This window comes from Magnolia sinica, unplaced genomic scaffold (genome assembly GCF_029962835.1).
Source record: "Magnolia sinica isolate HGM2019 unplaced genomic scaffold, MsV1 ctg118, whole genome shotgun sequence".
Lineage (NCBI taxonomy): Eukaryota > Viridiplantae > Streptophyta > Magnoliopsida > Magnoliales > Magnoliaceae > Magnolia > Magnolia sinica.
This window is the reverse complement of record NW_026682762.1, coordinates 84,373-156,461: the sequence shown is the minus strand read 5'-3', so window position 1 is coordinate 156,461 and position 72,089 is coordinate 84,373. Positions and strand designations below refer to the sequence as shown.

General features: G+C 39.4%; 1 protein-coding gene across 2 annotated transcripts; it reads right to left on the bottom strand.

Annotated features, from left to right (window-relative positions):
* Positions 1-43,417: 43,417 nt before the first annotated feature.
* On the bottom strand, positions 43,418-69,292 carry LOC131236013 (calmodulin-binding protein 60 D-like). Of its 2 annotated transcripts, XR_009166488.1 has the most exons (4): positions 69,181-69,292; positions 68,585-69,084; positions 60,839-61,552; positions 43,418-43,581 (listed from the first exon to the last, which is right to left on the bottom strand). XR_009166488.1 is itself a non-coding variant. In XM_058233106.1 (3 exons), the coding sequence occupies exons 1-3, from the start codon at positions 69,276-69,278 to the stop codon at positions 61,302-61,304; spliced, it is 849 nt and encodes a 282-aa protein (XP_058089089.1). In that variant the 5' UTR covers positions 69,279-69,292; the 3' UTR covers positions 60,150-61,301. The 2 variants fall into 2 exon arrangements, 1 of the variants encoding a protein (XP_058089089.1); XM_058233106.1 differs by lacking the exon at positions 43,418-43,581 and having other exon boundaries at positions 60,150-61,552.
* Positions 69,293-72,089: the final 2,797 nt, after the last annotated feature.

Below are 72,089 nucleotides of genomic sequence, written 5' to 3'. Positions count from 1 at the left end.
GATATCATCAGACCTTCCCCCCAGGGAAGGGTTAGACAAAGTTTGTCGTCGTCACTGTAGATTACTTCACCAAGTAGACAGAGGCTAAGCCCCTAGTCAAAATAATCGAGCAGAAGATTACAAATTTTGTTTGGAAATATATCATCTACCGATTTGGAATACCTCGAACCATTGTCTCGGATAATGGGAAGCAATTCAACAACAAGCGATATCAAGAGATGTGCCACAACCACAGGATTAGGATCATTTACTCGTCTCCATGTCATCCATAGGCAAACGGGCAAGTTGAAGCTGTCAACAAGATCATCAAGCAACACCTTTGAACTAAGCTTAACCGAGCAAAGGGGGCATGGGCTGAAGAACTCCCCAAGGTTCTGTGGGTTTACCAAACCACAATCCGAACCGCTATAGGAGAGACTCCTTTTTCCTTGGCATATAGCTCGGAAGCAGTTACTGTAAGTGCTATAGTTTATATCCCTGTTTGTTGTCAAATTTGTGGTGCCAAAATCACTATTATACTCTGTTATATATATAACTTGCATAAGTGAAGCTCTCTCAAGGATCAACATTCATAATCAGCTAAAGCTCACAACAAGCAAAGCTCACAAGTACAAGGATCAATCTTGAATGCAAGAACTGCTCACAAGACAAGACTCAAGCTGCAAGACTTCAAGAAGAGTACAAGGTAGTTTGTAAAGAACTCAAGACTCTTTCAAGATTGAGCTACATCAAGATTTCAACTACATCAAGACTTCAAGGCTCATACTTCAAGGTCACTTGTTCCTAATGTTTCAATGTCCATACTTCATGATTGAGGTTTGACTGACCATAGGTTGACCTTAGAAGTAGGTCATTTCAGATACATAAGCCGAATGTTTATTTTACATGTGATTGGTCTGTTCTTCGACTAGTCCTAAGTCTTCTTCGACTAGTCTTAGACTTGCTTCGACCAGTCTAAGAAATTCCTTGATCAGTCGTGAGTTTGTTACAAATTCTGGATAAAATCTATTAGGCTTCGACTAGTCCAGGAATTTGTTCGACCAGTCGTAGGAACAGTGTCGACTGCATCTTCGACCAGTCGAACATCTTCGACTTGAAATCCAGCAATGGTTTATAGTTTCTTCGACCATGTAAGTGCTATAGTTTATATCCCTGTTTGTTGTCAAATTTGTAGTGCCAAAATCACTATTATACTCTGTTATACATAACTTGCATAAGTGAAGCTCTCTCAAGGATCAACATTCATAATCAAGCAAAGCTCTCAAGTACAAGACTCAGGATCTTGAATGAAAGAACTGATCACAAGACAAGACTCTTGAATGCAAGAACTGCTCACAAGACTCAAGCTGAAAAGAAAAAGAAAGTACAAGGCAAGACTCAAGCTGAACTCAAGACTCAAGTTGAAACTCAAGCCACTTTCATGATTGAGCTACTTCAAGGTTTAGTCTACATCAAGACTTCAAGGCTCATTCTTCATGGTCTCTTGTTTCAATGTCCATACTTCATGATTGAGGTTTGTTTGACCATAGGATGACCTTAGAAGTAGGTCATTTCGGATACATAAGTCGGATGTTATTTTACATGTGATTGGTCTGTTCTTCGACCAGTCTTAGGTCTGCTTCGACTAGTCCTAGACTTGATTCGACCGATCTAAGAAATTCCTGGATCGATCGTAAGTTTGTTACAAATTACGGATAAAATCTTTAGCCTTCGACTAGTCCACGAATCTGTTCGACCAGTCGTAGGGTGTTTCTGCATCTTCGACCGGTCGTAGAATCTACGACTCAAGTCCAAATAACCTTTCAGGACCTACGACCCGAAGGAAACCTACGACTGCGTAGGTGACCTACGACGATCGTAGGAGGGCTACGACCGCCGTAGAACTATCTCGCGCTTATCCCGCCTAATCTTTCAAATATCTGTAGAGCTTCGACTAGTCATAGAGCACTCTAGAGTCGAAGACCAGATCTTTTCACCTATAAATAGTGCACGAATCTCAGAAGAAATCATCGATTTAATTAAAGTATTCACGCCAATCTTCGTCGAACTTCTGAGAGATAATTTTGTGCTCCATCTAAGCTAAGTGTGCTTATTTAATATCTTCTTTCCTTAGCTTTATTTTAATTGATTTTGTTTCTTATATTCCAATCTGATTTGATAAAGAGGAATTGTTATTCCCTTTCTTTGGAATCAAAATCAATTAAGGCAAGCCCTTTGGTTTAATTTAAAATCTATTAGAACTAGAACCATTGTAATCGAGTCGGACATTGAACTTGGACATTTAATCATCTACTTTGATTTGGTTCTACCGGCTACAACGAAGAAGATATTCGTATTTTACATATTGTAAATTCCTTTCTATTATTTTGGTTTCTTTCAAGATTTGCGGAAAAATCTTGTTATATTGGTTATCCGAGGAGAGCCAGGAAAACTCGAAGTGGAGGTTTTTTTAATTGTGTAAGCCCACATACAAAGACACAATTGTAAGGGTTTTGGGTGAACTGGGAAAACCTATTCGTTAGTAAGCTAATTTCCCCTGTGTGAGGATATTAGGAGTGGAGTAGCTTTTTGTGTGGCTGTTGGATAACAGTTGGTGAACACACAGGCGAACCACTATAAATCCTTTGAGTTGTGGTTGATTGATTTATTCTTTTAATTGTTTTTATTCTTTTTGTGGGATGTATGTATGGTGGTGAATGTTGTAATTATTTCAAGCTTTGTGAGAATGTTGTAATAGCTTAGAATTTACTTTCTGCTATTCCTTTATAAGCTTGATTTTCAATTTCATTTGAAAGTTGTTCCAGCAAGGTTGCCCTGCCATTTTTATGGTGTATGGCTGTCCCTAGAACAATACATCTTTAATTACAAGTTATTTCATTTCAGTTCATATTTGTTTTTATATTCCTCTTCGATTTGAGACTTGATACAAAGACCTTTCTAGAAATAAGGTTGTCCTACCATAAACTCTGTTTTTGGTGTAAGGTTGTCCTTAGAATAATGTTTGTATCAACCTCTCAAGATCTGAATTTTGAGGTTGTTTTTCTTTCCTGCATTATTATTTAATTTGGCTATCATTTTCTTTATTATTCCGCTGTTATAAGTTTTTATTTGGCATTGTCCTATTCACCCCCTCTAGGACATATAGCTTGGCCTTTTCAAGTGGTATCGAGCCTAATAGCTCCTTTTAATTCTTGGATTTAATTCTGAGCTAACGATTTAAGCTATTTAAGATGTCAAATTTTGATAGCCTTTCACTACTAGGCCTCCACCCTTTGATGGCTCCAACTATGCTTATTGGAAAGCCGAATGAGGATCTTCCTCAAATCAATGGATGAAAATGTGTGGCAAGCCACGGTACCGAATGGAATCCTCCTATCATGGAAGTTCTTGGGGTTGATGGTTCAAAGTCTATGAAAACCACACCATATTACCAATGGACCACCCTTCATAAAAGTGAGAGTAGTGCAAATGCTAAAGCACTAAATGCAATTACTTGCGCACTATCACCGGATGAGTTCAAAAGAATCATTTCTTGTGATACTGGCAAAGCAAGCTTGGGATACATTAGAAATGACACACGAGGGTACTACAATTGTCAAAAATCTAAAGTCCAACTCCTCACAACCAGATTTGAAGAAATTCATATGGAGGAAAATGAGATGTTTATGGACTTTTACACTAGATTGAATGACATTGTAAACTCAATGTGGGGTCTTGGCGATAAAATCCCAGAAAGTAAAGTGTGTGCAAAAATACTACGCTCACTTCCTGAACGGTTCAATTCTAAAGTAACCGCAATTCAGGAACTTCGTGATACGGATAATATGAGGGTTCAAGAACTAGTTGGTTCTCTACAAACCTACGAGTTAAACTTTAAAGCTCCTAAAGGTAAATCTATCGCTCTAAAATCTTCTAAATGTAGTTCAAGAAAATTCTGATTCAGAAGATGATATGGCTCTTTTAGCTAAAAATTTTACAAAATTTTCAAAAGCAAGAAAAGAGTTGATTTTCAAAAATCAAATGACAAAAGAAGTTTAGACCCAAATCTCGAAAATCTTTGAAAGATAGTCAATGTTACAAATGTCTAGAATATGGGCACTTAGCAAATAGATGTCCTAAAAGGGACAAACCCAAGAAGAAGGGTATGTTGGCTACATGGGATGAATCATCCGATTCTGAAGGTTCTTCTGAAGATTCTGAAACCGAGTCCGGCAATGAGGTCAAAGCTCTTATGACTCTAGCCAAATTCACATTTTCAGATAATGACTCTACAAGTGAAGAAAATCTAAATAGTGAATGTGAAAATGAAGATGATCTTCAAGACGCTTACAATGCCCTATATAAGGACAGTGGTAAAATTGTTACAAACTTAAACTTCAAAAAGAAAAGTTTTCTAAACTCAAAAATTGTTTTGAATCGCTTGTCTTAGAAAAATCACAAATTTCAGATAATTTTGAAAAATCAAAATGCGATTTGGAATTTAAAAACTCTCAAATTGTTGATTTAAAATCTGAAATTGAGAAACTTAAAACCGAAGTTTCCTCTCTTCTGAGTTTAAAGGACACATGGAAATATGCCCAAGGTGATCCAAAGTTAGAAAAATTGTTATCCGGATCAAGAAAATGTGGCGATCGATCAGGGTTGGGCTATGATAAAAATCAACCTCCTAAACAAAAGTATACTCCTCCTATGTTTGTTAAAGGAGAGTCCTCAAACTCAAAAGGGAAAAGTACTTATCAAGATTTTTCTAAAAATTCAAAAACTTTTCAAAAACCTAGAAATAGCCATGTCAACTTTAATCAGAATCGAAATCCACTAGCTGAAAAGATAGTTGATTTACTCAAGGAGCTATTAAAATCTAACTCTATAGGTCATTCCTACAAGTATACACAAAAGAAGACCAACTATGTTCCTAAACCCAAAACAGTTATGAAATGGGTTCCTAAAGTCACCGCTTGGTTGCTCACACCGCTTTCAAAGCAACAAGTCATTCAAAGTGGTACCTAGACGGTGGATGCTCCAGCATATGACAGTGACAAAGCCTTATTCACCGATTCAAAGATATGACTGATGGTTCACCACATTTGGTGATGGAAGCAATCGCAAGATAATAGGCCAAGGTACGGTTCAACTTTTTAATCTTCCAGTGTTTAAAAATGTTTTATATGTTGAAGGCCTAAAGCACAACTTGCTTAGTATATCACAAATATGTGATAATAACCATAATGTTCGGTTTTCTAATCAAAGCTGTGAGATATTAAATAATAAGGGTTCTGTAATATTAACTGGACGTAGAACGTCTGAAAATTGCTATATTATTAGCGAATCCAGCTCATCTAATCAAACATGTTACATGGTCCATACAGACGAGACTGATTTATGGCACAAACGTCTTGGACATGTACATTATCGAAATTTATATCGATTGAGCAAACGAGAACTTGTAAGAGGTTTACCCAAACTTCAGAAATTAGATAAAATATGTGGTGAGTGCCAGATAGGCAAACAAACAAAGAACTCACACAAAAAGGTGAATTCAAATACCACATCAAGACCACTCGAACTTCTCCACATGGACTTGATAGGACCTACCAGAACGGAAAGTCGTGGTGGTAAAAAGTATATCTTGGTAATAGTTGATGACTTTACCAGATTCACTTGGGTAGTCTTCTTAAGGGATAAATCTGAAACCCTTGAAGAAGTAAGAAAAGTTCTCAAAAGGATTCAAACTGAAAAATCTTCTCAAATCAGTAAAATTCGTAGTGATCATGGATCTGAATTTGAGAATAGCAATTTTGAGAAGTTCTGTATCGACCAAGGAATATTACATGAATTCTCTGCTCCCAAAACTCCACAACAAAATGGAATTGTAGAAAGGAAGAATAGGGTGCTTCAAGAAATGGCTAATGTCATGTTGAATAGCATGAAGCTCTCTAAAAATCTTTGGGCTGAAGCAGTCAACACAGCTTGCTATATTATTAACCGAGTCTACACAAAAAAAGATAATAATAAGACGGCTTACGAATTGTGGTTCAATAAAAAGCCTACTGTTAAATACTTTCGAGTTTTTGGCAGCAAGTGCTATATTTTACGTGATCGTGAAAATTTGGGAAAGTTCGATACGAAGAGTGATGAAGGTATTTTTCTAGGATACTCTTTAAACAGTCGAGCTTATAGGGTCCTGAACAAAAGGACTGGTGTGATTCAAGAATCCATTAATGTTGTCATTGATGATCATTTAAACACACCAACTTCTAATTCAGATAATGATGAAGTACTAATCTTTGATAAACCTGATACTTCATCAAATCAAACTGATTCTGAGTTGAGGACTGTTAAAGATCATCCAACCACACAAATTCTTGGAAACCCTCTCACCGGTGTTCGCACGTAGACAACTTGAGGATATATGTAATTATGTATGTTTTACATCCCAAATTGAACCATCTAACATAAAAGAAGCGCTTACTGATGAAGAACCGGATTGTTGCGATGCAAGATGAACTCAACCAATTCATAAGAAATGATGTTTGGTATCTCGTACCAAGACCTAAAGATAAACACATCATTGGAACAAAATGGATTTTCAAAAATAAGTCCGAGAATGTGGAAATATAATTAGAAACAAGGCTAGACTGGTGGTACAAGGTTATACTCAAATCAAAGGGATTGATTTTGATGAAACCTTTGCACCAATAGCACGTCTTGAATCTATCAGACTATTTATATCCATTGCATGTTTTAAAAAAATAAAGATCTATCAGATGGATGTGAAAAGTGCTTTTCTAAATGGCGATTTACATGAAGAAGTCTATGTTGAACAGCCAATGGGATTTGAAGATTCCAAAAATATTGATCATGTATATCGGCTTAAAAAGGCACTTTATGGATTAAAACAAGCACCTAGGGCATGGTATGAGAAACTAACAAAATTTCTTTTAACTCATAATTTTCAAATGGGATCTGTTGATAAAACTCTGTTTGTTAAGAAACATAATGATCATATCTTAATGGTGCAGATTTATGTTGATGATATTATTTATGGATCAACTTATACTGACTTGACTACTGAGTTTGCAGATTTGATGAAATCACAGTTTGAAATGAGCATGGTTGGGGAATTGACTTATTTCCTTGGATTGCAAGTAAAGCAACAATCTGAAGGAATATTCATTTCTCAATCTAAGTATGCCTTGAATCTAATCAAGAGATTTGGATTTGAGAATGGCAAGAATTTCGATACTCCTATGAGTACTACCCTGAAACTATCAAAAGACTCTAATGGTAAAAATGTTGACTCAAAACTTTATCGGAGTATGATTGGTAGTTTGTTATATCTAACTGCTAGTAGACCTGATATTTCTCTAAGTGTTGGTATTTGCGCAAGATATCAATCGGATCCAAAAGAATCTCAATTGATTGCTGTCAAGCGAATTATTAGATATGTCGCATGTACTGTAATTCTCGGTCTCTTGTATCCTCATGAAACTAATGTTCAATTAGCTGGGTATTCTGATGCTGACTGGGCCGGTAATCTAGATGATAGAAAATCAACCATGGTGGTTGTTTTTTTATTGGAAATTGTCTAGTTTCCTGGTTTAGTAAGAAACAAAATTCTATATCACTTTCAACAACCGAAGCTAGCTGGTAATGCATGTACACAGCTTGTTTGGATGCAACGAATGCTAAGTGATTATGGAATTAAACAGGATTCTATGTTATTACATTGTGATAATTCCAGTGCGATAAATATTTCAAAAAATCCTATTCAGCATTCTCGTACTAAGCACATTGACATTAGATTTCATTATATAAGGGAATTAGTAGAAGAAAAAGTTATATCTCTAGAATATATTCCTACTGAAGATCAACGTGCTGATATTTTCACAAAACCTCTTGATAAAAGCAGGTTCAAAAAGATGAAATTTGATCTTGGCATGTGCATTTTAAATTGATAATTTATGCCTTCTTGTATATTATTGTATATATTTGCTAGATTGTATTTCAATTTTTGTAAAAATTGTAAGTAAATTGAATTTTTGGGGTTTGTACGACCAGTCGTGAGTATACACGACCAGTCATACTACAACCGGTCGTAGATACCCACGACCAATCGTGGAGCACGGGTTTCACTTCAAATGGTATCTATGCTATCTCAAATGGTACTCAGATTTGTTTGCCTTCCTTAATCTGTCATTTCATTCTTCAGTTTCGACTCCATCCTGGTCATAGTGACATTCCATTTGCATACTTTATGACTGTATTGGCTACTCATATGTTAGTCGATATGCCTGTTGATGAAGCACCAATCCATCATCTGATCTTCAACAATACAAATATTAATAAGATGAAGTTGGATCTGCTTCCTGAACAAGGTGGTGGTGTTGATGGTGGTCCTGAAGAAGCTGGTGTTGATATTAATATGGATGATATTTTTGAGGAACTGGATTCTGACTCAGCTAATGATCCAGATTTTGTACCATCTGATGTTGATGCACGTCTGAGTGCATTAGAAGATAAAGTTGAGAATATTAATGTTAAGTTGGAGAACATGTCTGTTGCTCATGATTTGCAATTCAAATACATGCGCAAATACCTAAGGCGCTTGAACAAAGGCATGCACCAACTTGATCCTTCTATTCCTGCTCCATCTTCAAGTTCTAATTCTGACTAGTTTCTATGAGACTTTTGGTATGTAATAACTTTATTACTTTGCTCTTGTTTGATTGAGTTTGAGTTGGATTCTATGCTGGATATTTGTTCTTAATGTAATATTTATGCTGGATATCTGTGATGCTATCTTGAGTATCTCTATGACTCTTGTGCTATACTCTATTTCCTCCTCATGTTTACTCTCATTCCTTTATTTAGTTCTCCTTTGTCATCTTGTGACAAAAAGGGGGAGAATGGTTTGTTGTTAATGTGATTGTGAGAGGAGTAGCATTGGTTATGTTACTCAGGGGGAGTGGGGTATCAAGAAGAATATATGTTTGCTCTTGTTGAATGTTGAAACTGGTTGAATGTTAAATATTGATTATTGATTTGCATGTATTAACCAGTTGTTTTACTTTTGTTTGGTTATGTGTTTTGTCACTAATTTGACAAAGGGGGAGATTGTAAGTGCTATAGTTTATATCCCTGTTTGTTGTCAAATTTGTAGTGCCAAAATCACTATTATACTCTGTTATACATAACTTGCATAAGTGAAGCTCTCTCAAGGATCAACATTCATAATCAAGCAAAGCTCTCAAGTACAAGACTCAGGATCTTGAATGAAAGAACTGATCACAAGACAAGACTCTTGAATGCAAGAACTGCTCACAAGACTCAAGCTGAAAAGAAAAAGAAAGTACAAGGCAAGACTCAAGCTGAACTCAAGACTCAAGTTGAAAGTCAAGTTGAACTCAAGACTCAAGCTGAAACTCAAGCCACTTTCATGATTGAGCTACTTCAAGGTTTAGTCTACATCAAGACTTCAAGGCTCATTCTTCATGGTCTCTTGTTTCAATGTCCATACTTCATGATTGAGGTTTGTTTGACCATAGGATGACCTTAGAAGTAGGTCATTTCGGATACATAAGTCGGATGTTATTTTACATGTGATTGGTCTGTTCTTCAACTAGTTAGGTCTGCTTCGACTAGTCCTAGACTTGCTTCAACCAGTCTAAGAATCCTCGACCAATTGTAAGTTTGTTACAAATTCGGATAAAATCTAGCCTTCGACTAGTCCTGAATGCTCGACCGTAGGAACAAGAGCCGCATCTTCGACCGATCGTAGAATCTACGACTCAAGTCCAAATAACCTGCAGGACCTACGACCGCCGAAGGAAACCTACGACCTCGTAGGAGGGCTACGACCAGTCGTAGAACTGTCTGCGCTTATCCCGCCTAATCTTTCAAATATCTGTTAGAGCTTCGACTAGTCGTAGAGCACTCTAGACCAGTCGAAGACAAGATCTTTTCACCTATAAATAGTGCACGAATCTCAGAAGAAATCATCGATTTAATTAAAGTATTCACGCCAATCTTCGTCGAACTTCTGAGAGATAATTTTGTGCTCCATCTAAGCTAAGTGTGCTTATTTAATATCTTCTTTCCTTAGCTTTATTTTAATTGATTTTGTTTCTTATATTCCAATCTGATTTGATAAAGAGGAATTGTTATTCCCTTTCTTTGGAATCAAAATCAATTAAGGCAAGCCCTGTTTGGTTTAATTTAAAATCTATTAGAACTAGAACCATTGTAATCGAGTACTGGACATTGAACTTGGACATTCAATCATCTACTTTGATTTGGTTCTACCGGGCTGCTACAACGAAGAAGATATTCAGGTATTTTACATATTGTAAATTCCTTTCTATTATTTTGGTTTCTTTCAAGATTTGCCAGAAAAATCTTGTTATATTGGTTATCTGAGGAGAGCCAGGAAAACTCAAAAGTGGGGGTTTTTTTAATTGTGTAAGCCCACATACAAAGACACAATTGTAAGGGTTTTGGGTGAACCTGGGAAAACCTATCTTTAGTGAACGCTAATATCCCCTGTGTGAGGATATTAGGAGTGGAGTAGCTTTTTGTGTGGCTGTTGGATAACAGTTGGTGAACACACAGGCGAACCACTATAAATCCTTTGAGTTGTGGTTGATTGATTTATTCTTTTAATTGTTTTTATTCTTTTTGTGGGATGTATGTATGGTGGTGAATGTTATAATTATTTCAAGCTTTGTGAGAATGTTGTAATAGCTTAGAATTTACTTTCTGCTATTCCTTTATAAGCTTGATTTTCAATTTCATTTGAAAGTTGTTCCAGCAAGGTTGCCCTGCCATTTTTATGGTGTATGGCTGTCCCTAGAACAATACATCTTTAATTACAAGTTATTTCATTTCAGTTCATATTTGTTTTTGTATTCCTCTTCGATTTGAGACTTGATACAAAGACCTTTCTAGAAATAAGGTTGTCCTACCATAAACTCTGTTTTTGGTGTAAGGTTGTCCTTAGAATAACGTTTGTATCAACCTCTCAAGATCTGAATTTTGAGGTTGTTTTTCTTTCCTGCATTATTATTTAATTTGGCTATCATTTTCTTTATTATTCCGCTGTTATAAGTTTTTATTTGGCATTGTCCTATTCACCCCCCCTCTAGGACATATAGCTTGGCCTTTTCAGACCAGTCGAAGGAAACCTACGACCAGTCGTAGGTGACCTACGACCAGTTGTAGAACGGTCAGAGCTTATCCCGCCGGATCTTTCAAATATCTGTTATTGCTTCGACTAGTCGAAGAGCTCCCTAGACCAGTCGAAGACACGATCTGCTCACCTATAAATAGTGCACGAATCTCAGAAGAAATAATCGAATTAATTAATCTATTCAAGCCAATCTTCGTCGAACTTCTGAGAGATAATTCTGTGCTCCATCTAAGCTAAGTGTGCTTATTTAATATTCTCTTTCCTTAGCTTTATTTTAATTGATTTTGTTTATGCTATTCCAATCTGATTTGATAAGAGGAATTGTTATTCCCTTTCTTTGGAATCAAAATCAATTAAGGCAAGCCCTATTCGGTTTAATTTAAAATTTATTAGAATTAGAACCATTGTAATTGAGTACTGGACATTGAACTTGGACATTCAATCATCTACTCTGATTTGGTTCTACCGGGCTGCTACAACGAAGGAGATAATCAGGTATTTTACATTTAATTGTAAATTCCTTTTTGTTTTGGTTTCTTTCAAGATTTGCCAGAAAAATCTTGTTGTATTGGTTATCTGAGGAGAGCCAGGAAAACTCAGAAGTGGGGTTTTTTTAATTGTGTAAGCCCACATACAAAGACACAATTGTAAAGGTTTTGGGTGAACCTGGGAAAACCTATTTTAGTGAACGCTAATATCCCCTGTGTGAGGATATTAGGAGTGGAGTAGCATTTTGTGTGGCTGTTGTTTAACAGTTGGTGAACACACAGGCGAACCACTATAAACCCTTGTGTTGTGGTTGATTGATTTATTCTTCTAATCTTTAATTATTCTTTTGTGGGATGTATGTATGGTGGTGAATGTTGTAATCATTTAATTCAAGCATTGTGAGAATGTTGTAATAGTTTAGAATTTATTTTCTGCTATTCCTTTATCAGCTTGATATTTAATTTCTTTTGAAAGTTGTTCCAGCAAGGTTGCCCTGCCATTTTTATGGTGTATGGCTGTCCCTAGAATAATACATTTTTTATTACAATTTATTTCAATTCAGTTTGTATTTGTTTCTGTATTCCTCTTCGATTTGAGATTTGATACAAAGATCTTTCTAGAAATAAGGTTGTCCTACCATAAACTCCGGTTTTTGGTGTAAGGTTGTCCTTAGAATAACATTTGTATCAACCTCTCAAGATCTGAATTTTGAGGTTATTTTACTTTCCTGCATTGTGATTTACTTTGGCTATCATATTCTTTTTAATTTCGCTGTTATAAATTTTATTTGGCATTGTCCTATTCACCCCCCCTCTAGGACATATAGCTTGGCCTTTTCAGTTACCCCTATAGAGATCGGCTTGCCAACAACCCGAATAAGCTCGTTCAACGAACAAGACAACAACGAACTACTAGCGCTCAGCCTCGACTTTCTGGACAAATGAAGGGAATAGGCTCGTCTCTGGATGATCATCTGCCAATAGCAAGTGTCTTGGTTCTATAACACCCGAGTTAAGATCAGGCGATTTCAAGCAGGAGATAGTCCTCCGAAAAGCGTTCCAAAATACCAAGGAGGTCGGCGCAGGTATGTTGGGACCCAACTAGGAAGGCCCTTATGCGATCGCGAGCACCATCCAACCTGAGACCTACCGTTTGGAAGACCTGACAGGTCAGCTCTTGCCTCATCCTTGGAACGCCGAGCATCTCAAGGTCTACTACCCCTGACTCGGCCAGCGAGCGATCATTGCTCGACCCTCATTGGTGAATGCACAAGAATTCATAACAAATAATGTAAAATGCACGACAAGTTGCAAAAGAACATGTATTCATTGATTGGATGGAAGTGTTACATCGATAATACATCAACATTTACAATGGCATTACATTAGCAAAAGGAAAACAATAAAAGCAAAGATATTGGGGATGGACAATGCTCGCCGCTGCAAATGCTCTCGAGCTCGGTGCTTGGTGTGTTTGAAGCAGATGTGGGGAGCAGAAAGGAATTATGCTCTGTGAGAGCAACTTTAAGGCCTGGCCACCCCATGAGGAGCTAACTCAGGGATGGCTGATGGAGCTGCATCAGGAGTAGTGGTGGGGGCCACCTCAGTGTATGCCTTGGGATCAACTGTGACCTCGCCACCAGACCCTAACTCACTCTCATCAAAGCCAAAGAGATCGAGATTGGGGAAGGTTTCCTTCATCATCTTGACACACTTGGAGTAGCCTTGACGAAAGAAAGTAGCCCTCTCCTCCTCGAAGTCTTAGGATGAAAGAAAATTTTCCATAGCCTCTTTCCAAGCAGCGACGAGAGCGGCATTGGTTTTTGCCCTAATCTGATTGGCCGCTTCACAAGCCATGACGCAATCCTTATGGACCTGGTCATACGCCCGTCTGGTCTCTTCCAATCGTGAGGTCAGACGGTCCCTTTTAGTTACAACTGCCTTGAGGGCGACCCTCGCCCCCTTGAGTTGGCCCTCTGCAGAGGCAGCCTGAGTTTCAGCAAACAATAGCTGAGCCTCTACCTCCTCAGCACGCCCATTGGCCTTAGATAAGTCACCAAGGGCCCTCAACTCGCATGGTGCAAACTGCAAAAGGAAAGAAGAAAACCTAGTACAAAAATAAAAATCTACACAAGTCTGCAATGACGACCGCGATTTACCTCAAGGCTCGACGTCGTGATCCTAGCAAGCGTCTACTCCACGGAGGGTGGCTCACAAAGGCCAGAGAATTCTCCCTCAGGCATCTGCTTGCTCACCTAGAAGAGTATCCCCTCAACCTGCTGAGGGAAGTTCCCCCTCTCCCTTAGCAGCCTCCTCCCTCGGAGGTTCCTTCTCCCCCCTTCCCGGAGGGTCCTGCGCTGTGGCCGGCCCTGGCTCGGGAGCCTTTCGAGGCTCCTGAGGAACCGCCTCCATCACCTTCGTACCTTCATCGACCTCAATAATAGCTAGACGAACAGGAGGGGCGACACTTCCCAGGCCCTTAGAGACCGTCTTCTATCTCTTCGATGCCCGAGGATCCACCCGAGGTAGGGGCCTGACCTTAGATGCAGGACGAAGTGAAGGCCAAGCTTCAGACATCTCTGTAATCAGAAGAAAAAACATCACCAAGATAGTAAAAAAAAAATCTTTTTCGAGCTAATTTTCACTGATCAAGGCAAAGTCAAGGCCCGACTGAAGAAGAAGCTCCAGCTGAAGAAGACTTCTACAAGACCTCCTCTCCGGGCTCAAGGTTCGAAAGTTCTGGATCCAAGCTAAGGAGCCCGGGTCAAGCTCCAGAGGATGCTTGGGACAACTGAAAAGTAGAAGGGAAAATATGTTAGAAAGCATTGGAAGAAGACTCAACAAACTAAAGCAACAGACCCAATATTGCGCGAATTAACTGCTTCAGAGAAGGCTCAGGGGACAAAGGGATGGAAGGGCCCTGGCTCGGCCGTTTCCCAACGACCTAAGGCCCAAAACAACCTATCCCTCCAGTGTTTGTTAGAAGAAGGGGGATCGGTTATCATAGCCCCACCGGTATTCCACCAGGAGCAGAAATAATACCACCGAGCTGCTGAGTGTTCGGCCGTACTTGATACAGATGGAGGAATTCCTCCACCATTAGCTCGGGTTGCTTCATCTCTGCCCAGAGAACCGTGTAGCCAAAGTGGTCCCTCCACCCGTTCGGTGTGACTTACCCCGGAGCCATGCCAAGGCTGCCTAGCAGAGTCTGAGCTATTCCCTCAAGCGATAAGCGAAGGCCCCACTGTAGCGTGACCTGAAAAATTATGACTGGCCCTGTAGGGGGTCAGTCGGGTAACTCATTAGGCCTAGGGAGACCCAGAATAACTGAGTCAGGGCTATGGTCCCGAACTGGATCTGAATCAGATCATCGGTAGTCAGAACAGAAGGCATTGGCCCTCTAACCCCTTCCATTACTTTGACCTCGTCAGCCTCGTCCTCGACCAAGGGGTCAGAACGACTAGAGAAACTCCCTGCACCTTCCTGCCTGGAAGATGGATTCGATGCACTAGTCGACGCCATCGGCCTTTGCGCTGAAGAATCTGACATCCTTTGCGAATGGTGGAACAAGGCATCCGCTTCCACAGTAACCTCCGCAAGCAACGAAGGTGATTTCAAAGCCGCCTAGAAGCAACTCACTTCATCTCTATCGCCGTACACTCCCTCCCGAGGGCTTGCGGGGCCTGACATTTCTGAAATTAAAAGAAGGGGAGGGAAAAGGAGCTCACCAGAGAAATGCAGAGATGCCAAAAATTGCAGAGGAAGAAGAAAGAGCAGAGACAGAAGGTGGAATGCAGAAGACAAAATGAAAATGGGATTGGGGGTGAAAACAGGTAGAGGCGTATGATAGGGCAACCCTATATATAGTCGTGCCACATGGCTCCGACATTAAATGAGGAGCCGAACCAACACCCCCTCGAAAGCCCTAGTTCGACACGTGGCAGCACCCTGTGCGTTGTTTAGGATTGCCATTAAGCATCCTGCCACGTGTCTCTCTCTTATTCGCTCCGCCACTGAAACGACGCTCGTTTTGCTCGTGTGGCCTCAAGAAACGAACTGACGTGTGGCAAAACGACGTGATATGCCTCGGTAGCCATACTAAACATCCTTATAAATAATAAACGTTTCGTCATGAGCTCGGTCTGTGCGCAACCCAACTCAACTCCAATCTACTCCTCGACCACCTTAGGTCGGCACAAGGAATAGGGGGGCTCACTATTGGGGGAAAATATAATAAGTCCTTAAGTTGGCTTAAGCATCAGACGGACCCTATTGATATGGCTCAGACTCGCCAGACAATGAGTCTAACTGCAGCCCACGCTCGAATCTCTAGATGGAGAGACATAACCCGAACTCACTAGGCGCCAAGCCTAATCGTGGCCTGCATGCCCTGAGCCATGAAGCGAGACCTCCAAGTGAGAGCAATACACCTCTAGGTCCCCATGAGGATCTCACAGAAGCAACTATACGCTGACCCATTTCATTGGTCGAGCCCCAGTTCTGACTGAGCTTTAGTCCGACCCACCCTCTCGGTCAGCCAATTGAGCAGTCAGAGATTTGCCTCATGACCTATCCAAACACGGCAGTGTTTAAGATATAACGGTCAACCGTGCCCCATCTCTCTTTCTTTTGGAAGCTGTTTATTAGGCTCTGCCTTAGCCGACTCAAGGAATCGACCCTGCATCTCCACTCGAGATCTTCAGGAGATAAGCTTTGATCCGAAAAATCTAGGAAGATCAAAGATTACAAGATCACTCAAGATAAAGATCTATTCCAGTTAGGAAAGCTCTTTGAGGACTTCACCCCTATAAATGGGGATGCCGATAGGTGAAAGGTACACACACATTCTTGCCTTAACACCATTACTCTTAGACCCAGATTCTGACTTTAGCATCGAAGGGTCCCCTGGTCAAGCCAAGGTCTCCTTTATTTTCTACCTGTGTAGGTCTTCGAGTACCACAAAATGGGGTGAGCTAAAAACAGCATCAACAATGATGAAAGTGGAAGCAGGAAACAAAAGACAATAGAATGGATTCGGTCTTATACATACACGAGGAAGGTAATCAAAAAAGAAAGAAGATGAGTTCTTCTTTCTTTTATCACTTAGGAGCCGTGCGAGATGAAAGTCTCATGCACGGTTTTGAATGAGAGAAAGAAGTTGCTCGGAAGATTGCCTTTCCTTCGCTAATAGAAATTCGATTCCTTCGCTTCCTCTCCTTATTTATACTTACTATAGGGCGATAACTTTCGTACCTTTGGTTTTGGATGAAATCCCAAAAATGGGAGAGTACTTTTGATGGAAAATTCAGACTGATTCTCTCCGGAATCCTTGTCGATTCGATTCTTCTCCTCGTTCCTTTTATCTTTTTCATCTCATACTCACGGAGCGGTACACTGAACACCAACCCAATCCCGAACAGAATGAGAAGACGGAACTAGATCAATCCACGAGGGTGTGGCACTTCTCTACCCTCTGCTAACAGCTTTCTTCTCTTACCGAAATTTCTAGTTGGATGAAAACAGTGCTCCTTTTTGAGGCCTCTCCTTACATCTCTTTTCTTCTGGAAGGGATGAGGTGGAGAGGAATGAAGAGTGGGTTTGGGGCTTCATTCTTTCTTCCCTACTTGCTCGATTGAAAGGATCCTGATTCATGATTGCTTGACCTCTTCTTGACGCCCACTTCTTAGCTGGATTAGCCCTTTCTTCTCCCTATGAGCTCTCTAGCTATTCGACTTTATACCAAGACTAGTCAGATTCATATCTAAGAAGAGAAAGGAGATTCTCTTTCAAGACTAGAGACCAAGATCTCTCAGAATACCCTAGATAAGAGGGATCCGTCCTTCTATATTCTTTCTCTGTTCATCTTTTTCTTTCACTCCCAAGTCCGATTTCTCTTCCAAGCAAGAATTTGCTCTACCGGCAAAAAACTATCGATTGACGATAGAATACAGGAGGACGTATAGAAGGGGAAGGGAAGAGCTGCTCTAGCTCTAAGAAGACTTCTAGAAAGACAAAGCCAGGAACTAGCCTCTTCTTTCTATAGTAAAAGCTATCTTTCATACTTTACTTACAAAAAACAAGTCTCAAGTTCTTGTTTGTTTAATCCGATAGACCTCCCCTTACTTAGCCTATGGTTGGATTTCAGGAAGTACTCTCTCTAGTTGGAAGAGGGACTGGACTCTCCTATACTCGGAATTGATAGATAGAAAACTACGGGAAAACCACTACCTTGCACCAGATATACTAAGTGAGAACAGAGTAGGGATTCCTTTTTACTGGGATTTCCTTAATTATAGCCGAATCCCTCCTCCCCATTGCTTCTTACCGGCCTAACCAACTGATTAGCAGCTCTAACCGGCGTATGTGCCTAGATTAGGACTAGCTGCTTATGCGCCAATCCACACCAGACCACCAATTACTGCTCTTCCCGACAATAGATCTATTTAAAAGTGTTAAGCAAGGTGGCATTCGTTTATCAAGTGCTGAGAAAAGAGAGTTCCCTTCCATTCGAACTACTGGTAGAAAGGTAGATTTCAGACCAACCAAATCTTTCATTTCGTATAGAACGAGAAGCAATATATTCAAGTTTAGTAGGAGATCGAAAGGAAGATGTAGTTCGTTCTTTTAAAAAGATAATCAATCCAAGTCAAGTGGTGCTTCTGATACAATAATCCAATAGAAGTCCAATCCAAGCTCCGGTTTTGTACTTTGATTTTTTCATCTCGATTTGCTTTGTCTTCCGTGCTCGGGCTAAGCCCTTGCCTTGCTTTTCTCCCGTCACCTCTGGCTTGGCTATCTGCCTTTCCGACCAACTCATATGGTAGTGGGGACAGCTGACCACCACTTACCCTGGCTGGCTTAGACGAAGACTTTCTTTGTTATGGGAAGGCTTCAGCCTCTGTCAAAATTGCACCTTTTGATGAGTCAATAGAAACCTGAATTTCTTTCTCCGAGCTGAGCTCCTAAGGCTAAGGCCTATGCCTGCTTAAGCTTGACCGAACTACTATTATATACACTTAGGAGCGTACTAGCCATAGCCTGCGCTTCTGAGCCCCGCCGGGTTAAACTAGACTCAAATACGGGTAAAAAAGAAGCAAGCTGACCGGCTTTCTAAGGAAGTAGGGCTTTACACGTAATACCAAACCCTTTCTTTTGAATATCCCGCCTCTACCACTTGATCTGGTTGGGCTGACTTCTTCGGCTTAGGTCCCATCTGTTGGGTCACAATCTCCTGCCCGAAATGACGGATCAAAGGGAGTCACGGGCTAGCCTATAGGAAGAAACTACGACCCCGCCCACGGAATAAGTCCAGTGACGGATTCGAACGAATGCCCGGGCTAGCTTTAAGGTAGACTAGAGTAGTCAGAGTCCCACTTGAAACGGTTAGGGGGTCATCGAATCGAGTTGTACCACTTTTGCTTTGATTCCGTTACGAACTTCATTCTCCAGTATCGGTTGTACATTACGAGTCCATCTCATCAACCCCTAAATTTGGTACTAGATCAAGGATTGGAAGATCTCGATCTGCGAGCCCTGGCTCGACGATATAATCCAAAGATGAGGTAAGGTCGCTAACCTTCCTTCGTCCAGGTCGTAATTGATTTTTGTTTCTTATATAAAGCTCTTTCTTTTTACCTCACTCACTACGAGGAATTTGACCCCATCTTCCTAACCTCAATCTTGTTCCTCCAAAGCTTTATCCTATCAAAGTGTTCTACAAAAGAATCCGATCATTGAACTCTTCCTGTATAGGCCCTGTATAAGCTTTCATTTTAGACTTTATAGGACTTAAACCTCTAGTAGGTATGCAGTTGAAGGAAAAGCGCAGCAGCGGAAGCGTCAAGGGGAGACGAAGTCTCAAATACCAGAGCAAGTGAATTGCGGGCAAAGGGAAGAGAAGCGGAGCGCGAGCACTCGTTACTAAGTAAATGAATCACAGTAGATATAAAGTTTTTATGGGCCATGCATGATGAGGAAGCCTGGTATGAGCAAAGGCAGAAAATAACACTGACAAAGAAGGTAGATACCCAACTCTAGTTGATGGAGCAAGGCTGGCGAAACCTTTTCTTAATTTGTTATCCAAAATGTATGTGATGGTAAGGGCAACGAAAGAGGAATGGTACTACCACTTGAGGAAGAGCTGAGGGCACAGCGAGGTGGGATCGAATCCATTTAGTAAAGCCAGTTATGGCGGAAACCCTACCCAAATATGATTGTATGGAACTTGTTCCTGTGTAGGTAGAGTCCAATTATGACCGAGTCCTCTATTCCCGTGTAGGTAGAGTAGTCCAACTATGAATGTTATGGACCAGACAACTGAACTTGTCGAGGGAAGGGGTCAGCTTCCATTCATTGCTCTTTCTATCGGTATGCTGAAACCACACATCTGAAAGTAAGGGTCCGTGGGCTGGTCTTCCTCTTCGCCGACACCCAAACGGTTCAATTTGCCTAACAACATATATATCACAAACGCTGGTGAAGTCCTTTTCGAGTGTCTCACATCAGGGTGGACCCGGCCTTTAAACACGCTAAAACAGCTTCTGAGCAAGGATTGTCTCTACTGGAAAGACTGAGACGAGTGCTTTAAATCGGCCTCAAAGCAAAGAAAACCGGCGGGCTATCGCTGTTGTGGAGTAGACCTCGGATTCAGTAGTTACTAGAAGTTCCTCTTTAGCTAGCTGGGACTATTCTCGAAGGTGGCACAAAAACCTATCCGGATCGACGATAAAAAGAAAACGATCAAGAAGATTGATTTTCTTTGTCCCGCAACCGCATCACCAAGGTCTTCCTTGTCATTTTGTGGCAAAGGAAAGGCATGAATGAAGGACTCTTTCCTCAAGATCGATTTTTCTATCTATGTCAACGAGAGATCCTATTCTATGAAATTTCTCTCATCATCGACGAAATCTCTTTACTATAGCTCGAATCGAAGCTTGCCCCTTGACTAATTGAAGCTTCTTTTCCTCTGTGTTGAAGAGTTCGTGACCTAAGCGACCGCGTAAATCTAGCTGTGAAAGGTATGTCCAAGGCCGCGAAATGTCTGCCCGACTTTGTCTCTTCTCCCGTTCCTCTTCGGTTTGCCAGTATTACCAATTAGTTCCCGATGGGATTTCCCAACCTTGGATTCAAAACCCTCTAATTCTATGACACGCAAGGAGGGCGACCGTCCTTCTTTCTTTCCCTACTGAAAAAAAGAAGTTTCTCGCCTCCCCAGAATGAAAGGAAAGAGATCGAGCCTAGTTGAATTTAGGTAGGGGTAGCCCAATTGAATGCTTAGAAACCGCATTGAATGGACTTGTAGTAAAATGACCCATTTCTCGTGATCCAATTCCTTTTTTCGCTCGCAGCCTTGCCTTCTGATCGAAATCCGGAACAGGCCCACGAGACTCAACTGCGCAAACCCCCGGCCCGCACCGTCGTATCATAGCGTTTTCCCGTCTTTTTTGCTTGTGATCCAATTTCCCTTCTAACAGGACATCGAAATGTGATCCAGTTTTCTCGGGATTTTTGCTTGTCAACGAAATTCCTTTCATATGGGGCATGGAGAATCGAACTTTTTACGTTTTCCCGGGAAATTTGCTTGTTTTTACCCCAAATCTTTTCAACATAGAACCTACTCCCACTCAAAAATGTTTTCCTTCCTTTTCATTTTCATAAGGATAGGGAATAGTTACAGGTAAACGATTTGCGTGGGATAAGGTTGATCCTATAAGAGAAAACCGCGGCTTAGTTGGAAAGGTAGGCTGTCAAAATCCGAAGCTCTTCCACCTCCTGGTTTGCTCGTAAGAAAGCAGCAAGGGTTCCGTGTAAGGACGACCGACTTGGAATGCAATGTTGGCATATACATTCCGTTTTTCAACTTGTAGTCCACCAGGGGGCTAAATCTTCTCCTGATTGTAATCCACGAAAAACGATACGATCATTCTATGTTGGGGTCGTTTTATCGCTGACGTGAACGGCCGTCTAAGCTACTTGTGGTTTATCACTATGTTGGGTTTCATCTCCGCAGATATTTCCAGATCGCGAGACAGAATGTTCTCTACGACACTGGAGTAGATGTCCGGGTATAGGTCGGTGAAGGTGAGAAAGTTATATATGGAGAGGCAAGAGGCATTTGATATTTCTCTCTCCCCTTTCGGCCTGCCGAGAGTTGCCGTTTTCGCGTGTCAGCTCTTCTTTGTTTTTTAGGAGTGCGTCATATCCTTTAGTTTTGGCAAATGTTGTTCCGATTCTCGTACCTTTGTGTCTAGGTTGTTGTTTCTTTTGGGCTTCCCTTCCCGACTTGTTTCAAGTACCAGTGCTGGAGCTGATTAGTACCCCTACCCCATTTAGTCATCCTTCCGGTATCGATGTGGGAAGCTTAAGGGGTTCCCTAAACGCGGCTATGGGAAGGAGTTCTACACACTCATGCTCGAGGTGCAGTGCAGGATACGCCTGAAAAAGACTGATTCTTCCACTTTATGGATGGCTTAGAAAACTGGAACGAAAAAGAGCTGGAACGGCGTGGGGTGAAAGACCTCGCATCGGAAATGGCGGCAGCAGAGAAGCTGATAGACTTGAAGAAGAAAGACTCCGCCAAGTACAAGGCTAACAAGAATGCCCAAGGAAAAGGGGGGCGAGAGAAGGAAAAGGGACACAGTGGTGACAAGGATGGCTCAGGTAAGTCTTCCACCCATAAGCACCATCAGGAAAAAAGAAAGGAAGGTAGGGACAAAAGCCACGTGAGCTTCATTCTTTCGGACCTCACTGGGAAAGGGAATAAAAAAGAAAAAAGGCCATCCGCTCTCTCACATAAAAGCTAAGTGAGGAGGAGCCAGATGAGGAGTCACATTGGGAGATCTAGACAGTTGATCAATGCCATGGCCAAACAAATAGAAACCCAAGTCGGTGATCAAAGGGCTCATCCACGTTAAAGTGGGAATTAATTGGAAGAACACTCGGGCCATCGTAAACAGGGGTCCTACCCACAACTTTCTCTCAGTAGAGGAGGCAAAGACAGACGGATTGAAGCCCAATAAGGAAAGAGTCTGCCTCAAGCCTGTCCACTCAAGGGAAAAGCCCGTACAAGGTCTGGCTCGTGCGGTGGAGCTACACATGGGTGATTGGAAGGGCAAGGTTACCCTAGCCACCATGGATGACTTTCAAGTGGTACTGGGGATAGACTTCCTAAGGCAAGTCAAGGATTCTAAACCACACATGAATTCGCTATGCATTATAGAAGAGAAGACACCTGCATGCTTCCTCTGGTACAAGGGACCAAGAAGACCAAGGTCATGCTATCAGCCAGAAAGCTAAGAAAGGCAGCCCAAACGAAAACAAGAAGAACGAGCTGACGAAGCAAGACCGGCGCAGGTGCACAAGCGTATACCACGGGATGAATACTGACCGAGGACCTCCTTCGCCCTTGAGAAGGCCTTCCCAGCCCACAGAAAGCCTTCCTAGCCAAATGGGTCCAACGTAGCAAACTCTTTCACTAACATGTATCTCTACCTCAAATTCCCCGAATGCCCCTACCTAATAGAAAGAAAAGCCTTTGCCCATTAACAAACTCTTACCAGCCCTAACCTCAAGTTTTCGCCTCACTCAACCAGCCTATCCGTCATTGGACACCCAAGACGAAGGGGAACAGGGTCCGCCCAGGCTCTACGAAGTGCTCGCCCCAGCTATGAAAGGAATTTTTTAAACCAAATCCATCGTGGTCTGCCGTCCTCCCCTCATTCATAGTGGGCTCGAGGGTGACTGGTCGAGTAAATGAAAGTCTACTTCTCGCATTAAGAGAAAGAATGGGCGAGTTACTGCCTGAGTGCCGAGGGGGCGGTTCCTCTCAATGTATTATATTATAACAATCAAACTCATACAAGGAGCATCAAAAGTCAAATTCACTTTCCATGGCAGGTTCAAATCTCTTAAGCTAAGCTTTTTTCTTCCCGATACAGTGGCACTCCTTTCATCTTTGGATCCACCAACGGGCGCATCCCACAACTCATTTGTCAACTAAGATCATTGCACCTACTTCTCTCATTCTTGATGAAACCTATTGCCAAGCGTAGTAAACGAGAAGATAAAGCATGATCCCATGTCTTTTCCACTTTCTGAAGTCTTCCGACTAAATTAGAGTCCTCGGGAATCTGCAACAAGGAGGTTTTTAGAGACCCCAATTCCCTCTCTGAGACATGCAAGCCTTAGTTTTCACTTCCAGCCTTCCCTGATAAATGAGGAGAATCGCTCTTCCCTATCAAATGTGAGAAGGAATCTATAAAAGCTGCCCTCCCGTTCCTCCTTACCCTAAGGGTGTCTCACTATACAAGGTACACACAGTTCAGCAGAGTATAAACAAAGGAGATGAGCATGCATCGCTATTTCACAGAAAACCTTCCCTAGCAAATTGGATTCGTCGATAATGGACCTGAACACTGTTGAAGTCTTGGGGCTATGGAACCTACCCCACATTGGAGGAGAGAACCTCTATTTGTCCTATCCACCAGGTTCTGCACGAAAGGGAGGCCCTTTTCTTATGAATACAATGATTCAGGGGACCCTGGAGTTATAGTGCATACTTTGCTTTCGTGTTTTCTTGCCCACGTCTACTTTACGACAGCGAGTGCCCCCTATTTCTTATGGTCTGACTTCCATCTATTCCGCCCAAGGGCATCCAAGACAAAGTTGGCAAACCGCGTTTTGGCTTAAGTCTTATATCGCAAGCAGGCAGATTCTTCTTTTTGACCCTGATCGGTTCGTATCAAGAGAGCCGCTCTCTTCAACTGGTAACCATTGGGGGTCTAATTCTTCAACAACAAAAGTGACTGGTCAACCTTTGGTTCGATAGGCTGGTGATCTCTGAATCCGATTCAGTACTCGATGATGGTATTCTTCTTTTTTCAGTTCAGTATTTGACTAGGTAGGAGGCTCTCTTAAGCCTGACTCCGATAGCCGCTCTTCAAGCTGATGCGCGGTAAGATACTTCTTTTTCTGGTGTAATAGAGTATATTCATTACAAACCTGAATTCTCGCGTTTTCCTCTATCACTAGATATTCCCTCGTGCGGATGAGATATAGTAGCCCTTAAGCTGTTGAGCTAAAGTTTCAGTGAAATCCTTGTTTTGTTGGTGCAGGTCTGGGATCAGTAGTAGCTTCCTGAGCGATGAGAGCCTTCCACCTCTGCATTGGCCGACAGTAGAACTCCTGGGTGAAAGGTCAATTCCGAAAAAGAGTAGTTTCTCCGTCTACAATATGCTCGAACCTTGACTTTCAAAATCTTCCACACCGAAAAAGCCCGTTCATCTCTTCTTTCTCGGAAAGATGGAATTGGAATCTATTTGGTAGAGTCTGCCGTGGGAAAGCCTTAGCGACCCGAATAGATAATAGCGATCACCCAGTTAAACGTATAGTTCCACCTCTGGTAACATGGTTGGATTGCTAACTTATTCTTTTTCATTAGTGACGGTTCTTCCTCTTCCCTCTGCGGAGGGGTATGAATAGCGCATACAAGGGGCTCGATCGAAGAGAGACAGTGGTGACTCGCCAAGAAAGATTTTAGAAGTGCTACCTGGCTACAGTCGGTTGATGTTATAAAGTCCTCCATTATGGAATGGTTCTCAGCAGCACGTGAATCTCCTAACTCGCTGAAAGTGACAGCGTTTATTTCATTTATATTATAAATATATATTATTAGCTTAGCTGAAACGGATCGAGTGTCCTACAAATCAATAGAATCTAGTTCGTTCGGATGATGTACTTGGGAGGACCGTAGCCCAAGCCACCAGGCGAGGAAAGGTTTCATATGGATCCACTTCTTGCCACTCTTCTCATAATCTAATGGTGGAACTCTTCTTTCTTGAATCATATGCATTGGATTCCCAGGAAGAGACTTTGCATATTTATTATTTTATGAAATTGTTTTGGAATATTTCCCGAAAACATATGGCAAAGTACGCCTTTACTGAAGAAAAAAAAAGAGGAATTCTGAATAAGAATGGACTACTAGAGCCACGGTAGCGAGCCATAAGCGAGCCTTGTCGTAGTATTAGGAGCGATGGAGCTTGCCCAGTGAAAGGAATACGTAGCGAGTCACGGGAATAACAGAAAAGCACTCTTCGGGGCTCACTATCGCCTTTATTACATAACCTTTATCTGGTCTACTCTCCCGCCGGGATGGTCACTCAACCTACTGAAGAGCCTGGCTTAGGTCGAAAGGGCTTCCCAGCAAGCACAACCCCGCAAGCAACCGGATCGAGATAGCCTCGTGAGCGTGATTCTGAGTCTCGTGGTTGAGATCCGTGAGCGAGACCCAAGCAGGAGAAGCAAAGGTAGAAGGAGCAGAGGCAGCAGCACCTATTGATATATCGATCTATAGCATCATAGATAGAGAGAAAGTTTCCTTCACGTAGTTCCACCAGCTTCAGTAACATATTGGCTAGTAGATGCATACCAATATGACTAGTTAGGGCGATCCAGCGGGAACACGTTACCTTTGACTCAGCCCACCTCTGCTTGCTCCGGGCAAGTAGCAAGACGCCATATCAAGCGCTACGATGCTGTTGAAACCGTCCTGGAACCTTTGCCTTTCTTCGCTGGTTCACACACGGGTGGTTGGTTATGAATCACATCATCAAATGGGAATCAAGTGCTTCAACTGGTAAACTTGAGCTCTTGAACGTTACTATGAGTGCCTCGGCTAGCTATGGCTCTTCAAGCCTTGCCGCTTTGTTGAAGTAAGTGGAAAGCGAATGCACAGCGCTTCTACTCACATGTCGAAACACATTTGTAATAACAAAAGCGAAGACCAGAACAAGGACAGACACTTGTGCACACAAAATCGACATTTTCTTGTCCACACTACTATAGAGTAAGCTAATCACTCCATTTCTTGGAACAAATCCAACGGAGCATCACAAATGAACAATGGCAGATATCGATCAATTGGGAATGACAAAACATCGCTTCTAAGAACTCTACTCTAAGAACAAATGGCAACGTAAACTAACTTATACAGAATTGTTAAGAGACCTTTTCCCAAATGCTGACAGCTGCGATGCATGCGTGAGTGGCCTCAGGCCTCGGGTATAGATAACAGGCTTATGCCCAGCAACGGATAAATGAGTATAGGTCGTAGGAGTAGCAAGGTACATTCAAAAGCCAGATGTTGATCTCATTTCCTTCCTAAAAAGAAAGGGGCATTCGAAGAATCTCCAATCTAACACCAGCAGCGGTCAAGGGGTTTAGTTTCTCAGTCGATTGCCCTAAAATAAGATCACTTCATGATGAAACTAGATAAATTTACTACCAGGCCGCTTTCCAACTACTGAAATGGGATCAACCGCAACCGTCGGCATACTTCACACTGGAATCAGAACATGCGCTATAAACGTAATCTCATTGATCACGTTAGGCCAGTCAAGACAACAAACAATACAATCTATAAATAATGAATCAAAATTAGAAAGACTTGGACGCACCTATCTCCAATTAGTGAGGATGCCGATGGTTATGGGTATGGATCTGCATGAGATGATAGCTTTCTTAAGCTTTTAAACGGTTGCTGGCTTGTTGATTTGCCTCTAGGTAACGGGAAAGTCGTAAAAGTCTTTTTACATTACCTTTTCTTCTGTACACCTTTGCCGGAACCGGTACCTCCGATCTATCATTGGCACTATAGGATGCCAAACACCGATGTTTTGGTTCCCCCTCCCTTTTCCTTGCTTCAAGTATGCATGCATCAAACACCCTACGCCGCACTGCTAGCTAGCTCATTCTCACTCATTCAAACAAAAATATTTTTTGAAGACCAATGTGGTTACTGAGAAAGCAACAAAAGGATCTGAAATTGGTCGACTGGGACGGTCAACCACCACTACTAATTGATGGGCTCGATCTACGCTGGGATCTATCGCGAATGGCACTCTAACTAGGCGAGATGGTGGGGGGAGTACTTTTTCTTTTCATCAATATAGCCCATTCATTCCCTTTATAACTGGACTCAACCTTTATCGACCTACTCTTTCTCTCCCTCCCCTATCCCTCCTTCCATCATCCTTATTTTGAGGTTCGTCAAAGTCATTTGATCTCAGTCTGTCTAGCCGTCTTCTTAGTTGTCATGGAGGAATTTGAATCTGAAGTGAATAGGCTCATCCAGCAGGTTGGGAAGAAGGTTTTCCAGAAGTCCTACCGGATGAGGAAGAAATAATTGATTGAAGAATCCCCTGATCTTTGCCTTATGACGTTCTCTATTCCTTGTCTCTTTAGCTTTAGTTAGCTTCTTTGCTTATTTATTATACCCGGACTCTAAACTAATTCTTTCTTCAACAAAGCTTCATATGTTCCCAAGTGGGGAATGCTAGGAATGTGATAGGTAGCAAGTATAATACCTTATTCATATTATTATTATATTTTCTTGTCTAGATTCACTTTTCTCTTTCGTACCCAATATCCCCACCAGTTTAGTACCAGACGATTAGACTTGCTACATCCATAAAGTGGGGGCAAGTTAGTCTTTAGCATCCTACTGGGATCACATCCTCCACTCCTTTCCTCCTTGCTGCACTCATTCTTTCTATCGAACCTGGTAAGAGTTTGACTCCTATCTATCAAGGTAGTCGATCGAGTTGCTTTCGCATGGGAATATGAGACAAATTTCTTTTTCTATTTCATGGGGCTAAAGAAGAGGCAATTCTCTTTTGCACTTCGTATGTTATTTAATCAAAGATGAACTAGAAGCTCTATTTCCGATCAACCCTAGTGGGGAATATCGGGATTAGTCTTTTGCTTCCCTCCTTTCTAGCAGCTGCAGCAGAAGAAGAGGAGTTCTTTTTCTCAGTCTTAGTCTAACGGATTAGTACCTTTGAAAGTGTATTACTAACCTCTTTTTTGGTTGCCCAGAAGCTCTTTGAACCCATTTCCTTCGAAGCGAGGTCAAGCCTCCTCTTCATCTCCCTACCGGTTGAGCCCCTTCATACCTCTCCCTTCTATAGAGTTAGTTCCTCTATCTCCCGAACCCAATAAAGGAGAGAAAGAAGGGGATGCTTATAGCCTGATGATTTCATTATTCCCTCACCGCAAATTTTAAAACTTTTAGTCAAGCTTCCTTGCCTTAAGCCCAAATCTGTGCTGGGCTTGATGCCATCTCCGCCCCCTTTCCCAACCAGAGTCTCATCTTCTGACCAAAACATCCTTTGGGAGAAGAAGCCGATCCGAGAATCCCATTAAACCTGATCTCGATCCTTATTTTGTTGAGGATCTCGATTCCCTTTCTTCGATCTTTCGATACCCTGACTCTCACTTCGAAGAAAAGAAAGCTGCTACTCTCTCCCTTTTGAGTCGAATAGCTGAGCACCTTCCCGCCTCTAAAGAAGAAGGAGATCTGGCTCTTGCCATCTCGTTATTCTCCGGCTTAGTACCTATGAACTTCCTTCGCCCGTATCCTAATGAGTCAAGCATCTCCCCTCAACCCATATTATCAGAAGATTGCCTTCTTTCAAATTTCAAAAGATGCGTCAGTTTCCTCGAGAATCTATAAGTAGATAGTTTAAGTAGCAGTTCAGAAAAGAAGTTCACAGTTCAATTCCGAGACTTAAGACTAGTTCCTTCCTCGGTTTCCTGGTACATAAGAGACGGACTTCTGTCACTTCTTGAATACTTAAGTTTTCTTACTTTTCTCCGCTTTTCGAATAGACTTCGACGAGGACTGAGTTCCGAGGGTTCACTCAAAACCTTAACTCAAGAACTCCGGTTTATGTCGCTAAAGCATATTTTTTTATTGAGCCTCCATCTTCTGATTCAGTTTAAGTGGAATCTCTTGCAGTTGCTCTTCCGCTACAAAGAGCTGATTCTCGAAGTCGATCTATCTGGTCTGGTTCTATCCTTTCCACTATTGGAGTGGAATCCCTTTTTCTAGTAATCCCCCTTTTTTTTTGGCTTATTCCATTCGATCTTCTACTTGGTTAACCCATACCCCTTTTAGTAATATCCTTCGTTATTTATCCGGCTTCGGTTGAACTGGCAACCTACTTTCCACTTTCCAACGGTTGAGTACCCGAGTTCGTAGCCCGATCGTCTTCCCTGACTTTGCTTTGAAAGTCAGCCACTTCCTTTCCTGATTCAGTTTCTCTTTCGGGGTAATCCTCCTGCAGCTTATTTTGAAGCCTATGTTCCGGTTTCGGGGGATGAGTTTCCTGCCGCTATTTCATCTTTTTGTCTACTTGACTATTTCGAAGTCAAGCCTACATACACCTCCTGTCCTTCTACCTCCTCCCTGGGTAGTCGAGTAAGTACCACACACAAGGCAAAAGCTCTTGCTTGATCCGCCCTCCAAGGCCAAGGGCTACTGATTGTGCTTGTGCCAGCTACGTCTTTCCTCTACCTAAAGGTAAGGTATTGTGCCACCTCAAACTCAAAACTATATTTCTCAAACTCAAAACTATATTTATTACCCCTCCCCTCTTTCTACGGTACCGGAGGATCAGTTGCTGGAGAAGAGGAATCCTGTAGATAGGTGGAATCTCTGTTCTCACCCCCTCTCACTAAAGAAAGGAACTAGTTAGGATATACCTTGGTATTGGTCCTCAACCCAGCGGAAGGGAAAGGCAGTGATGAGGCTCCGACTTCAAGGTCCAGCTTCTTTCTCTTTTGCTTAGATGGCACCTTGGCGAGGAATCTTTGAACCTAGAAAAACTAAGAGCTTCGTCCCTCCTCTCCTGTGAGGAAAGACCCACCTCGAGTTCAGCGGCTGCTTAGTAGAGCAAGGTTTAGTTCTTTTCTTCCTAAGGGCTTCACTAGTAAAGAATCCAAAGAGTTTCACTCAGTCATATACCCCCTCTACCAAAACCCAGATTCTCTGCTTTCGAGTTACCCCATTACCACTAAAGCTCGGTATTGATCTTGATCCCCCCTCTACCAAAACCCAGATTCTCTACTTTCGGGTTACCCCATTACCATTAAAGCTCGATATTGATCTTGATCCCTATCCTTTCTTTGATTAAAGAAGGAGCCTTCACTCCGCCCCGGCTACCTTTACCCTCTTTAGGAAGAGTTCTCGTATTGTGATTGATCCTTTGGTGTATCACTCTCGATCATCTCCCACATAGATTTATAAGAGGGTATAAATTGTTTACCTTTAATCGATCTAAGATGAAGAGGTGCTTCCATATACATTAAGATATAAAGAAGCACATTTGAGATTCAAGGAGAAAGGGTCCTTCAAAATTAGGAGTAGGAGACCTCCATACCCTGGATCCCTTACATCGAAAGGTCCAATTTTCTTCCAGACCTTCCTCAAAGGACTTAGGTTTGACTCTTTTATAATAATTATCAGTTTTTTAGCTTTTTTAAGCTTAATCTTTCTTTTATTCCAGGGCTTGTAACCTCAAACTTCTAGCTAAACTAAAAAGAAGGCTTCATTATATTCACACTAGCAATTAGGTTTGGAAAGCAACCCTTAAAGAAAGAACTGCATCATGGCCATAAGTTGGGGCAAATATAAGGTTACCCACCACCTGAGGGATAATAAGATTTTTCCTATCAGGCTTTGTCGAGTTAGCTTCAAAGCTTTGCTCCTTGTAATTCCTATCCTAACGCTTTGCTTTCTTCGTTTGCATCCGATGTTGGATAATCCAAGCCAAGTCGACTCTCCCTTTTCCTCCCCAGCAAATTTTATAAGAGAACAGCTTTTAAGGTTGAGTTAGCAAGTCCCAGGGTATGCCCAGTCCTCTGTATTAGTTGAGAATCTTTCATCTTCTCTCCTTGCGGTTTATCCTATACAGATCCTCTGTCTTTGGCTGAGCCCTCGCTCTCCTTCCCTTCCGATAGCTCCTTCCTCTGTCGAGTTAGCCACATCTTTCTCACCCTTCGCAGGATATGGCACCTCCTTTGAAAGAGAATCGGGATCAAGTTAGCACCTGCTTTCAGTCGAGCTTCTTTCCGGTAAGACATATCCAAAAGACCAGTTCCCTACCCAACTTTCCTGTGATGAAAGAAAAGGGCTTTATGCCCTAGTTTAGTACTCGTGGAAAAGAATCTTTGCTTCGGTCAAATTTGAATTCCCCACTCCCTTTTTAGTTCTTTCAGAATCAAGATTTTCTTGAGGAATCTCCTTGCTACGAAGCTACTGAAGGAGAATCTTTGGTTTAGAGTTTAGAGGCTGAGTCTTGCCCCCAACCCTATGAGTTGAGCTTTCTTTAAACGTTGTGTCAGCATCTCCGAACCTTGGCGAGGAATCTTTCCTATCTAGCTTAAGATCCTCTTAGTCAATCCATTTGAAATGGAACTTCTAGCCACTGGGTCAATGTTAACTCCACAAAGATTTTCAAGTTAGCTTCTGCTTACCTGCATTAGAAGTCAAGTCTTGGTACTAGTTACATACTTTTCTACTGGACTGATTCGTTTTAATTTCCTATCCTCCCCACCCCAAGAGCTTCTTCCTTAAACTAACTGGATGACCTCCGTGCCATAGAGGCGAAGTTAAGCTGGCAACCTCCCTTACCTTACTTTTAGTGCTTTTAGTCTCGCCAATGCCTTCAGTCGAGTTAAACTTTCCAGCTACTCTGTACTCTTCTCTTACAGATGAAGTTAGAGATTTCGCTTTACCAAACCTTCTTCCAGAAGTCAAAGATTTGACAACCCTAGTTAGATTGTTATATTGGAATACAATATACTTAGCTAGCTATGTTTTAGTTCCTCCTAAACCCCTTCACTCCTCTAAACTTCCTATTCTTACCTACCCACCTTCTTATGATCTAACTGCCTTTCTTCGACTAGTGCTATCAGTGCACTCCTTGCCTTAAGCCCAGATCCGTGCTCGGCTAACCTTCTTTCCTTTCCTCTTTCCCCTCAGTCAAGCATATTACACTAACCTTGTTAAGCTGGAATATAGGGACTCTTTTCCACGTTTGAATTCCACAAAATGCAAGTTAAAGCACTTGATCTCCTCTATTGTGATTTTCCATGTAATTCTTAGTGTTATTTTTTCTAGTAAAGTATACAATTAGGTAATTGCAGCACATGCTAAATCTACTAGCCATGTAGAAAAGGAATGTGTTATACTAAATAGATAATGTCAAATTAAAATACACCATTAACATGCATTGTTCAAAAAATGACAGACTAATCTTAGCCTCTTATAAAATACAGGGTGATGATTGACTTACCCAAATGTCTACCTTCTTGCTTAGAATTTCTCTTCTGAACACCATCAATACAAAATTAGAGCATTGATATCTTCCAAAATTAGATAATCTTCATGGCATCTCCATCCACATATGGTTCAGTAGATAAACAAAATGGTTTATTTTTTTTTTCCAAATGATTCAATAAACTGGATCACCACACCATCAATACAAAAGTCATGGAATTCAGATCCTCCAAAAACTATACATTTTCTTAGGATCAGTACCCTATAAATACTCCCAACAGAATAGAATCACATCTCATAACCCTTCCAAGAGTAATTAAGAGGAAGAAGATAACCACCAAAACCAGAACCAAACAGGGTTCTTCTCAAATCATAAATCAACACAAATTAACAGAAAGAATATCAACATAAAGAGAGGTTAAAGAGTAATGCTCAGAATCAGGGGGTGTCCTGTATCCGTTACTATACGGCCGTATCAGCCGATACGTAATGGTAACGGCCGACATTGTTACGCGATACAAGGTCGAAACGGGCACCCGCCCTGATTCTGTGACCGTAATAGCTATTACGAGTCTAAAGAAAATAGGAAAAAAAACATACCTTTTTTTTTCTTTCTTTCTTTTTTTCTTCTTCTTCTCCTTCTTCTTCTTCTTCTTCTTCTTCTTCTTCTCGGACTGTTGCAGTTGTGGCTGCGGCCCTACTATGGTCATGACTGCGGCCACTCTTCTTCTTCTTCTTCTTCTTCTTCTCGGATTGCTACAGCCCTACTATGGTCATGACTGTGGCCACTCTTCTTCTTCTTCTTCTTCTTCTTCATCTTCTTCTTCTTCTTCTTCTCCTCTCTCTCTCTCTCTCTCTCTCTCTCTCTCTCTCTCTCTCTCTCTCTTCTTTCCCTCTTTTCTTTTCGGTTTCCCCATATCTCTCTTCTTTTTCATTTTGGTATCGAAAACGGAATGGACTGTGTGGCTATTTCACAACCACGCACTTTAAATTTGTTTTTTTAATGTGTTCTAGGTGCACGCTGCACTTGCACTGTTTTGTTACATGGGCCTGCCTTAATTTATGTTTAGTATATCCATGCCATCCACTATAATGTTTATTTTTCATCGAACCTGTTGATAAGGTTACATAAACATTGACCTTGATGAAGGGATAATACAAATAGTAGCTTGATCAAAAAAAAAATATCTTGAGAAATTTTTAATGGTGGGAATTAAATCCTTATTTTGTAGTTCACCTAAGATTTGGATTAGCCTCATTTTTTGGACCATGCCCTAAAATAAGTTGGCAAAAAGGATGGCCCACATGGATATACAACAAATGCATTGAGGCGGGCCCCACTTTTAAAGGAATACTCACTAGTGGTCCACCAAAGATTTAGATATCTACCTGAATTTTTGGACCATGCCTTAAAATGAGTTGGTAAAACAAATTGATGGCATTGATATACAGATACATCGAGGTGGCCCGCCTAGCCCACTAGTGGTCCACCTAAGATCTGGATTTACCTTCTTTTTTTTTTCCAATTGTGTTTTGAAATAAGACCATTTGATATTTTTCATTTTTCACTATCGAATAAATGTCCACCAATCCATTAGTGGGATAAGTGCCAATAGATTGCATTAATTTGAGGTTAGTTTGGGGCATCAAATGGTCCCCAAATCGACAACACTATTTTATCTCAATTTAATTTTAATTTTTTTAAAGATTTATGGGGAAAAATGATATCAAATTGTTAGGTATATGAATTACATGATAGGATACAAAAGTCCCTAAACTCTATATATTGAAATAAAATGCATGTCAGTCACGAAGTATGCAATGCACTAGTGCTATAAATAAAAGGAAAACTTGAAAATATAAGATGTTTTGGTATTACATTCATTATAATAAATTTATATAGATATTATATAGTTAGAAAACTAAATATAAAAGGTTTACAATTAATTCCAGGTTGTTTGGTTCATAAATTCATTAGACAGTCCGATACAACTTCTCACCAAAGAGTAGACCATTACACCACCATAAACATGTTCCAATTTATAAATGAATGTATATTTGGAATGCTTAGAATATTCTAGATTTAATCCATATTTTTTTGGGAAAAAATGCACTGTTACAGGCTGTTACGCCCCCGTATAACAGTTACGCCCCCGTATCCGTATCCGTATCGGTGGGCACCGTTACGCCAACCGATAGCGATATGGAATACATCCCTAAAAATTAATAGGACCTACTTTTCCTCAAAATACCCTGCTCCTCTATTCTCTGGCAAATTAATACTGCTTTGGTGAAGGACCCACATCACGTGCAAGATAAACACGAGAAATTAATTTTGAACAAAGAGTGAAGATGGCAGAAACTATCTAATTAATTTTGAAAAAGATAAACTTCCAGCATACGTCATTTGCCACAATGTCGGATCTTCTTTGTCAAATATAAATGCAAGAAGCATGTGCTTAAACTCCTCATATGCTTCCTTAATTTATAAAATAAAAATAAAAAAAAATAAAAAAAATAAAAAAAAAGTCTGATTTTTTAAACCATGGAGCTACAAATTGAGATCACCTAATGAGTGACTTGGATCTTGGACAAGTGGATCATCTATTCTAGGCTAGTGCCAAAATAGAAGGATGGAGTTCACCTAACACTCCAAATGAAACAATCAAGAACCTGGCCCACCAAAGCAAAAGAAAACAAGAAGATGACCCATAAATGAAACAGAAAATGACCCAAAAAAAAGAAGAGAAGCCAGAAATCCTACCAACCCAAAAAAGAAAAGCCCACCATCAAAGTAACGTATAACTCATAAACGCATAAACTGAATTTTTTCAAAAAATAAAAAATAAGTCCAACAAGCAGTTCTTGCTTTATACATGGTCTCTAATTAAGAGGATCATTATTGACATGGAGGTCTGTGAGCCCCACCATCACATGTGGCCTAGTTTTGCTGATTGTAATCAATCACTTACAGTGAATAGTATCATGTATGGCTAAAGTTACAAAAGTTCAATCGACTAAACAAACCAGCCCATTCAATTGTTAGACTTCTAGGCTTCTTTGGATAGGTGGACTCTAGATAAAGAAGATCGTTTTTCTTGATTTAGTTTTTTTTTTTTTTTTTGTCATTTGAATGGTAAAGAAAATAATAAATTCTATAAAGTAATCATTAATATTTTTCTTAATTAAGATTCTCTATCTCAATATATGCTAAAATGTAATAGAATATCTAGTTGCACTTGGTGCAATGTAGCTGCTGGTCCCCGGCCTGATTAAAGGAGAAAGGCCCATTGTGATGTTCTAAAAATGTTTCTACATTGAGCTCAACAAACAAATCAATGCATAATGCCCACTGTGAGGTTCTAAAAATATCCAATCCGTCCATCATGTGAATCCCTTCCTATTTTCCTTGCCTCCCAAAAATCAGGTGGTCTACATTGTATAAATCATGGGTAAAATCTTGTGTCTAACATGAGTTTTGGAAGGGCATGGTTTTTTTTAGTGTCCATTCATCCTAGTTAGATGCATCTATGAATACATTAGATTCAACATTTAAAAACAAAAATAAAATAAAATAAAGAAATTCCCAACTAGTTAGGGATTAGAGAAGACAAATCCTTAATGTGGAATTCGACAATACAAATCCCTAAAAAGGGATTCGACAATGCAAATCCCTAACTAAAGATTTGACAATACGCATCCCTAATTAGAGATTTGTTATACAAATCCCCAATTAAGGATTCAACAATGCATATCCCTAATCGGGTATTATAAATTGTTGAAAGCAACAACGAGAAGGGAAAAACCTTACATCATACCTGAGAATTCAAGATTTACAAGCAGCAGAAGGTCGAACTGCAGCAAAGGGCAGAGGAGATAGAGAGAGAGGGGGGGCTCGAGTTTGGAGTGAGAGAAAGATAGGGAGAGGGAGAGTGAGAGGGAAAGCGAGTGGAGAGGGAGAGGGAGAGGCAAAGAGAGGGAGGGAGAGGGAGGGAGAGGGAGAGCACGCAAGAGGGAGAGGGAGGGAGAGGGGGAGGGAGAGCGCGCGAGAGGGAGAGGCAGAGAGAGAGAGAGAGAGTTAGTGCACAGGTGAGGAGAGAAATGATTTAGGGTTTTTTATTTTTCTTTTTATAGGGATCCTTTGCCTGCGGCCATTAAAACTGGCTACCGGCAAAGGGTAGCCCCATCCTTTCGGCTGCACTCGGTTTTCTTATAGTGTCATTCCAGGATCTAGTAAGAACGGCCTGGTTGTTGGAATATTTGGTTGAATTAAATAGACTATTAAAATCGAGAACCAAAAAAGGAAAATAAAATTTTAAAAAAGAAGAACTTATTGAATTGAGTCGAGGCGTGACTGAGTCACTCGGCTTGAAATCGAATTTGCTCCCCTTGGACAGCGTCCCAAGTGCAACAAGTTTCCAGAGCAATCAACCTCCAGGATACAATGACTATGACCCGGTCCCAGCAGTGCACTCACTGTACAGGGGCTTGAACCACTTGCAGTTTAATCCGAAAGTGCTGAGTTGACTCAGCGATGAACTCAGTAAAATTCTTAAAACCGTATCAGAGAGAGTTTTATAAGAGAGATAATAATTTTGTATATTTGAAATTTAAATAAAAGTCCTTATATAGACTCTAAAGTGGTGCATAAGCATCCTTTACAAAGGGTTAGGTCCATTGGGTTTAACCCAACAGGTGTGACCAACCGAAAGGGATGCATCTCTCCAGATTAAAAAGAAAAGGCGCAAGTGCAAGTACACTCTCGCAAATAAAGTCCTGCGAGTACCCATACACACACATCCACTGCACCCGCACCAACACCCGCGCCCACGCCTAGCCCAGCCCAGCCCAGCCCGTCCCGTCCCATCCCATCGCGTCGCGCACACGCACACTCACACAGACTCGGACTTGGACTCGGACTCGGCTCGGCTGGCACAGCACGATATGGCTCGGCTGGGCGCGCACGAGCATGTGTGGTCAATGGCATAGATTAGAGCTATTGGCATAGCCTCCCTCACAGGACCAAATTCACATGCCCCCTGAAAAGGGCTCAAGCCCTAGGCAAAAAAACTATCTTATATACAAGATAGTTTACTTTATCAAATCTGATGTGGGATAAAACCCACAACAAAAAAGTACCAAAACTTTTCAAATGTGGAGGGAAATCACCGAAAATTTAAAAATTCAAATTTTAATATTATTTTAAAATAAAATATAACAATCCCCCACATATTTTAAAATAAAACTCTTTCGGATTAAAGCGTAATAGTTGTGCAATGGTGCCGGTGTCACCATGGACTTGAACCGACATTAGAGTAAGCAAGACAGGTCTAAAGGAATCAGGTGACACCATAGTCTTGAACCTGAATCCTTTTAATGTAGATCGCAAGTACATGCCACTCACACAACTCTTCCTCTGCAAATGATTCTGCGGTTTGGTGTGTTTTGGCCATACACCATTACCTGGATTTCATGAGTGCTCTAGAGAATTCGCCTAGATTCTCATAGGAAGTGGCCTCCACCTCCACACTCATATAGGTGAATTCCATTAAGTGTATTCAGCAACTATATACACCACCAAATATATGACTATGGATTCATTAAGAGTTCTAACAACTCATCCTTCTGCATTGCTGCTCACACTGTACACCATAGAAGGGGCTCATACAACTCAGTGCAATCATCTACCTCGTGTCTTGTTATTTACCTATTGAACTTGTCTCATATGATCTCCACTTATATAGGCTGGGTTGCCGACACTGGCAGCTCATATATTAGGCTCAGCCCCATTCCCTTTGATGTATCATTGTCTAACCTTTTAGATAGTCCTTTGGTCAGAGGATCTGCTAGATTCTTTTCTGACCTCACAAAGTCAATAAATATGACTCCATCATGCAACATGTGTTTCACTATATTGTGTCTGAGTCTAATATGCCTGCTCTTTCCATTTTATATTTTACTCTTTGTTTTCCCTATAGCTGCTTGACAGTCACAATGAATAGACACAGTCGATACAGGCTTTAGCCACAATGGTATATCAACTAAGAGATTTCTAAGCCACTTGGCTTCTGATCCAACCTTTTCTAAGGTAATAAACTCGGATTCCATAGTCGACCGAGCGATACATGTCTGTTTGGTAGACTTCCAAGAGACTGCTCCTCCACCCAAAGTGAAGACATATCCACTAATGGATTTTGTCTCATTTGAATCACTGATCCAGTTAGCATTAGTATATCCTTCTAATACAATAGAAAAACCATTATAATGTAAACCATAGGCCATACTGCCTTTTAGGTATCTCAAAATCCTAGATAAAGCATTCCAATGCTCTTTTCCAGGGTTATGTGTATATCTACTTAGTCTTCCTACTGCAAAAGCTATGTCTGGTCTAGTGCAGTTTATTAGATACATGAAGCTACCAATTATTCTGGAATACTCCAATTGAGACACACTATTTTCTGTATTCTTCATGAGACTCACACTATAATCATAAGGAGTACTAATAGGTAAACAGTCAAAATGGTTAAACTTTCTCAATATCTTCTCAACGTAATGAGATTGAGATAATATAATAACATTTTTTTCCGATTACTTCAATACCTAAGATTACACTAGCCTCTCCTAAGTCTTTCATGTCAAACTTAGATGACAAGAATTTCTTAGTTGCATTAACTAATTTAATATTAGTTCCAAAAATAAGCATGTCATCAACATAAAGGCATGTAATAACATAATCATTTCCAAAAATTTTACTATATACACTACATCATTTATATGATAACCATTTAATTTTAAAACACCATCAAATTTTTAATACCATTGTTTAGGAGCCTATTTTAAACCATATAGTGATTTAATTAGTTTACATACTTTATTTTCTTTACCTGATATCTTATAACCCTTAGGTTGCTCTATATATATTTCTTCTTCTAAGTCTCCATTTAGGAAAGCCGTCTTAACGTCCATCTGGTATACCACTAGTTTATATATGGAGGCTATCACTATTAAGACCCTAATAGTAGTAATTCTAGTTATAAAGGAATATGTATCAAAGTAATCTATTCCTTCATTTTGTTTAAACCCTTTCACTATCAACCTAGCCTTAAACTTATCAATAGTCTCATCTGGTTTTAGTTTTTTTTTAAACACCCATTTATAGCCTATTGGTTTATTTCCAGGTGGTAGGTTTACAAGTTTTCAAGTGTTATTGGATATAATAGATTCTAATTCATCATTTATTGCTTCCTTTCAAAAGGTTACATCTGGAGAGTTAATTGCTTCTATATAGGTTTTAGAATCATCTTCTACTAAGAAGGTGAAAAAACCATCTCGTAGGTTAGTTTCTCTTCTAGCCCTAATACCTTTTCTTGGTTGTATCTCTTCTACTACTTTATCGTAAGCATTTTTACTAGTAGATGCAATATCTGATTCATTAACTTCCTCTATTTTTATAGATTTAGATTTCATAGGGAATACATTCTCAAAGAACTCTGCATCCCTAGCTTTTATAATTGTATTAGGATATAGAATATTATCCTTAGTTTTTAAAACTAGAAACCTATAGGCTGCACTATTTTATGCATAACCTATAAATATATAGTTGGTCGTTTTAGGACCTAACTTTCTTTTCTTAGTTTTAGGTAATCCTACTTTAGCAAGACACCCCCACACTTTAATATATTTATAACTAGGAACATAATTCTTCCAAAGTTTATATAATGTTTGTTCAGAAAATTTAGAAGGAATTCTATTTAAGATATAATAAGCAGACAGAATTGCTTCTCTCCACATATTTGAGGGTAAGCCTGAACTATTTAACATAGCATTCATCATATCTTTTAGAGTTCTATTCTTACGTTCTGCTATTCCATTCTGTTCTTATGTATAAGGAGCTGTAATTTCGTGAACTATTCCATTCTTTTCACATAATTTTCTAAATTGAGAAAATTTATATTCTCCTCCTCTATCTGTTCTAAGTCTTTTAATTTTTGTATTTAACTAATTTTCAACTTTAATTTTGTATTTAAAAAAAGCATCTAAAGCTTCATCTTTATTCCTTAACAGACAGACTCTAGTGAACCTAGAGTAGTCATCTACAAAAGTTATATAATATCTTTTTCCACCTCTAGACATGGGATTTTTAAAATCACCTAAGTCACTGTGTATTAACTCTAATAGAACAGATGATCTTTCTATTCATTTAAAGGGTTTTCTAATGAATTTTGATTCTACACATGTTTCACATTTATCGAATCTTTCATTAGATATATTAGGTAATAAACCTAATCTTTTCATTTTCTTTAAAAATACTACATTCACATGACCTAATCTACTATGACATAGATAAAAAGGTTCAACGATATAAACAGAACTGGATGTCTTTTTATTATTATCATTGGATACATTTACAATGAATAAACCATCGCTGCAGTATCCCTTACCAACAAAAATTTCATTCTTAGTCATTATAAGCTTATCCGAATCAAATACTAACTTGACACCAGCCTTATTAAGGAGCGAACCAGAGACTAAGTTTCGTCTAATATTAGGCACATGTAGGACATCATTCAACATCAGAGTCTTTCCAGAAGTGAGTTTCAGAAGTACTTTCCCTTTCCCTACAACTGGAAATGTTCTAGCATTACCCATGAACACCTGTTCATCATCTCGTGATACTTGGTAGGAGGTAAACATGTTACGATCCTTACACACGTGCTTAGTTACACCAGTGTCTAGTACCCACTCCAAGTTGTTTACAAGGAAGACTTCTGACACCACAGCAACGACCATGTCAGACTCATTGCCTGTTTCTGTAAGATTAGCATGCGGCTTATTTTTATTTTTCTTACGCCTGCAGGTTTTAACATGATGCCCAGGCTTTCCACAGTTATAGCAGTTTTCCTTTTTCTTGAATTGATTGTTTGCATTCTTCTTTTTGATCCTGCATTCATTTACGCAATGTCCAGGTTTACCACAGTTATGACAGTTGCCCTTTTTCTTATTATTTGCCCGACTTGATTCCACAAGATTCGCCTTTGAATCTATCTCATTTCTATTTTCTTTTTGGTCCCTGATTCTATTGGCCTCCTCTATTCGTATGTGTAAAATAGTGGTTTCCAAAGAAACACCATTCTTTTTATGTTTCATTCTATTCTTATATTCTTTTCAGAAGGGCGGTAACATTTCTATTAGTGCTCCTGACAGAAACACTTCATCCAACTTAATTCATTCTGTCGATAGTTCGTGAACTAGACTTTGAAAATCGGGAATCTGATTTGTGACAGGTTTATCATCTGTCATTTCATAATGAAAGAAATTAGCAATTGCATGTTTCTTAACGCCTGCATCTTCTAATGTGTATTTCTTTTCCAAAGCAGTCCATATGTCTTTAGTAAACACGTAAGAAGCATACACATCATATAGTTCGTTATATAAAGAGTTTAGAATATAATTTTTACAATTATTTTCATCTGTTACTTCAGTTTGATTTGTTAGATTTATAGTAAATGATTCAGATAAAATGTATAAAACTTTAAGGGTGGTCAGTGCGAACATCAGTCTCTGTTTCCACCGTTTAAAGCATTGTCCAGCGAATGGTTTGATTTTGGCTAACTCAGCAGAAGCATTTACTGTTACTGTAGCCAGGTCTATGTAATTCAATAATTTCGATTTCAAAATTGTTGGAATATTTGGTTGAATTAAATAGACTATTAAAATCGAGAACCAAAAAAGAAAAATAAAATTTTGAGAAAGAAGAACTTATTGAATTAAGTCGAGGCGTGACTGAGTACTCGGCTTGAAATCGAATTTGCTCCCCTTGGACAGCGTCCCAAGTGCAACAGGTTTCCAGAGCAATCGACCTCCAGGATACAACGAGTATGACCCGGTCCCAACAGTGCACTCACTGTACACGGGCTCGAACCACTTGCAGTTTAATCCGAAAGTGCTGAGTTGACTCAGCGATGAACTCAGTAAAATTCTTAAAACCGTATCAGAGAGAGTTTTATAAGAGAGATAATAATTTTGTATATTTGAAATTTAAACAGAAGTCCTTATATAGACTCCGAAGTGGAGTATAGATTAGAGCTATTGGCATAGCCCCCCCACAGGACCAAATTCACATGCCTCCTCAAAGGGGCTCAAGCCCTAGGCAAAAAGACTATCTTATATATAAGATAATTTACTTTGTCAAATCCGATGTGAGACAAAACCCACAACACAAAAGTACCAAAACTTTTCAAATGTGGAGGGAAATCACCGAAAATTTGAAAATTCAATTTTTAATATTACTTTAAAACAAAATATAACACTGGTCACCACAGATGATGATCTTCTCTGAATTCGATGCCCCCTGTAAATTCTAAATTGAAATCTTCTAATATCGACGTTGAAGTGGTAAATGGAATTTGCAGTTCAGAATCGTTGATTCCTCCGGAATATTGTTGATTTGGAACAGTTGGAATCTCCGGCCTTGGAGAAGAAGGGAAGGTATCGCCAGGCACATTCGGGGAACTGCCAAAAATGGGCCCATTAGCATTATTAGCAGGACCAACATTGTTTCTAAGCTCCACACCACCGGTCTCTTGGAGATTGTAATCAACTGAACTCGGCGTTGACTGAGGAAAACAGAGTCCTCCACAATCTTGATAATTTGAAACAGGTGGAATCTCCAGAATCGGCGAAAGAGAGGTGAAGGGATCAATGGGCACATCGTTGGCCTCAGTAGTATAAGGAACTATTTCTTCGGGGTTTTCATATGCAACCTTGACAATCTTCAGCATATCCTCCTGATACAAATTACCCATATTACTTTTGCATGGATACGGTGGGGTGCACCATGTCCCAAAATCTCAGCATGCGTATGAAAATATTTATTTCCCTATTATATATAATGAGAATAGACAGGGAGAATTTACATGCAATTTTTTTGGACATTTATATCCCTATTATCAAAGAATACTGGATGGGTTTTTCAAAAGAAACAGTGTTTGGGGTACTTTCCTGCTTTCTACAACCTATAAACGGTTTGATATTCAGGCAAGATATGACAGCAATATGGTAAACTCAAACAAAACCATAAAAAATCGTGAGCTCTTGTTTAAATGGCTTTTAAACTGAAAGTTATGTGAGTTTGAATTTTTAACTGGGTGATGGGTGGACATTTAATGAAAGAGCAAGACAAAAGCAGTTAATTATCCAAATTTAACAAACAAATGCTTATTAATAAAATGATAGGATCATTTTTTTTTTTTTAAAGGATGGATAGAATCATTAAATCAATCTGAAATTTGGATGATGGCCTACCTGAAGTATTTACCATGATTCGGACGGTTTGGTTGAGTTATTATTTGCCTCGTGAACAGTTTTAGAGTTGGTGAGCATCAACCTTCACGCTGCCATATCAAATAACATCTTGTAAAGCTCTTTCAGGCTCTCGTTGTGCATTGCATTGCAGGTGCCATGTGTACTAGCAAGTAATGTTTCCAGTGAGGTCGAGTTCTCTGTCAGAGATTAATAGGAAAACTTCCCTATTGTGCATGAAGTTCATTTTTGTGGGCAGTCCAAGCAAACGATGTCATGCGCCCATCATGACTTGACTATGCTCCCAAATATCCCAAAATGGAAGATTGCAGCCACTCGTCTTTGGCCTTTTCCATTGAAGTAGGATTGTTGGTGTATTTCATATTAGCAATATATTTTTAATTGGTTACTGTCTTCTAATTGAGGAGATTCTTTAGTCTTGGTCCATCCGTGATATGAGACACAAGTTCAATGTTTTGGATCACCAAAGTGTTGCTCCGCGTGTACAATTCTAGGAACATTAGAAGAGTTTCTTAAAGTTTCTTATTACCAATAAGATGTCTATTTTCATCGATCAAATTACAAATTTTATAGAATTTATTTCTATTTTCTTACTTTTTTCCTTGTGGATTCGAGAAGTCTCCGTGAGGAGTCTAGAGAAGCTTCGTGGATTCAAAGTAGTTATCCTTGAGGAAGATGGTGATCAACCTCATCACGTTTATCCCTGCGTCAATTGGTATCAGAGCGAGGATTCCCCTCGGGCCGATGGCAAACAACAAAGGTATGAACCAAAATAATATAGACGGTGATCTAGGGATTTGTTATCTTTCGGAAAGAATGGAAGCTTTCCACCAGGAGAGTTAGTTGACCATGTGAGGGCTGCAGGCAACCATCGACCGTCTTGCGGATGTGTTATTTCCGCCCTGAGCCTTAGGTGATGCTCCATCGCATGTGGTTGCTGTACGACATAACCCTGATTTTCGTAGAGCACTGCCAATGGTAAATCGTAGGGTTATATCAAATGATTCAACTTTTAGTGAACCTTAACAAAGGCTTTGCTCGACGACCAATCCATGGAGGCGATTATCTAGATCGTGCTGAAAGAGACTATCGAGGTAAGACCGAACTTCCTAGTTTTAACGGTTTATTATGCATAGAAGATTTTCTCGACTGGCTAGCCGAAGTAGAATGATATTTTGAATAGATGGATATGCAAGAGCACAAAAATATGAAATTAGTAGCGTTTAAATTAAAATATGGCGCTTCTACGTGGGGGAGTAATTACAACTCTCACGTGCCCGACAGAATAAGGCGTCCATGTCATCATGGTCATGGATGCGACACCTTCTTCGATCACGATTCCTTCCTAGTGATTATGAGCAGGTATAATTCCAGTGATACCAAAACTGCCGATAGGAGAATCAAACTATCTCTGATTACACCAAAGAATTTCAGCGGTTGGCGACGCGAAACAACCTATTAGAAACCGAATCATAGAAGGTAGCACGATTTATAGGTGGGTTACGACCGATGATTCAAGACCGAGTTCAAATACACCCAATCGGGACCATGGATGAAGCAGTTCAATTAGCGGGTAGGAAAAAATGCAACTTGCAAGAGTTCCTGCTCGGCCCTATCCTTCAACTCGACCCCCTATGACAGATCCCACGTAGGAACCAGTGTTGGCATGAGGAAAAGAACCAGTAGGAGAACGTCGTCAACCTCCTGCAATCATGAATTGTGATACGAGGAGTGACTCATTTAGACCTCAACGTATAGCACCCACAACAGGGGGCCCGAGTAGGATTCTGAATCCTTACGCTCGGCCAAGGTCGAATAATTGTTACTGTTGTAGCCAATCGAGCCACTTATCAAATACCTGTCCTCAATGTCCCACAACACACTGGACCATAAAAGAATGGGGCATTGAAGGTGAGGTCGCAGAAGACGACCCTAACTTTGATGAAATGAACAGGTCGCAGAGGAAGGAGCAGATGTCGATGAATGGACGGGCGAGGATCGTGGCGAATCTCTAGTTGTGAGGCGATTACTGTACACCCCAGATAAATAATTACATCCACAGCGACGCAATATATTCTGTACGCAGTGTACTGTCAAAGGAAAAGTCTGTGATGTAATCATAGATGGTGGTAGTATCGAGAACATCATCTTTAGAGTAATGGTGGGAAAGTTGCAGCTACCAATGACAAAACATCTTTCTCCGTACTCAATTGGCTGGATAAAAAAAAGGTGAACGAGACCAAGGTAACTGAACAAATGCATTGTCTCATTTTCAATTAGCAAAAACTATAAGATCAAATACTTTGTAACATGGTCGACATGGAAGCATGTCATATGTTACTCGGTCGACCATGACAGTTGGACCTAATGCGACCCACCAAGGATGAGACAATGTTTACATCTTCATCAAGGATAGTCGAAAAATAATCATTGCCCCTATGACACTAGAGAACCACCCTGAAGCCTATAAAGTGGAGGGGAATTCCCTTCTGACCATTCAGGATTTCATAGAGGAATCCAAGGAAACCAGCGAAGTATACGCCGTAGTGGTGAAGGGCGAGGATTCGAAACCCTCAAATAATATTCCTCCAAGTTTAAGGCTATTGCTAAATGAATTCAAAGAAGTCTGACCTGAAAATTTACCCGATGGGTTGCCCCCCATAAGGGACATCTAGCATCACATAGACCTCGTCCCTAGGGCTAGCCTGCCGAACCGCCCTCATTATAGGATGAGTTCAAAGGAGTGTGAGAGACTTCAGGGGTAAGTGAAGGAATTGATCTGTAAGAGTCTTTTGAGAGAGAGCATGAGCCCATGTGCCATACCAGCATTATTAACGCAAAAAGGAGCTAGCGCATGTGTGTTGACCGTCGAGCAATCAACAAAATTACCATCAAATATCAATTCCCAAGACCACGGTTAGACGACATGTTTGATATGCTAGAAGGGGCTGAGGTGTTCTCTAAGCTAGATTTGAGAAGCGGGTACCATCAGATTTGTATCCGACCCGGCAATGAGTAGAAAACGGCATTAAAGAGTAAGGAAGGGTTGTATGAGTGGTTGCTCATGCCCTTCAGCCTATCGAATGCACCAAGCACTTTTATACTTTGATGAATCAAGTGCTAAAACTATTCACTGGCCAATTTGTGGTGGTATATTTTGATGACATCCAGATATATAGCCAGGATGAGACAGAGCACAGGGAATATCTCAGGCGGGTGCTGCAAGTCCTACAAATTAATAAGTTGTACCTCAACTTGAAAAAGTGTAATTTTTTAACAGACAACCTGTTGTTCCTAAGATTTGTTATAACATCTACGGGCATCCGTGTAGATGATGAAAAGGTGCAAGCCATTAGGGAATAGCTGATCTCGACAAACGTTCATGGGGTGAGGAGTTTCTATGGATTGGCGACCTTCTATCATTGATTCGTGTGAAATTTTAGTACGATAATCACACCTATTACTGATTGCACGAAAAAGAGGTCGTTGTAGTGGAGCAATGATGCTTACAAGAGCTTTCATGAGATCAAGCATTGGTTGTCCACAACACCGGTCTTGGTTCTTCTTAATTTCGATAAGCTGTTTGAGGTTGAGTGTGACGCTTCATATGTCGGAATTGGACTATTATCGAAGGCAGGCCGGTGGCCTTTTACAGCGAGAAGCTCAGTGAAGCCCGAAAGAAGTGGTTGACGTATGAGCTTGAGTTGTACGCAATTGTTTCGGCACTGTGACATTGGCGGCATTATCTAATTTAAAGAGTGTTTGTTTTATACATTGACCATCAAGCATTAAAGTTTATTAATAGTCAGATTAACGTGAATCATGTGCATGCTAAATGGGTTACATTTTTACGGGAATTCACGTTCATTCTAAAGCATAAGTCAGGGCAGCAGAACAAGGTAGCTGATGCACATAGCCGCCATGTATCACTACTTGTTACAATGAGCAATGAGGTAGTCGGTTTCGACTATCTCAAGGAGCTGTATGTCGAAGATGAGGACTTCAAAGATTCTTGGATGAAGTGCTAAGAAGGTCATCCCAATGACCTACATATATAGGACGGCTTCCTCATCAAGGGGAATCAATTGTGCATCCCCAAAGTTCTCTGAGAGAGCAAATTATTCATAAGCTACATGGAGGTGGCCTTGGCGGACACCTTGAGTGAGACAAGATGCAAACTCATGTGGAGGAGTGGTATTACTGGCCACAATTGGTACATGATGTGGGAAAGACAGTACAATGTTGTCATATTTGTCAGACCTCCAAGGGGCAATCTCAGAATACAGGCCTTTACACCCTATTACTTATGCTGACGGCCCTTAGGAGGATTTACCTATGGACTTCGTGCTTGGTCTTCCACGAACACAATGCGACATGGATTCGGTGTTTATGGTTGTAGATCGTTTCTCAAAGATTGTGCACTTTATCCCATGTGGAAGACTCTTAATACAACACACATGGTAAATCTATTGTTTAGAGAGGTCATGTGGCTACACGGGATTCCTAAGAACATTACTTCTGACCATGACACGAAGTTCATTAGCCACTTTTAGCGAACTTTGTGGACTCGATTCGATACACGACTTCAGTTCAACAACGCATACCACCCACAGACTGATGGCCAGACTGAGGTTATGAATCGCACGTTGGGAAACCTCCTTCGTTGTATTTCAGGTGAAAGACCGAAGCAATGAGATTTGGCCTTGTCTCAAGCAGAGTTTGCATTCAACAACATGGTGAACCGCTCGACGAGGAAGTCCCTGTTCTAGATTATTTACGATCGAGTGCCTTGCCACACACTTGACTTGGTCCCTCTGCCCAAACTCTCATGCATGAGCATTGCAGCAGAACATATGGCAAACAAGATCATGAAAATTCATGCGGAGGTGCAAACCAAGCTAGATACTTCAAACGAGAAGTATAAAGAGCAAGCGGACAAGCATCGGTGACAAAAAGTGTTCAAGGTGGGCGACCGCATTATGGTCCATCTACGCAAGGAGAGATTTCTAATTAGGATGTAAACAAATAGAAGAATAAGAAGATTGGACCAGTACCGATCATCCGAAAGATCAATGATAATGCTTACTTTCTTGATCTTCCGGATGACAAGGCGATCTCACGGACTTTCAACGTCGCAGACTTGACTGAGTATCATGAACCAAAGCAGGACGAGTTCTTTTGAAGTGGAGGGGACTCATGTAGAGCAAGTCACGGATAATTTCATGGCCAAGATGGATCAGAAAAGCCCCGGTCGATGACAAAAGTGATCCAGACCGTCAGACCTTAAAACGGGTGTATCTCATAATTTAGAACGAATTATTCGACATACAATATATGATTTTGGGGTAGGACAAGCTACTTTAGCAACCCAACCCTGCTATGCCAGGTTGCGCATGCCGAATTTGTGAAATACCGCTAGATCGGCGGTAGAATTCCCGTTTCAATTTCATTTTTACTATTTATAGTAAGTTTTAGTTTCAGTATAACTCTTCATCCGTTAGGCTTTAGGAGTTGCTCCCAACATGAAAAGTGCTTAGAATAATTAGGAGAACGTCGTGGTTTGGCCAAATAGGACACTTACTATTTTTCGTTGGAAACCTTGCACACTAGTGGAAATCACGACCATCTATAAATAGTAAGTTTATTATTTATAGTAAGTTGCAAATTTTAGGAGTTTTAGTTGTATTTTGATTCCGAAATTTCCTCCATTGCTTAATATCCCTATTTAAAGGGTTGTGAACTTGCTTATTTCATTCATTAATCAAATTACAAATTTTACAGAATTTATTTCTATTTTTCTTGCTTTTTTCCTCGTGGATTCGAGAAGTCACTGTGAGGAGTCCAGAGAAGCTTTATGGATTTGAAGTAGTTATCCTTGAGGAAGACGGTGATTGACCTCATAATTTTCATCCCTGCGTCAATTTTGTTCACATAAGTGTAGGGCTGTACATCGACCCAAGTCGAGTCGAGGTGGGCCAAGCTCGGCTCGACTCGTCCATGCTCTACTCGAGTTTGAGCTTGACCTCGAGCTCAACATTGAAGCTTGGCTTATTTTCTAAAGCTTTCGAGTCGAGTTTACCTCGAGTCTAGTCGAGCTTGTTCATATGTCAATTTATTACATTTTTGGCTAAAAAATACAAATTAAATGTCAATAATATTAAGTCTAAAATGTCTCATATGCCACATAAACCTGTAGATACTATCATACCACATGTTGGTCCTCAACATCAAATGCAAAAGTTGAAATATATCAAAAAATAAAAAATGTTAAACAAAAATTTTAAAGCTTACATTCCTTTAAGCAGTTTTAAATGCATTCAGGACTTCCTTTTCACTTTCATTCTCCTCCTCATACTCTTCAACACCGAAACTACTACCAACCCAAACTAGATGCAACCAATCTTGCGTACATATCAATGCTTCAACTGTATTCGAGGCGAGTGAGGTTCGATACTGATAACTGCGCTGCTCCCGGTGCTAAAAGCTGATTCTGATGCCACGGTCGAAATTGGAATTGATAATGTCTCATGCCATCACCGAAAGTCTAGGGTATTCACAAGCTTTCGACTTCCACCACTGCAAAACATCGAAATCATCTTCTTATAGCCTAATGACTTGCTCCTTAGATACTTCTCCACTTCAGATTCAGTTTTAGACGCCTTTGTTTCTTCTTCGTTTAAAGAAGACATAAAGTCACGAAGTTGCTTGCCCGCAGTAGAAGAACTACCAGCAGTTTTAGAAGTACCTATTGTGCTTGATGTTTCGGCCAAATTACCAACATATGAAGTGAACAACTCTTCAACTATAGCATTAATAATGGCGGTCTCTGCTGAAACTCTTTCAGAACTAGAATAAAGTTATCTGAAAACAAATCTAACCATTGCCATCTTATATCATGGATCCATAACAACTGCAATAATCATTAACAAGTGGCATTCAGCCCAATACTTATCGAATTTCATCTACACTCCTATAGCCATCACTTGTATAAAAAAAAATATGAAACCTCAACGACAAACTTTTTAGCACATCCATAATGAAAATAATTTCAAGAAGAAATTGATTTGCCGTAAGATACTTATTTCCTGAAAAAATCTTCGTGCAGTCGTAAAAAACTTTGAAAAACTGATGAACACATTCAGCTTTCTTCCAATCTTCATCACTAGGCAGGTATGTGTACATTTTATCATGCGCTACAAGTTCAGGGAATGCAACTTTAAATTTTAAAGTCATATCCAACATTTAATAAGTTGAATTCCAACGCGTGCAGACATCCAACTTCAACTGTTGTTTAAATTTCAAATCTAAACGTTCGATTATATCATTCCATATACTCAGTCTTGAAGGTGACCCCCTTATATATTTAACATTATCTTGTATGTTGGCAATCGTTGAATCAATTGCTTTCAACTTTTCTTAAACAATCAAGTTGAGTATGTGAGCACACCATCTGACTTGGAATATTTTGTCATATGAGATAACATTTAAGGGACCTTACTCTTGCTCCAGTAGTAGACTTTAAGGAGTTTCAACACCTAGTCAAGGGTTCGAGTACCCATAGGTGGTGAAATCCCACTATGGCATAAGTGTGTGGAGTGTGTGTGCATGTGTAAAAAAAAAACATCTGACTTGGAATATTTTACCATCGAAGAATAAATTTCTGATAGCCTTAAATTGAGTACGTAAGAAAGAAATTAAATTATCGTTGGAAGAGGCATTATTTAAAGTAATTGAAGAATTTTTCTTTTAAATGTCTCACTCAACAAGACAATTGTAAATGCAGTCGGACAGTTCCACACTGATATGAGGAGGATGAACGTGTCGGAAGTTTATAATCATCTTTCGTAGTTTCCAATCTACATCAACGAAGTGTGTGGTCAATGACATATATCCCTTTCTTTTATTCGAGGCCGTCCATATATCCGAAGTCAAACTTATTCTGGATACAGATGCTAAAAGAGCTTTCAAGTTAACTTTTTCAATCGCATAAATCTTCAACCATTCTCTTTTCATAGTAATATGAGAGGCCTTCTCACATTTGGGATTTAGAAATTTATAAAATCCTATGAAAACTTTACTTTCTACCATGTTAAGTGGCTTTTCATTAACTATCACCAACCTCGCATACCACTTTTTCAGTTTTTCTGGATCATACTTATAAGTTGAGAATGTAGCTTGAGAGTCGTCATCTTTAGAAATGATAAATGAAAGCAGTTGCTGGACTCTACCCTTCAATGTCCTTGGTCTCTTCACACATTTATCAAGATGCATCTGATAGTGAGTTATAGAAGAACTAGAATACTTGCTATAAAGAGTTTTACAAAACTTGCATCTAATCTTGATTGAACCATCTGGTTGCGTGATCTCATGAAAAGATTCTCATATTACTAATCTGTTTTTCCCTTCCATCGAACTTGAAGCTGTTTCAACCTTGTTTTCTAATTTGTCTCCCTCCATGAAAAAAGGAGATGTGATTGACGCACCAGGGCCAGGAGTACTTGGGTTTTCTTCACTAATCATCCAAAAATTAAAAGATAACAAGGGTAGGGTAAGATCAGGGCTTTTATAGGTTGAAGTAATCAGTCATTCACATTTATACATATATGTAAATATATAATACAAACAATATCATGCCCCTTCATAAACTGCAAGACACAAGCGTGTTAAGATTTCAGGAGTCTCTAGATGTGAGGATACATATATATATATATATATATATATATATATATATATATATATATATATATATATATATATATATAAAACTATAAATTATCCATAATTGTTTCAAATTTTGTTTAATAATTGTCTCTAAATATCTCATATATTCCTATTTGTCTCTATCTAGATGTGTCAATTGTCTCTATCCCATTTGGTAACTTACCATATACTGTCCCCATATAATTTATATGTGAGCTGAAATTTCGGCACCACCTCCCTATATTCTTCAGATATATGTAAAATTCAATATTAATTAGTTGCCACACTCACATGTAATCCATTACACATGTAGTAAAAATCAACTAGTAAAGAACCACATATCCGGAGAAAATATAGGAAAACACTACTGAAATTTCAACTACATGTAAATTGAATGAGGACAACCTAAGTACATGGTATGGTACCGGACTGTCCAAAATGGGACAATTTAGGAATCCATAAATAACAAGTATTTTCATTCGAATGATTGTACTTGTTCAATATAAATTTCTAAACGGGAGTATATTGTTAAACCACTAGGTGGCCCAAATACTAATTAGTAACATCAGATGACAAAGAATCATAGGCATCAATATTTAAAGAATAAATATCAAAATATATAAGAAATAGTTTATCCATACAATTACAAGTCTACAAGTAAAAAATTTAAGAACGAATAAGAAGATAATGCATTTATGGTAGGCAAGTTACGTTAGAACATTATAGTAGGAAAGTTAAGTTAATGTATTTACTCCATAAAAGTACAACTACTAGTTTACAAGACTACAAGTAAAAAACTTAATACATCAAAGTTAAGTTTTAATATTCTCCTTATTCTACTCTAGATCAGATCCATAATTTTCGTCATCCAAGCTCAAGCTAGTGGTATCCTCTCCAATATGCTTATTAACCTCCCCTGAATCAGAATTTAGGGAGACTGTTTCACCATGCTCTTATCTCAACCCAGTGCCCAACCCGACCCGACCTATCGCCCAACCCAACCCAAGCATGTTCAAAAATAAAAATTTTAAAAAATTATGTTACTATGTATATATAAATAAATAAATAAATAACTATAATCACCTACCTTTGTGGTGGTTAAATGTGTTGAGCGGGCCTGAAACGAGTCACCGAGTCGGGATTGGGCGCGGGCTGCTCGAAGTCGCTGAGTGGGCTATACGGGTTACTCGAAGAGATCAGGTGAATGAGAGAAAGAGAGAGAGGGGGGCAGAGAGTCTCAGGCAGGTGGAGATGGCGACTTGGCAAGCTGCTGGGTGCGGTCATGCGGGCTGTGGTGCGACGTACTGGGTAGGGCCGTAGGGTAAGGGAAAGAAAGAGAGGGAATGGGAACGGGTAGGCTTTTTTGTTTAAACTTTTAAGTTTTAACTTTTTTTTAAAGTTTTATATATATATATATATATATATATATATATATATATATATATATATATATAAGATTAATATAATATATATAATATATAATTTTAAATTTTAAAATATATTACTCGAGCCGAGTCGAGCTCGAGCTTGAGCTTCGAGCCGAGTCGAGTTCGAGCCGAGTTGAGTTGAAATGCACCATGCTCGAACTCGGCTTGAACTCAACTCGAGCTTTAGGAAATAAGCTTGACTTGCCTCGAGTCATCCTTTCAAACCGAGTCAATCTAAGCTGACTCGAGCCGAGTTGAGCGAGCTTTTCGAGCTAGCTCAACTCGTGTACAACCCTACATGAGTGCCAATAGGACTTTCTTTGAGAATGCCTCGTTTTACTCCCTAAAAAATGTGCCTGATGTGATCTCACCAACTCTATCAAGTCTGCTCATGACCAAGTTTCGATCCACTAGCTGAAGTGATGCAACAACCTTCCCACGACATGGATAGTGGACCGGGAGCTTCCAACACCCCCCATCACCATTCGTTGAGCTTTTTTATTCCTCTCCCATTAATTCTAATCTCCATCTCCCAATAGTCATCAAGAAAGATACTTGCATTTGTTGACAGACCAACTAAAACACTCGTACTTAGCATCCCATTTTACAATTTGTTTCATACCATTGTTTGTCTCCATAGTATAAATTATTGATGCTCCCCTTATCTAGTCATGTGGTTCCAAATTCTTACCAAGATACCTTGGTTGATCCCGGTTAGCAAAAGGCCATGGAAGATGGAATGCATGCGATGCACTTTATTAGCATATGTAAACTTCGAAAGTCAATACATGGGCTAAACCAATCACCATGTGCATGATTCGAGAAGTTTAGTGATGCTCTTATATATATTGGTTTCCATCATTGTCGTGTGGAACACTCTGTTTCGTGAAGCAAAGTGTGAAAGAAATGTTGTCAGACTTTTAAAAAGTCTTCAATGTTTGGGGCTGCTCGACCGGTCGAGGGTCCACTCGACCGGTCGAGCACTACTCGACTCAAAGTCCAGCGTGCTACTTATTTGGGTGTCCGAGGCACTCGAGCGGTCGAGGGGATGACTCGATCGGTCGAGGGGGTCCCTCAACCAGTCAAGGCCTCGGCTCGACTAGTCAAGGTTATGTAGATTCTTGCACGGATTTGGTGCAGACTGTGTAAATTTGAGGCGGTTTCGTAAGGGTGCGAAAGGAAAGTTTCCTAAACTATAAATAGGGGTCCCTAGGGCTATTTTAAGGTATTCTAAGGCTTTCTAAAGGAGTTTCAAGGGTTCTTAAAAAGGGTTTTAGGGTTTCTAAAGGGTGTAGCAAGGGTGAGATTCGAGGTTGTTCGAATCAGGTAAGTCTTCTCTCTTTGTAATTTCTATTTTCATAGTGGAGATCTGTCGCTTTGTGCCGTGATTTTTTCCCGCAAGGATTTTCCATGTTAAATCTTTGTGTTCTCTTGTGTGTGCTTGGTGCCATTGGATTATCATCCTAGATCTAGATCTATGTGATTCCGTCATACAAATCCCCAATAAGTGGTATCAGAGAAATCGTTGGGGCACAGATCTGAATTTGAGGAGTTAGTAATAATAGCAAGTATTAGGTACGAGATTGAGAAGTACATACGGAAAAATAATTTTGAGTTATGGAAGATCAAGATGATGAGTTCCTTAATCAAGCAAGGCAAAGATGGTGCTCTTGAGGAGAAAAAGTCTACTATGACTGATGATGATTGGAATACTCTTGATAAGAAGGCTTTATCATCAATCCATTTATCTCTCACAGATGACGTTCTCTACAATGTCATAAGGGGGAAAAATGTGGCTAAGTTATGGACGAAGTTAGAGGAAGTCTATGCGAAAAAATCCTTTGAAAACCGCTTACACTTGAAGCGGCAGTGGTATAACTATAAGATGGCAGAGGGTGGAGATTTGGAGGCTCACATCAACAACTTTAATAAATTAGTTTGCAAATTGCTGGATGTGGAGGAAGTGATGAAAGATTAAGAACAAGCATGTATGTTGCTGAATTCTCTTTCGGCGTCTTATGAGTCATTCAAGGACATAATGTGCTCAACGAATAAAACCCTGAGTGTTGATACCGTTATCTCGGCCCTTCAAGGGAAGGCTATGAGAAATATTAATGTCAACATGGGGATATCTTCTGAGGCACTGCTTACAAGGGGTAAGAATTCTAAACAAGATACAGGTTCTTCAAGTTAGAAGTCCAAATCCAAGGGCAAGGGCAAAGGAAAGGTAAAGTGCTGGAACTGTGAGAAGGAAGGACATGTGAAGAAGGATTGTGAAAATCCTAAATCTAAGAGAGAAGATTTTGAGGCTTCATATAGGGAGGCCAATGCTGCCACGTCAAATGGATCAAGTGGATGTGATGGTAATTTTTTGTCTATGTCGACGATCAAACGGCCATACGATGATCGTAAGGGCGAATGGATGCTAGACACAAGAGCTTCTTTTCACATGACTCCTCATCGAAGTTGGTTCACCAACTATAGGGATTGTAATGGTGGAGAAGTATTTATGGGCAATGGCATTGCCTGTTTTCTTGGTGTACTTGAGGTAAAAGGATGCAAGTACACAGGTATTGATGTTGCTCTTAAGGTATCTAAGGGGGCACGGGTAATCTTGAAAGTGCAACGACTCGGTAACTTATACAGGTTGATCGAGAGCACTTCAAAAGGTGGAGCTGCAGTGGATGTAGCGGATTCCACCTCTGCACGTGTGTGGCATGCTGGACATGGCCACATGAGCGAGCAGGGCAGGAAGGCTGAGACGCGCGGACAGAGATACAGAGCAGGTGGAGCAGCCGCATGTGAGAAGAATCATACGGCATGATCGCAGGATATCGGTGAGGTACATGGATGACTCCAATATCGTAGGGGATTCATCTTCTATTCAGATGGCTCTAGGTGAGCATGGTGTGGAGAGCTGTAAGGTGACTATGGATGATGTGATGGATTCGTTGTACCAGACCGACATATAGGAGCTGGTGGAGCTTCCAGTGGGTCGAAAAGCGGTTGAATGCAGGTGGATCTTCATGAGGATACAACATAGATATAGGATGAGGTTGGTAGCGACGGGTTATGCTCAGAGAGAAGGGATCGGCTTCTCAGAGATATTTGCGCCGACGGTATAATAGGTGTTTATTAGATCCGTAATTGGCACTGGTTGGCCAATATGATCTTGAGCTAAAAGGATGGATGTGGAGTCTGCACTTCTGCAAGGAAAAGGGAAGAGCATATCTACATGAAGCAACCAGAGCGGTTCGAAATTAAAGGGGCTAAGAAAAGACTTTACATGAGGTCGTGGTTCAACCTGTCGCCTAGGCAGTAGTTTGATTCCTTCATGGTGAGTCAGGAATTGATGACATATAAATCGTCAATTATGACATGTTTAAAATCAATGTACTGAAGACTCGATTAAGTGGGACATTGAGGATGAAGGATCGAGGGGCTGCAAAGATGGTTCTCGGCATTGAGACTGAAAGAGGAGTAGGCTTTGGTTATCTCAGGCAGAATACCTTGGGTAGGTATTGATCAAGGAGGTGATGGACCATGTAAAGCCGGAGAGCGTTCCCTATGCGTCTCTCCTCAAGTTTTCCTCAAGACATGTCCCAAAACAGATGAGGAAAAACAGGATATCTCATGAGCCTTATTCGAATGCAGTTGGCAGTGTATGTCATGGTCTGGATTAGACCGGTTGTTTCACAGGCTATCAATGTTGTGAGAAAGTACCTCGGCAAGCAATATTGGGTAGCGATGAGATAGTGAGAAGACTATGTCTTTCCTTTTGAGAAGACAGGAGCAAAGGTGGTTGAGCACATTGTTTTTGATCCGGCAAACATGCTCACCTAGATCGTTCCTGCAGAGAAGTTCAAGTTCTGTGTAACTTCTCTAGGCTTAGCGATGGCATAAAAAAAGGACAGTGTGCACAAGAAGCTATGATGTGGAGATAAGAGAAGAGGGTAGCAAGATACACAATTGAAGATTGAAGACTTGGTGGAGATTGTTGTCAGACTTTTAAAAAGTCTTCAATGTTTGGGGCTACTCGACCGGTCGAGAGGCTTGCTCGACTGTTCGAGGGTCCACTCGACCGATCGAGCACCACTTAACTCAAAGTCTAGCGTGCTACTTATTTGAGTGTCCACGATACTCCAGCGGTCGAGGGGATGACTCGATCGGTCGAGGTTACACAGATTCTTGCGTGGATTTAGTGCGGACTGCGTAAATTTGAGGCGGTTTCGTAAGGGTGCAATAGGGAAGTTTCCTAATCTATAAATAAGGGTCCCTAGGGCTATTCTAGGGTATTTTAAGGCTTTCTAAAGGAGTTCTAAGGATTCCTAAAAGGGTTTTAGGGTTTCTAAAGGGTGTAGCAAGGGTGACATTCGAGGCTATTCGAATCGGGTAAGTCCTCTCTCATTGAAATTTCTATTTTCATAGTAGAGATTTGTCGCTTTGTGCCGTGGTTTTTTTCCCGACGTTAAATCTTTGTGTTCTCTTGTGTGTGCTTGGTGCCATTGGATTGCTATCCTAGATCTAGATCTGTGTGATTCCGCAGCACAAATACCCAACAAGAAATTGTGATTTTAATTGTTCCGCCGATGACATCATATTCATAGGCAATGATGTGATTGGAATTGCCAACATCAAAAGCTATATATATTTGGTAAATAAATAAATAAATAAAAATAGACCAAAGATCTAGGCATTCTAAGGTACGTCCTTAGACCAGAGGTAGCATTCTCAACTATTGGGATTACTTTAAAACAATGAAAGTATGCTTTGGACCTCTTGAAAGAGATAGGAATACTATGGTCTAAACCTTGTGACACTCCAATGGAGCATAATTGTAAATTGACAGATGATCAAGTGGATTTTTTATAGAAACTAAAAGATACCATCATCTTGTTGGGAAATTAATCTATTTGAAGGTGACTCGTCTAGATAACTCCTTCGCAGTGGGACTAGTTAGCCGATATATGCATCAACCCAAAGTACAATATTTAGAAGTAGTGGTTTGTATTATGCATCATTTAAAAGGAACTTCTGGACAAGAGTTGTTATATCGGTCCAATGGTCATCTTCATGTTGATGGATATGCTGATGTAGATTGGGTTTGATTTGTGATTGGTAGATGTTCCAGCTCAGGATATTATTCCTTTGTACGAGTTAATCTTGTGATGTGGAATAGCAAGAAATAAAATATTGTAGCTAGGTCCAACATTGAAGCCGAATAGAGAGCCACGAGCCTTGTTGTTTGTGAAATGATTTGAGTGCAGTCTCTCCTCGCCGAATTTGGACTCTGTGACATATCTCCTATAATTCTTCCCTACGATAATCAAGAAACTATTTACATTGCCAATAACCTAGTATTTTCTGAAAGTATGAAACACGTAGAGATAAAATTGCCACTTTATTTAAGACCAGATTGCATCCAAAGAGATAGTCACTAAACATGTTCAACCGAAGTACCAACTAATAGACACATTTACAAAGGCTTTAACTCAAGATATGTGAGTGAAAATTTATAACAAGTAGGGCATAAATAGGGCTTTGTGGGACTGGGACATCTTGCAACACCTCAAACTTTCCACTAATTGGGTATGGGAAGTCCTCGAGTCTTACCATGAGTATTGAACTCGTATTCATGTAGCACTCACTTGTGTACACACAGTCTTGTATGTAAGGTGTGTTGTGCGGACCAATTTTTCTGGGAATAGATTTATTTATTTTTTGCCAGATTAGCTGGCAATCTGCATGCTTCCATTTCTGTCGTTCCTAGCCTTTTATTTAACAAATCCTAACCCTTTATTCAAACTTCGGGTTAGGACTTTCTATTGCATAAGAAAGCAAATATAGAATCATTTTCTGTTGGTGTACTGGTGCCATCCCAACCATTCAAGGGCTTCTAAAAGCTCGCTTAGAGCATCTCAGTCATCAGTTTTAGGGCAACCAACAGCTTCACTCGCACCATCACGAGTTCTCGTATGATATCTCGTCGAATTTTGTAGAATCAACTGCATCAAAAAATCCGGTGCACCACCTAGATTCCAATGATATTTCTCCAAGATGTGGCCCCCCACTAGGTTCATTGGTCCAATCCAGTCCGTGCATGACCACTGGATCGAAGGATTAACCATTGAATCAAAAGTAGCCATGATCAAGACCATCATCTTTTTCGTTTGGCCAAAAACCCGCTAACTGTGCTTTTGCCTTACTCTATGATCTAAAACGTTCAGTGGGTGGGCCTAAAGAGAGATCTTCAAAACTTTGACTGTTGGTAACAAATCTATTTCTCTAAAATTTACAAGCTAGCTTTTATGGGAAAAATAAAATAAATCTTTTACTTACAAAAACCGTTCTAATTAAATTACTTTAAGGGATCTAAGTGCAATAAATGGAAATACTTGCAGATTTCCTACTTTCAAGATAGTCAATAGATCTCTCTATATTTTTTAATATAAATTATTCAACTAACAATAAACCATACGATCCCACTTCCAAACCCATATCGTCCCATGCAACTTGAATGTTCTAGTTGTCATAAGTAGTCACTTGAGCGTGGAAAAGAAACTCTGAAAGAGAAAGGAAAAGAAGAATGTTGTACCTTTTGGTCATCTGAAAGGTCGTTTATGGAAATGATTTCCCCTTTGTTGAGGAGCCCTTTCGCTTTTCGCACAATGTCGAAGACAACACCCATTTGCCATACATCCTTGGAGTAGTAGACGAACATTTCGATACCAGTATCACATGTTTCTGCATGGTTCTTTGTAATTTTTGTTAGTCATTCCAGTGCCTAGTATCTGCACGTTTTCCCAAATAATGAGGTTTCCTAGCTAGTCTCATCCATGTGCATACGTGGAACATCTAATCCATACATCAGCAAGCCACATTATGTAGATGTCCATGACCAATAATCAACCAGATTAGATCATCAGCTGTTATAAACGGATGGCTTATAAAACTTGGTTTAACTATCCGTTTACACAGTGGCCCGCTTATTAAGTGAACCAGCATGATGGGTATCACCTGATGGATCGATCAGAAGTTTGACACACACACACAGGCACTTATATGTAGACACATATGTATTGATCATGTACATAATGTATATGCATAATCAGATGGTGCAAGTTACAATGAAGGTGAGATGAGATCTTACCTCTCGGAGCTGTTGATGATCCATATGTAGCAGTCAGGAAGTCCTTTACAGTAAAGATGTGCTTGTTGCTTAAACGATTGTAAAAAACACCTTTTTCGCTAATATTTTCCAAGCGCCATACTTTATCAACCAATGATGGTGGATAGTGCTTCTCGTAATCTGCAAAGAGAAACGAAGTGTTTAATTGGCTTTATAGCTTCCAACTGTTAAATAACTTCTAATTGAGAATACTCGATCGGTTTACAAGTTAAGCAAGTTACCAATAAGCATTTGTGAAGAACAACCATATGGTTCACACAAAATTCACCACTTTGATACAGAGGAATTATATGATATACTTGACATGAGGATACTCGCAAATACTTAGGTTTCTAGTTTGTTAAAATTAGGTCCATTTATTTCGTTAATAGATTCAGCCTTGTAGCGGGATCTAGATTTGCACAGGCATACGTTCTTCTTTAAGGATAAATCATAGTGTGGCTTCTTCAAATTAAAGAAGATTACTGTATCATTCTAAGGTATATGATATGAAGCATTTGTTTCTCTTTTGCTCTAGAAATTTAACATCTGCATATTGGGTTGGTCCATATTCAGATACGGGGAATAATTATGAAAATCACACAAGTTTTTCCTGAATTGATTTGGACTGTGTAATTTGAAGAGCATGTTCTAAGTAACATGTGTTCCAAATTCGTCTATATCAGGTTTTTATATTATCAGGCCTGTTCGATTTAATTTTTATATCGGCAACAGTCAAAATTGAATTATGTGATAATTTGGGCATATGAAATAATTTTAGGGGCTTGATTTTTTTCATTATGATTATGATTATGCAAGATGATGAATAGATGGAACGGATGCAATTAATAATTGGTGTCTTTTATTATTACTTTTTTTTTTTTTTGAGAAATTAAAGGGTTATAAAGATTTGGTTGTTTAAACCCCATTTTTTGTTTAAAACGTTTATTCCTGATTTAACAATGTCAGAGTCAGCGATTCAGAGATGTCATATGATAGTGAAATCTCAAGAAGAGATATGGGAACAAATTTTATTTTATTTTTTTCATTTGCCCTGAGCATAGAATGTGATTAAAATTCAAAAAGTCATGAGTAACCCAAAAGGCTAAGCCTAACCAGCTATAGCCATCTAACACGTGTCACCTACCTCGCTCATCTGGTAGGGCAGCTATTATCCATAATCGCCTCATGAGAGAAAAATGGTATAGACTGAAACATGATCACGAAAAGCAACGAATTCGGCCAATGCACTAGAGCATGATGAAGAATCCTCATGGCCGGAATCACTTAAGTTGTAGAACAAACAACAACAACAAGTTGGCCAATTTTCACAGCACACTACACACATTCGTACAGAGGAAAAGATAACTCTCAACAACACGTGGCGTCACAAGAGAAGCCCTCATCTATGTAATAGAAGCAGAACATTCATGCAACTAATGGCTAACCTATGAAAAATGACTAGCACACATGACATTTCTTGATAAGCCATAACTGTCTTTGGGTCTAGACAATTATTACCAAATCAACAAATATAAGAAGAGGCTACAAAGATCGAAGAGCTCTAAGCCCTTGCCAACCAATTCAAATCAAATCTATGACGCAGCGACACCTATCCTTTTTTTAATCTTATCTTAGTTTATCATATACTAGTAGTGTAATCCAACTCGTCTACACTACTACGCTAAACAAGCTTTAACATATGTGTAGTGTATTTCTATCCGTCTATGTTGTTGTGTTGGAATAACTTACATTAGGAGTAATGTAATTCTCTTCATTTTTTATAAGTTTTTTTAAAATTTTTTATTTCAATTAATACAATTGAATTCCTTCTAGTCTTACATTACATGAATTTAGTTATCTTTGCTATCATAGTAATAAAAAATCCTTTAGGCTGAGAGGCAAAAAAGAACCCATTAAAAGGATGAACCCTCCCCTTCTCAAATCGCTTGATTTCATTTACAGGTGTCTCAATAGATGGCCAAACCACTTCAATTTTTTCTCATAAATGATCGCTCACAGTCTCACTTAGGGTTATAAGCATTCAGCTTCGATTAAGTTGTAAAAGGATCTGGCATGCTCCACACCATACACACATACCATTGATCAAATTTCGAGCCAAAAACCTTTGACTAGCACTTTGTACGATGTACAAGATAGCTTACAACAATTATCCGAACAAGGATAGCTCCCTACTAAGCAAGTATAGCTTCAAGCCGAGAATCTCAAGAGGCTTATGAGCCTTTCCTTTCAGAAGCTTCTTGATGTCAGCCTATCATTTGGATCCATACACTTAATTAAACCCTCTTCATGATCAACTAATACCTCCTCAGTTGAGGATCAATTGGTGTTTTCAATACCAATTTCATCAAAATTTTCCACCCTCCAATCAACACAAAAGGAAAGGTTGCAATGGTCAACCTGACCACCAATTCGACCAAGAGGCGTCAAACCATGGAGCCCTTGGGGGGCAATATGTACCAATGCATTTAAGTTTCAAACCAAGACTTCCTAAACCTCCCGCTTTTCGGAAATTCTCTTATTAGAACATGGTACACTAATCTTTCACCTAACTCTAGTAACACATGGCCAGAAATGGAATTTTTTTAAAACTAAACTAGAGGTCTCTATGACCAATTTTTCATGTATAAAGCAACTACAAGGAGAAACAATTGATAAATATATTCATTGCTTAAAAAGGGTAAGAATAGGTGCTTGGTCACCATGGTTGAGGCTAAGTTTGTTAAACTAGCCCTAGATGGATTTGATATTGAGTTACACAAGAAATTCGAGGGCATGGAATTTGAGGATATATTTGATCTTTCCACCTAAATAACCCATATGAGTGGCTTCTCCAAGTAGAAAGTCAACATAAGAATTCTTCAATAGGGACATATTATAAGGACCCTAAGTTTGAGTTAGACATGGCAAAATTCGTGCTAGAAAGCCATTCTACAAACAATATTCATTCGACATAACTCCTGTCAAAGAAATCTTCAACCAACTTTTAAGGGAGAATTCATTAAGGTTCTTGTGAACCAAAGAATTCCTTTTATTGAAGAACTCAAAAAAATTGAATGCTGAAAATGGCATGGTAAACATTCTCATTTCACTATTAATTATATGGTCTTCAGGAGCATTATCCAAGCCAACATTGACAACAGACTTTTGAAGTTTCCTAAAAAGGAGATAGAAACTATGGTGGTAAACACCGACTCATTATCACTTGTGGCCGACGTCAATGTCATTATGCCTAACTTACAAAAGCTCGATGCCCCAAGGTTGAAGGGCCAACCTCATGATGGCCCCAAGTAAGCTGTTTGGAAACTAGACCATGGCTACCAACCAACGAAGTGAGAGCCGAACCACGGAAACTAAGGAAGCAACAAAGCCACCCATGATACATCGGGGCAAGCTAAAGAAGCTTTAAAGTATTCATCCAGGAGACCATACCAGAATATGTTATGCGACTGATGAAATTGCAATGTTAATTTAAGTTATAAATACCATTGATTAGGTTGAATGCCAAAGGCTGCGTAGGCAAGATCAATCTTTGTGTCAGTAATTCTATCAACTGCCAGATACAGGGCAACAAGCATTACGACTAGGTAGTCATAAAATTGACCGTGCTAGAATGGTCAAGTCAGATGATGTAGGGAAAAACATATGGATGAAAATCATACACCCTAAGTTTCCCATATAACTTGTCGAAATAACGCCTTTATAAAAAATTCATTGGCAAAGGCAATAGGCAACGTTAAGGCTTCATAGCTAAGATAATAAAAAGTCTCAAAAGTGGTTTAGGAAGACAAAGAGCTTAGTATGCCTGGACCTACCGTAGAACAACATAACCAGATGAAACAGACTCATATCAATAAATAGTCAAACCAACTGGTTGATAAACGTCAAGATTGAGCCTCCAATGTCGATGTGAGTCTGGAAGACCACATGACTGGGTTTAAAGGCAATGCCATGTCTAATGACTTTTTAAGTGATGAAGAGCTCTTAAAGAACCAAGTGCTCTTAATCAAGGAATTAATGGCCAATAATATGCTATTGGTCGACAAGACTAACCCTTAGTAAATGGAGGTTGATGAGGCACAATCTATTGGACAAAATGTAAAAGAAAAGAAAATGCTTAAGGATGTGACTACTGTTAATCCAAAGAAAACAAGCATGAGGTTTGAAACTTTGTCACTGATTATAGTTCATTATAACATGATTTTCACGCTTTGTCATTCTTCTAGGAAAAACTTGATTAGCCTAACAACATAAAATGGGATGTGGAAGAGTACAGAGCTACAATGGTTATCCAAGTCGATGTTCCTATTGAAACAGTCGAGGACAAGACTTTTCCTCTTATTATAGTGGAGCTAGGTAAAGACTCGGAAAACTATCTCTAAAGGATGCCTTGTGACCAGGGTACTCATTGACAATGGTGCAACCGCCAATATATTGTCAGCTTCCATGCGAAGGAATTTAGACAAAGAAAAAAAAAAGAATTCATTACGATTGAAGTCATGGTCAACAACTTTGTCATTGGTGTCACTCATACTCGGGGATAATGCCCTGTCGATTATTAGTCGGCAACATCAAAAGTTTGTCAACTTTTTTTTGTGATCGAATCCTCCTCAAATTATAACATTGTACTTAGGATAGATTTCATCCACTCTAATTGTAACATCCCTTCTTCTTTGCATCAATTCTCATTCTTTTGAAATAAAGGAAAGGTCAAAGTATTATGGGTTGAAAGTTGTCCCTCTATGGCCAATTCAAATTCGGCAAAGGCCTATTTGTATGACAACAAAATAAGACATCTCTACCTTCTAGGTCAGGACAAAAATGGTCAACCTATAAGTATTATGTCCTATACTAACCTTTTAACGTTTATAATAAATATTGAGGACGCACTCAAACCCAATATGCTAAGTGAAATCATTCCATATCAATTGATGTTGAACAGGTGCGTCGTCGAAGAGCTACCATGATGAGCAAAGCATCATTAATCAGAGCACCGACCGAAATCACAATCATCTTGGATAAAATAAAAAAGAATCTCCAATATGAATGGTTATAGAATAGTTGCTTTGCTAACATAGTCGAATACTTCATAAAAATGGATTAAGTCTCCAATGATAGAATAGATTTCCAAAACCTAGAGATGGCACTTGCTAAGTTAGACAATTCTCAAGCTAATGTTCAATACCTTTTACTGGAAGTAAACCTAGGGATACGTCGACGGATTATTGGAACCACAAGTACAATCAGAGATCATTGACCTTCTAAGAGAGTATTCTAATTCCTTCACTTGGGACTATTGTGAGGTGTCGGGACTCAATTAAAAGCTAGTCGAGCACTATATCTCCATCGATGAAGGTTAGCAATCATTTAAGTAACCATTAAGATGAATGATAAATAAAGTAACCTTAAATATTAAAGAAGTGGTCAAATGGTTATTAAAAGCTAGTTTCATTCAACTGATCAAGTGCACATACTAGATTTCCAACATACTACCAGTCATTAAAAAATGGTAAGTTAACGATATGCATTGACTTTAGGAACCTTAATATGTCAACCCCAAAAGATGAATATCCAATGACAGTTGCAAACTAGTTAGTTGATCGAACAGTCAGGTATAAAATAATATCTTTCATGGATGACTAAAGTTATAACCAAATTTACATCATGAGTGAAAATATACGAAAGACAACCATCAAATATCTTGGAGTAACATGGACATATTACTGAGTTGGCATGCCTTTTGGTTTAAAGAATGGTAGTGTAATGTACCAATATGTCATGAACGTCATATTCCATGACATGATTGACCATTTTATGGAAGTTAACATTGTTGATGTTGTTTTTAATTCGGTCGACATGGCCAATCATCTTGCGACCCTAAGGAAATCATTTAAGCGAATGACACTGCATAAACTAAAGATGAATCTACTCAAACGTGCTTGTAGTGTATTTGTCAAAAATTTTCTTGTATTCCTCATAATCAAAGAGGGTTTGAGGTTTATCGAAATAAGGTTCATGCATTCTTAAAAGCCCAATCATTAAAAAATAAGAAAGATCTATATAGGTTCACCACTTAAACCAACTTCCTTTGCTAATTTATCTCTAACTCTGAAGGAAAAAATTAGTACTTTCTTAACTTAATCAAATAAAACTAAGAAAAAGAGTTCAAGTGAAAAAGTGAGCACTGGATGACTCTTGAGAAATCAAGGTATGTCTGATGAAGCTACAAGTGTTAATCCCACCTACAAAGATTGACCCATTTGGATATATATTAGCAATCAAAGATTCTGTTGTTGTACTATTTACATAGAAAATTGACGAATGGAGGGAGAGAACAATCTATTACCTTAGTAGAATGCTAAGTGACACCAAGAGATGATTTTCATTTATCGAGAAGCTATGTTTGTCATTGTACTTTTGTATTGTAAAGTTACGACACTATCCATTATCTAATACGTCCATATAATTATTTTAACTGATTTAATCAACACTACCCTTGATAAAAGGTGGAACAATGTTCATGTACTCCACCATAATTAATTAGGACAATGCAAAGTTAATGAGAATTTGTAAGGAATGTATAAAAATTTTAGAAGTATCATTACCTAATATGTTCATGTTGATATTCCAATCAAAAGGAGGAATCTAGGTAGCATAAATTAACCAATTCAATTGAGATTTTCATGTAATTGATTCATATTTTATGTTATCACTTGTCATGCCAACTCTATGTTAAAGTTTCTAGTGATTCCATGATCCTAGTTTATTTACGACATATATAGGGTCAAGTGCATTGGGAAGTATGGTACTAATGGCTTCATATTCAAGATTTTTGCAAGTCTATTATTGTCGATGTGATCTATATTTTCGGTAAGTGAATTAGGTGGTTGAATCCTTGGCAATTCATGCTGCAATGTTTCTAATGATTCCACTTTTTAAATGTTCATAATCTTCCTCATGAATCAAAGTTAGCTTTCCTCTTCGATCATCTTCGTCTTCCATGTATTCTAGTTAATTCATTTGTTGAAGAGTTTTGTTTGGTCACTCCTCTTTTTTGTACTCTCTCTACTTTTTTCATAAATTTCTAGTGTGTTCTTTGACCTTTTGATAAATAATCAGTGGTAAAGATTAACTCAAATAAGATATACTCACATTTTCCATGATCCTCCCTAACGACGAACTGTTCGGTGACTGCTTCTTTTACTCTCATTCCATTAAAATAACCTTTTTCAACTCTTACACCTAACCTAAATTCACCACTCCGAATCCATTTTGAATTATCTGTAATTTTTATATCATGTGCTACACCAACTCCCTCTTTTAGAGTCAAAAGCACACTCCCAGTAAGAAGATTTTTCTTGCCTTTTTTATCTCTTTCTGATACAATATTAAACCTAAAATATTCAGGTTCCCAATTGTTGTCTTCATTGCATTTAAAATCTCCATCAAGGACTACTATTTCCACCTCCATTGAGGATTCAGGACCTGAGTTAACAACTTGGCCAGTCACGGCATCAACTAACTCTAGAGTTAAATCAGAAGAGTCCTCTCCTTCAACTTTTTTATTGGTGAAGATCGGAAGAAAAGGCTTGTTTTTAAACTTGAGTTGTAGGCTTCTTGAGGCTGACTTATCCACTTGTTTCCCATATTGTCTAGAAGAAAGGAAAGAAATTAGTTATTGACCATGTAAAACTATTATCCATTGGCTTATAGAAAATTATTTTTCACCAATGAGTATTAGTCCTCACTGTTTCTTGCAAGCACAATGTTGTGACCCTTTAACAATCTCTGGTAAAAACTGTTGAACAAGCCCTGGTAGCATCTGTTCAACAAGCCCTGGTAGCATCCGTTCAACAAGCTCTGTTATCTGAAAAAAATAAAAAAAATCATTTATGATTTGTGAATTAGAAGATGTTGTATGCTTTCTTATACTCAATATAGAGTAACTATTAGCTATTATCACAGACTCAAAATAAAGAAAGATGCTTTCGCATGATGCCATTTGGAAGAAGTACCTACATGGGAAAGCATTGATTTTTACATGCAGTAAAACACACATCTAGCTTATAGCATGATTTTTGACTTATGTTTCTAGCCATGTATTGGAAATTATATAAACTTAATGGTGTAACCAAGGCATCTGATAAATGAATTTTATGAATGCTTGTACATAAGATAATTCTATTACTAACCAAATAGAAGAATATTGCTTAGTGTGTTATCTTCTTACTACATCGGCATTTATGATAACTTGTCACATACTTCTTATATATTGCTTCTTTCGTATATTGGGAATAAATTTGATTATTTTTTATCTTCATTGCCATGTTAACATCACTGTTATTGAGGTGCCTAAGATTTTTCTCAAATATTTCTTATATTGCATTCTTCTTCGCAATTATGAACACTTCAATATTGTCCTATGAACACTTTAATATTGTCCAAGTTTTATGAATTAGAAATTTCATGTTTCGTAATATATGATGTCAAGTTGATGTTGCTGGACATATATCTCATTTAAGAGAGTGATTGATGTGGCTCACATTCAATTGCTTCCACTGCATGTATTATTATCATGTCATCACACTATATGTAGTTATTGCCACATCAGCCCATTGCATATAATTATAGCCCATAGTTAAGTTAGTTTTCAAAATTATTGGTTCTCTTGAAATAACGTAATAATTCCCTCTAATATCTTAGTTGGTTAAGTCATTATGGTTAAAGTGTATGAGATAATTACCTATTGAGGCAATTAAAAACCTCGATTTCATGAATAATTTGCATAGAAGCAAATATATCTACTTGAGATATAAGTTGCATGACTGCGCAACTTATAGGCATTGTACGGCTGCAAATTAATAAGAATGTAACAAAGAAATGGATTTGTTGATTATGTGACCACATAATTGAAATTAGTTGCGTGACTACATAATTGTTGTAAAACTTGCTATGCATGAAAATCACCTGCACAATTTGATCAGATTGCATAGAAATTAGACTTCGCACGCGTGAGTGCCTATAAATACTATTCTTATCCTCTTATTCAATACTTTTTGAAGAACTTGGAGCAATCAGAAGATCTTGCCTAACAAAGAGAAATGTATCGAGGAGCATCCGCGTAGCAACTCCTCTTCAGGAGTGATACACTATCCATAGTCAGTGTATCTCGAAGATGGAGGAAACTAGCATTAAAGCAATGGAAGACTCTCAGACAAGTTGCACAACCATGTAATTTATCAATATAGTGTGGCCGCACGACTACTTTGCAGAAAATGGGGTTTAAGCTCTTTTCCAAAGTTCGTGATAACGTTGTTTGGGAGTACACAGAAAGAGCCCAAAACCCGATCAACTTTCCTATCGATTTGATGGATCTTCAGCATGGAGTGAAATGCTGCTGAAAAAATTCTTTTCAATCATTATTTAATGTTAATTGCACTTTATTTGAGAATCAAGGGTAATGTAAGGAATGTAATAAGAACTCATATCAATAAAGTTGTGTGCCAACAAATATTCTTCTACCTGAGTTTTCCTTATTCTTAGAATGCAAATATTCTAAAACCATATTTTTTTATCAAAACAAAATGGCAACTCTACTGGAGATCGAACCAAAAATCTCTAGTTGGAATATTTATATCTAATGACAATGTTAAGAACAACTAGAAGATATTTACCATCACGAAGGCATCGTAAAAGTACCAAAATGATCACTCTCAATAGGAACATTCCCCCCTTCATTTCTAAAATAAAATTCATTTCGAATTAATTAGAATAACTAATTATGAACTGTTTTGGTTCAAGTACTATACTCTAATACAACTGCAATGGCTACTTCACTTCCCGCCAATGTGACCTTCTACCTCAATGCTAATGGGTTTGTCGTAGCCCATATGGGCGAAACCAAACCACCTTCAAAGGATATGATGAATGAAGGCAAGAAAATTACAAGGTGAAATAACAACCTCAAGCGACAACTGAGATAATCTCCTCCTCACCCTTGGCACAACAAGCAAATGAGCAATGGATGGTGGTAGGACCCAGGTGGGGAAAAAATCAGTCTCCCTCTCAAAGCCCGACCTCATTGAGAATAGTAAAAGGGCAGTTACAAGGAATATTGCAAAATACCATCTGCTTTGTCTACCTCTGCTTTATCCGTAGAAGGTTGAGACACTTGTCATGCGTCAAAACTCTCCTGCATTGTCAAGTATAGTGAAGAATATGTCCATTGTGACCTCATCGTAAGCCTAAGGAGAGAATGGGAAAGCTGTCATAACTAGTGAAGTTTCTCACATAAAGCTAACAATAAATAATAATAATAAATAAATAAAAAAAAAAAACTCACTCAAAACTCCAACGCAAAAAATGGTCCATGCTGAATTAGCTAGTTCACCAATACAGCGATATGTTCATTCTGAACCAAGCAATGGATCATTCTCCATAACGTCACCATTAACAATGTACTTACCTACTCCTCCCTTATCGAGGCAATTAAAAGATAAGAAGTGATAGTCTTTATGACAGGGACTAGTTAGGTCCACTCATCCTCGGCGAATGAACATCTAGTCGAACTATCTCGCTCGCAAGACCTATTAATGAATGAATGTAGGAAACTCAAAGAAGTGTTGATGGCTTTAACCCACAATATAACTTAGGCTAC

Bases quoted from the DNA above. Each gene is read 5' to 3' on its own strand.
- LOC131236013 (XM_058233106.1), bottom strand. From the start codon at position 69,278: ATGCTACCAGGGCTTGTTGAACAGATGCTACCAGGGCTTGTTCAACAG. The intron at 69,085-69,180 runs GTGAGGACTAAT...CCTTTCTTCTAG, and splicing joins CATTGTGCTTGCAAGAAACA to ACAATATGGGAAACAAGTGG. The intron at 61,553-68,584 runs GTGAGTATATCT...TTCTCTTTGCAG, and splicing joins TAGGGAGGATCATGGAAAAT to ATTACGAGAAGCACTATCCA.